Below are 72089 nucleotides of genomic sequence, written 5' to 3' on the forward strand. Positions count from 1 at the left end.
TTATCTGATAATACATGTAATAACAGCTACAAGGATTGTCTATGCACAAAATTGGAAAGCGGAGAAAATACCTTTGGAAGAAGTAGTAATTAAAAAAAAATCTTAGATTGTGCAGAAATGAATAGATTGATGATTAAAGATAGAGAAAACTCAGAATATTTTAAAATATGGAATGATTTTTAGTATTGGCTGAAGAAGAGAGATAAATGATTAATTATATAAGTATGTAAAAATATGTGATGAGTTGAATATTATGTTAGTGATGAATTGATATTGTGGACTGGATAAGGATCAAGTTAGAAGTAATGACAACTATATAGAAAAAGAAAGAACTTTGGAAGATAACACCGAGATGTCACAGGGAAGAGAAAACTTGATGTATTAAATGTTTGTCTAAAAAATAAAAAAAACTTTAAAAAAAAGATGGTGAGCATATCCAATGCACCTTCTTCCTTCTGTTTACCGTACAACAACAACCCTGTGAGGTGGATTGGGCTGAGTCATCCAGCTGCCTTTCATGCCTAAGGTGGTACTACAACTCACATTCTCCTGGTGATTGACCCAAACTCACCAACACTGGCTTTCATGCTTAAGGCAGGGCAGGACTGGAACTCAGAGTCTCCTTGTAATTGGCCCCAAATCCCCCAGTTGGCTTTCATTGCTGAGGTGGGACTAGAACTCACAGTCTTCTGGTTTCTAGCCTGGTGCCATAACCACTAGACCCGTGATGGCGAACCTATGGCACGCGTGCCTGAAGTGGCACACAGAGTCATCTCTCCGGGCAGGGGTGGGTTCTAAATATTTTTACTACCGGTTCTGTGGGCGTGGCTTATTTTGTGGGTGTGGCTTGGAAGTCATGTGACTAGGTGGGCGTGGCTAGCTGGTCAGAGTCATTTCTGGAAGGTCCTCGCACTTACGACCAGTCCTCGCACTTATGACCCAACTCATTTGTTTGCTTTGAACACTGATCAGTTGTAGGACGGCCCTTTGAAGCCCCGCGGCAAGAGTTTAAACAGTTTTTTTTCCCTCTAGTCATCAGCTGGGACTCAGGAGGCAGCAATAGATTGGGGGTGGGACCAAATAAAAGGTAAGAATAATGTGGGGGGGTGGGAGGGTGGGGGGGGAGGAGAACCGGTTTAGTGACATCATATCATCACCGCTATCGGCTCGGCCGAACCGGACCGAACCGGGAGGAACCCACCACTGTCTCCGGGCACGCCAGCTGTTGCCCATTGCTCTTCCAGGTTCCAGCACGCATGTGTGTGCCAACCAGCTGGTCTTCGCATGCGCAAAAATGCCGGAAATCAGAAGAGCAGCTCCCCGGCATGCATGCGCGCACTGGGAAGCTGAGCTTCCGGTTACCGGCACTCCCGCACGTGTATGCCAGGCAGCTGCTGTTCCGGTTTCCAGTGCTCCCCCCTGCATGCATTCCAGTGGTGGGTTGCCCCCGGTTTGGACCGGATCGCAAAAACCGGTAGTAAAACCGGCGGGAGGCTCCGCCCACTGACCCGGACGTCATCATAGGTGATCTGCGCGCGGGTGTGATGCGAACCGGTAAGTAAAGGTAAGTAGAACCCACCCCTGGCACACTCCCGTTTTGGCAGTTGGTGCCGAAAAGGTTTGCCAACACTGCACTAGACCAAACTGGCTCTCCATTTTGAGTTCTTGTAAGCTGATCATTTTGTCAGTGATAACATTTAGCCACTTGTCTTCTGCAAGCCTTTTCTTCATTTCCTCCGATTTTTCCAAGCATCAGGATCTTCTGCAAAGACTTTTGGGTTCCCGTTATCTTTAGCTATGCATGAAGATTGTGGGAAGCCCTCCACACACACACATCCCTCAAAGAATGAAATATTTTGGGAAATATTTTTTTTTAAAAAAGCAGAATATTATATTTCCCCTAAAGGAGAAATGGGAGAAAAAACTTAAGGGAGGCAGAAACCAGCCCCAGTCTCCTTGCCCCAAGCAGAAAATGAGGAAGCCAGCTTTTAGAAATGCAGATTTGGTAATCCATTCAGAAAGACTGGGTCAGACAGAAACTCCAGATAAGCAACAAGCCAAAGGTTGACAAGATTAGTTCAAACAAACACCTGGGATCTGCATTTCCTCTCTTGCCTATAGAACCAGCTATGACCCCCTACATGACCCCCATAGGAATCCAGAAGGTATAAAAACCCACCCACTCTAAACTCCATTTTGTCAGCTGTCCCTGAATCACCTGCCTTTGGTGGTTCTGCTTCCTCAATAAAGAGAACCTTTCTTTCCAATCGGCCTTCAGCCTCCATTTTGTCTTTCTCCTTTCTCCCAGCTTAGAACTGAACCAGATGGATTTTTCTTTCCAACAAGATACAAGTACAGAAATGAAGAATTAATTCAGGAGGGTATAGTAGGAAGGTACCCCTAAACATATGATAATTTATTGGCACAGAACAGAATCTTGGTGAGATATCTCTGTTCCTTCATTCCGATCCTCTGTTGGAAGCAAGTAACACTCACTTAAGTGATGGTAATTATTTCAAATTCGGGCTGTGGTAAAATTGCATGATGCAACAGTGTGGTAAAAAGCCATCAGAAAGAGGACGAAGAACAGAAGGAAAAAGCGGTTAGAGAAAATGCATTGCTTTTGTCAAAGAATCTGTCAGGCGCAGGAAATCGGGAGCCAAGATAGAGTTCAAAAGGACAGCGGGTTTATTTATGGTGGCGTAACGACTCCAAACAGATGATGCATTTGACCCTGCCGTTGGGCTCAGCAGGGTCATCTCGTATAGCAGTGATGGCGAACCTTTTCGGCAAACCTTTTCGCGTGCTGAAAAGGGAGAACTTCGCGCACACGCGTGCTCATCAGGGCCGTGACCAGGAAGAGGAGCTGCCCAGGGGGCATCCTGCACGCCAGATAAGGTACTTCCGGTGTGTGCCGGCCACTCTTCCGGTTACTGAATGTGCATGCGCCAATCAGTTGGCCGGCGTATATGCTCACAGAAGACCAGCTCTTCCGGTTTCTGGCACTGCCACATGCACAAAAGCCAGCATGGACACCAAAACCCCAGAAGAGGAACGGGCGACGTCGTGCGTGCCAGGCGACATGGCTCCGTGTGCCACTTTGGGCATGCATGCCATAGGTTCGCCCTCAGAGTCTTACAGAATCATTACAACGATATCAGACAGAAGAAGAAAGAGCAAGGTAAAATTTGCAGAACTGCCGTGCTAAATTGGTGCAGTTTCTTTCTCTGTTCCAAAAATGTAATTCCACTATCAATATGAAAAGGACTCGGAGGAGGAAGAAGAAGAGGAAGAGTCAAAAGTCACCTTTTTTTCAATGATATTGTAATTTCAAATGGTCACTAAATGAACGAGAGCAATTAATCGAGTTGAGGGCTCTCAAGCAGTGGTGGGTTTCAAAATGTGTTACTACCGGTTCTGTGGGTGTGGCTTGGTGGGCGTGACATGGGAAGGATACTGTAAAATCTCCACTCCCACCCCACTCCAGGGGAAGGATACTGTAAAATCTCCATTCCCTCTTCAATCCAGGGGAAGGTTACTGCAAAATCCCGATTTCCTCCCGATCAGCTGGGACTCAGGAGGCAGAGAATAGATGGGGGCGGGGCCAGTCAGAATTTTTACTACCGGTTCTCCGAACTACTCAAAATTTCCGCTACCGGTTCTCCAGAAGTGGTCAGAACCTGCTGAAACCCACCTCTGCACTCAAGAAAGGGACAAGGAAGGCTTTTGAGCAACATAGTCACAGATTTTTGAATTTGTTGTTTCTTACAGGATATGTCACCCCTCCCTTTTCTTAAAAGTATTGTTTTGAATATTCCATTAATCCAGTTGTATGCGTTAATATTTTTTTTATGTTGAGCACCGTATAATTCATACAAAGCAAAATATTTTTTTTAAAAAAACGTGGGTGTGTTGATAACTGTATTAATTATCCTGAAAGTTCTGGGTTTTTTTTAATTTATTCCTTTCTCCCCACTTGTAGAAAAGTATATGCTGTAATTGCGTAATCAAAATCCCACCCTCCTTTTCAAAAGGGGGCAGGGCAGTGGTAGAATTCAATTTTTTGTACTATCGGTTCTGTGGGCGTGGCTTGGTGGGCGTGGCAGAGGAAGGTACTGCAAAATTTCCATTCCCACCCCACTCCAGGGGAAGGATACTGCAAAATCTCCATTCCCACCCCACTCTGGGGCCAGCCAGAAATGGTATTTGCCAGTTCTCTGAACTACTCAAAATTTACACTACTGGTTCTCCAGAACCTGTCAGAACCTGTTGAATTTCACCCCTGGGGCAGGGCTTTAGCTCTATTCCTTGTGGTCACCATCTCCGCAAACATAAAAAAACAGAGAATAACTGGCTCGGAAGGCACCTTGGAGGTCTTCTGGTCCAATCCCCTGCTCGAGCAGAAAACCCTACACCAGGCGTGTCAAACTCTATTTTACTGAGGGCCACATCAGGGTTGTGTTTGACCTCGGGGTGGGGGGGAGTGACCAGGGTGGCCATGGTCAGCAGGACGTCAGTCGTGTCAGGGGGCGCCTATAGTGGCCCGAGCACTCTGCCAGTGAAAATGGGCTCCCGAGCTCCATTTTTGGCTGCGATGCCCTCCTGCAACCCTCTTCCAGCAAAAACGGAGCTCGGGGGGGAGTACACACAGCCCTCATGAGCTCCGTTTTCGGCTGCAATGGCCTCCTGCAATCCTCTGCCAGCAAAAACGGAGCTCAGGGGGGCACACACACAGCCCTCATGAGCTCCGTTTTCGGCTGTGACGGCCTCCTGCAATCCTCTGCCAGCAAAAAGGGAGCGCAGGAGGGCCGCGTGCAGCCCTCGCGAGCTCCATTTTCGCTGGCAGAGGTACCGCTGGCCAGTCCTTCACTGTTTCCAGGACAGCCCCGCGATCCAGATCTAAGCACCCTGTAGGCCAAGGCCTTGAGTTTCACATCCCTGCCTTACACCATTTCAGACAAATGGGTGTGCAAATATAAAATTGCCTATAAAATTGCCAAGAGATGAACACAACTAAATGGTTGAATCAACAACATCACATTCCATGGTTTGGCCTTCAAGTTTTTAATGGCTTGGGGGAATGGTATGGATTTTTTTAAATTTGCGAAAGACCCATGACTGAATGGGATTGCTAATACTTTGGAAAACCAAGATAAAATCCAGAATGGTTTTGAATTGATTAGAATAATGGGCTGCAAACAAGAGAATGAAATCTAACACACATTACACAGGCATATATGGTAAATTTACCTCAGACCAAAGGGGAATCTCGGAGCTGTCATCGTCTGATTGTGAGTCAGCATGCAATGTGGCTGCAAAAAATAAACACTAGATTGAATGAATAGGATTATCTATTTTGAAACACGAAAAAGAAGAGTGTCATTATAATTTGTGCTGGTTGCAACAGGAAAATTTTCAAGTAAAGGAACATTTTCAGAGAAGAAATATGATATATTAGGGAACTGATGTAGCAAAAGTTTTAACCTTTGTAGTAATGTTATTAAATTGTTTATAACGCAAATAAAAACTTAAAACTATCAGGAAGAAAGAAAGAAGAAAACAAGAGAAATAGAGGTGCAGAAATATATAAAGAAAAAAATACAAAGAATGAATTTTTGACTTCTTCTAAGGATATAAGAAATACTTACATTCAACTCTTAGTTCAAAACTACGATACGATGTCCATTTTCCACAAAAAATAATACTTTTTAAAAATGTTAATCATAAAATCCATATGTCGTAATTTGATTTTTTAAATCTCCTCCAGCAGATTAAATATATGCATATTGTGTTGCATTACATTCCAAAAATGAGGAATTCAACTGTTCTAGAGAGGCTTTAGCAATATTGGGAATGGGAAATTGCCAAAGGAATTATATTTGAGAAATTGGAATTGATTTTCCCTGATAATACAAATTGGATTCAGGATATGTATTTATTTATACATTTTGGAAAAGGCGATCCTTTCTGCTAATCATAAAATAATGCAGCGTGCTTCCTTCTCATACAGATTTCATGATATTTTACTTCAACAAGAGTTCTTTTCTCTTTTAGATCTGGAATCTTAATTCCAAAGACATTTACGTGCAACCTCTCAGTGTAACCTCTTGATTGCTTAAATCTACAGCTATGGTTATGGACGCGGTGGCTCAGTGGCTAAGATGCTGAGCTTGTCGATCGAAAGGTTGGCAGTTCAGCGGTTCGAATCCCTAGTGCCGTGTAACAGAGTGAGCTCCCGTTACTTGTCCCAGCTTCTGCCAACCTAGCAGTTCAAAAGCACGTAAAAAATGCATGTAGAAAAATAGGAACCACCTTTGGTGGGAAGGTAACAGTGTTCTGTGCGCCTTTGGCATTGAGTCATGCCAGTCACATGACCATGGAGACATTTCCGGACAGCGCTGGCTCTTCAGCTTTGAAACGGAGATGAACACTGCCCCCTAGAGTTGGGAATAATTAGCACATATGTGCGAGAGGAATCTTTACCTTATGGTTATCCATGTCATACCAGGCATAGTGTAATTATACTAGTACAATTAAGTAAATAAATATTTAAAACTTGTAGGGGGGGAAACTCTCCTGCAGAAAGTTCACAAAAGGCTTGCAATTATAAATACATTTCTCCAGTGAATTTTCTCTGACAAAGACCCTTCATTTAACCTGAGTTGCCAGTTCTGTCACCTTCACTAACCATTCCTCTGTTGTAGGTTTCGCAGGGTTTCTCCAGCACTGTTGATACAAAATTGTGCTGCTGTTATCTACAAATGCAGAAGGTAATAACACACCAGATTTCTCTTCGGAGCAGCTACAGATAGTCCTCGACTTACAACAGTTCATTTAGTGACTGAAATTACAGCGTCCCTGGAAAAAAAGGACCGTTTTTCACATGACCCATTGCATGTGCCTCCCCATGATCATGCAATCAAAATTCGGATGCTTGGCAAATGATTCATATTTATGACGGTTCAAGCGTGCTAAGGTCATGTGATCAGTTTTGGCCACCTTCTAACCAGCAAAGTCAATAAGGAATCCAGATTCACTTAACAAACCATGTTACTAACTTGTCAACTGCAATGATTCACTTAACAACTGTAGCAAGAAAGGTCATAAAATGGGGGCCAAACTCAATGAATAAATGCCTCATTTAACAACAGGAATTTTGGCCTCAGGTGTGGTCGTAAGCAGGGAGTTGGGCTGCTAGGGGTTCACAGGGGTTCGGGAGAACCTGTAGCTAAGATTCTGTGCAGTTTGGAGAATCCCCAACTCCCACTCCCGGCTGGCCCTGCCCACGCCACCCTGCCCCTCCCAGGAGTCCCCATGCTGCCCATTTTAGATGCAGGTAAGTGCAGGGCACACGTGGAGGCATGGAGAGGGTGAAAAATGGGCCTACCAGAAGTTCGGGAAGGCCTGAAATGAGCCCGTTTCCAGCCTCCAGAGGGCCTCCGGAGCCTGGGGAGGCTTTTTTTGCCTTCCTGGAGGCTCAACAAAAGCCTCTGGAGCCTGGGGAGGGCAAAAACACTCTCCCTGCCATGGTGCAGGAGGCCGACTAGGCCACGCCCACCATGGCCACGCCCACCCAGCAACCAGGCAGAGAACCCCTTGCTAAAAATGTTGAAGCCCACCCCCGGTCGTAAGTCAAGGACCACCTGTATTTTGTGGAAAAGGAGAATGGGGGGGGTGGGGTTGAGGGGGAAAGGGGAAAGTGAGATGCAACACCGAATCGCAGATTGCTGTATGAACCCAGCTTTTGGGGTTAGCTTATGGACCAGTGCCTCTTGTGCAAACTGGGAAATCACACAGCAAGTGGAGTTAATTGAACCATACCGCAAACAGAGATAAGCAAGTGTTTTTGAGGCTGTGTTGCAATTACAAGAGAAGCCTTATTTTAGCCAAAGTCTCTACCCAAACTCTGCCTCCCACAATGTCCTCTCATTATAGGAATGACAACACCAATTATTTCAGACTCATCCCCCTTTCCTAACTCAAATAGTTTGGCTTGTTTACCGCTTTCATGTCACAAGTTCTTAGCTTTGCCTCCGATCTTGAGGAGACAAAAAAAGATTTATTATTCTACTCCCCTACACCAGTGACGGGAAAAGATGGCCTCTTTATGACTTGTGGACTTCAACTCCCAGAATTCCATGAGCCAGCATGGCTAGCTCAGGAATTGTGGGAGTTGAAGTCCATAGCCATGTTGGCTCAAGGAATTGTGGGAGTTGAAGTCCATAAGTCATAAAAGGGCCATCGTTCCCCACCCCTGCTTTAAATCAAGAGTCAGCAACCTGTGGCTCTGGAGCCACGTGTGGCTCTTTCACCCCTCTGCTGCGGCTCCCTGTCACTCAAAATATGCGTCACAGCTGCTAATGTGCGACACCCGCCGGCACACGATTTATTGAGCTTTCCAACCCCTGGCAGGCCAACTATGGATAAATTCAAGAAAAGTTTCAGAAGAAAACAGAACGTTTAATTTGACTACATGTGGTCTCCAAGGGTAGGGTGGGGAAGGCTGTTTTCGCCCTCCCCAGGCTCCAAGAGCCCACTGTGTCATCACGTGCCAAAAGCAGGGGGAGTGCGGAGGGGTTGCGCGCGCATGCATGAGTGGGGTGCATTGAATTATGGGTGTAGGCACGTGTGCACGGGACCCCCACGCGCGACCCCTGCTTTTGGCACGCGACGGCAAAAAGGTTAGCCATCACTGCCATAGGATCTCCTGCCTGAGCAGGGGGTTGGACTAAAAGACCTCCGAGGTCCCTTCCAACTCTGTTAGTTGTAATTTCTCAAAGGCACAAGAGGTGGCAGGATTTAGCTAACCTTGGCTGAGCTCAGACCAAATTGAAATATTAGTAGTCCTAAAGGAAACCAGTATCCAGAAGCCAGGATGAATCCCATAACTGTTGTCAAGAAAACGATTTGTGTGCGTTTTTCTTCCAGCTGGACTCAAGACTTCATTGTTATGTCCTGAGAAAAACACATCCTTTTATAGAACAATAAGTCAAAACATCCCTACTTACACAAGCTTGGACAGCATTTTCTTCTATGCCCTGGAGCCAAACAGCAAAGCTTTTCATTTGCAGCTGAAGCTTCCCAATCCAACATAATCTCTTACACCTTTTATATGGGCAACTGCTCTTCTGCATTGCACAAGTGCCGGGAACCAGTTTTCATCCCGATAAATCCAATTTAAAAACTGGTTGCTTGGTAAATTACAGGGTGCGAGCTTCATCACCTCCCTTTTCCGTGTGAAATCTTAGATAAAACATGGAGTTCCTTGCATATCTGGAGCAGAGCCATGTTTATAGAAGGCAATGTGGTTTCTTTTTGCGTTGTTTTGCATGCATTGCGGTATGGATGCACTAAAACTGAATTTTCCTTAGAATGTCCAGGAAATGATCCGGTGGGGCTTTTGACAATCAGTTTCAAAGTGCAGCTGTGTGCACAGTGGCTAAGACATTGAACTCGTTGATCGAAAGGTCGGCAGTTCAGCGGTTCGAATCCCTAGTGCCGGGTAACGGGGTGAGCTCCCGTTACTTGTCTCAGCTTCTGCCAACCTAGCAGTCCGAAAGCACATAAAAAATGCAAGTAGAAAAATAGGGACCACCTTTGGTGGGAAGGTAACAGCGTTCCGTGCGCCTTTGGCATTGAGTCACACCGGCCACCTGACCACGGAGACGTCTTCAGACAGCGCTGGCTCTTCGGCTTTGAAACGGAGATGAGCACTGCCCCCTAGAGTCGGGAACGACTAGCACATATGTGTGAGGGGAACCTTTACCTTTACACACATTATTAGAATTTTTCAATGTAGCAAAACATTCAAAGCAAGGAAAAAATAGAAAATACGAAATGCAGAAAGAAAATCTTAAGAAAAAAAATACAATTATGCTATGTCCTCTTCTTTCGATCAGTTAATTAACATCTTAATTTTTTTTCCTCAACCGCTTTATCCTGGAAATAAGAACTGATTTCCCATTCTGCTGGCTTCCGCAGCAGACATGGAAATTATGAAGAATTACTGTTCCGATATTTCTTTTAAGATGGGCAAGTTCCCCAGGCAAGTGTCTCTCAACCTTAGCTTAGTAGCCTTGAATTTCAGTGCTAAACAGGCTACAAGCCAAGTACGTATGGTAGCAGCATGCTAGCTAGAGAATTCTGGGAGTTGAAGTCCATATCTGTTACGGTTGCTAAGTTTGAGAAAGCTATCCTAAGGCTGAGCCTTAAGCTTGGAGGAAGTCCGCGCCTTGTCAAAAGGTTTTTTTTTTTAAAAAAAAAAAATCCCTCTAGTTAAAGATATATTGCCATTACCCTATAGCAGGGGTGAAATGCTCCCGGTTCAGACCGGATCGCCCGATCCAGTAGTGATGGAGGCGGGTGGTTCGGAGAACCAGTAACAAAAATCCCTGCCCCCACCCCCATACCCAGCTGAGCTGCACAATCATCAGAGGCTTTTTTTTTTTACTTTTTACTCTAGAACCTCTTCCGCCGAAAAAATGGTTTTAAAAGTAAAAAAAAAGCCTCTGATGATTGCACGGTTCAGCTGGGATCGTCAGAGGCATTTTAAAAAAAAAACTTTTTTCTTTTAAATGCCTCTGACGATCCAAGCTGAGTTGCCTGATCGTCAGAGGCATTTAAAAGAAAAAAAAGCCTCTGCTGATCAGGCAGCTCAGCTGGGATCGTCAGAGCCTTTTGAAAGCGTGTTTTTACAACCTCTTCGCATTTGTAGAAAAAAATGGTTTTAAAAGTAAAAAAAAAAAAAATTGGCCACGCCCATCCAGTCACATTACCCACCCACCCCACCAAGCCACGCCCACAGAACCGGTAGTAACAAATTTTAGATTTCACCACTGCCCTATAGCCAAAGCCTATTTAAAGAGGCTCTTCTTTTGATTGGCAGCAGCTGGAAAGAGGTGGGCTATGTGGAACAGCCATTTATGAAGATCCCAAAGGAAGGTCTTAAGACACTTCTCGTCAGGTCTGCTGGCCCAGTAAGTAACCATGTTGATGTCTCTCATTGCTTAACTTTGGAAAGAGAATTTAAAAGCTTGGGGTTTTGTGGGAGTAACAGGTTGGGCTGTTATTAGCTTCTTGGTTTCGTCCTGAGGTTTTTTTAACCTTACTTTGCAACCCCACAACTTGAAATTCTTCGGATGTTTTGCTAAAGCTTCTTGAGTCCATCTCTCATCCTCTTTTTGGGAAAACTGGAAGGTTCAACGATATATTAAGCTCAGCGGATGCTTTGAGCACTTACGCTGGCAAGAGAGGGAGGAAAAATTATGAGCTTTTGATTAGACAGCTGTGGCTGCACACGCCGCATGGAACTGCAAATCAAAGAACCACATTTTAACCAAGTATGTCGGGCATGTCCTAACGGAGTGATTTGTGGCTCGGTCTCTTTAAGTACCCGCACACTTGACTTCAATGAGTAAGCCACTGTTTTGATAAACATGGGTTTGTAGGTTTTCCAACACAGGCAGATGTCTTTAGATGTTGCTTGGCTATTGGGGCAGGTCAGAACTCTCTGCTGATTGTCTCTGTGTTCATTTAGCTGTTTGAAAAATATGGCAAGAATTCTGTTCCGTGTAAGAAATATATTTTGGTCTTGCAAGGCCCCACACTTATGCAAGAAGCTTTGTTTAATTCTTGCCTTTTAAAAACCAAGGTATTTTGTTCACTCAACGCACTAGGTTTCAATTTACAAAATAAACCTCCATGGATGTGTACCCACAGTGTGTTAATATTACTTCCCATGTTGTTGTGTTTTGATACATTTCCTGCATTGCGTCTTGCAATTACTTTGTAGCTGTTTTGGTAGTGTAGGAAGTTAGCACCCACCCCTTTCCTGGAAGAGTGAAATATTTTAGGAAATATGAAAAAGGCAGAATATTATATTTCCCTGGGATAAGCATGTTTTGAAGCAGCTCCCATCTTCCTGCCCCCACCCTTTGTCAATGGGCCATTAAGGCTTGGGCCAGTCTATTCTACATAACAAATATCTACCTCCTTCAGGCAGAGCCATAGTAGGAATTGCCAAAGATCCAACAAAGATAGGATTAGCCCTCTACACAATAGCAGCAGAAACTCACCACATGTGACCTGGGAAGCACATGTGACCATCAGCCAGCAAGGCTAGCTAAGACCCCCACCCCCTGGGAGTCTGACAACCAATCAGGATACTCTTTCTGGGCCCCAGGAAATGCATAGCCAGAGAGAGCATAAAAACCCAAGGACTCCCTGTATCTGCCCCTTTTCTGTTCAGGAACTCAAGCCATGTGATCCTGTCCACCATTAAACCATCTTTCCAAGCAATCTCCATGTTTCCAGTGTCTTTTTCCCCACTTGGAGCAGAACCTAGAAGGATATTTCTTCCAACAGTAGTTTATTTGGTCTAATATAGTTTACTTTGTTTTGTTTTTTTTTATTTTTGTGAAAGTTCTGTGCCCAGAATTGTGTGGCATCATCAGTGAATAAGTAAATGAAAGGAATAATTTGGATCTCTTCCAGGGATGGGAGCGAAGTGCATCAGCAACACTGTGTGTGTGCCAATGATGCGTTCTAACTGGTGTTAACATCGGTTCTCTTCACGCATGTGCTTTGCGCACGATCACTGCACGCATGCTGGCTTCGCTCGCATGTGCGTCGAACTTGCACTCCGCGGAGGAGCATGTTCTGGTCAGCCAGCAGCCTGTGGAGCTGACAGCAGAGTCAGATAGCAATGAGGCTGAGGAAGAACAGGGGCCAGTCCTGGAGGCTGGGGAAGGCCCGGATGAGGGCTCTGCGTCGGAGGCAGAGATGGGGCCAGGGCCATCGGGGAGTGATGTGCAGACTTCGGAGCCTCCAGAGGCTGACAGTAGAGAGGCAGAGGAACAGGAGGAGCCTGTTCCTAGTGCATGTATGAGAAGAGCTGCCAGAAGGCAAGAGCAGATAAAGCAGAGAGGATGACTCGGGAGTAGGGCCAAGAGATGATTGGGCCCTCCCATAAGGCTTAAAAGACTGGCAATGGCTCTTGGCCTCTTTGCCGGAAAACAACCGTTGAGAGAATTGCTCCTTGTTTGACTGTAGTTATTTCTTCTGTTCCTGAACTATTGCCAAGAAAAGCCTTTGGCAGTTTGCCTAATTATCCCAAGGTCAGAGATAAACTAAAGACTGGTGTTTTAAGGACTTTGCTTTCATTTCATTCAGAATACGCTGAGAATGAGTTAATTCTCAGCTGTTTTAATAAAATCTGTTTGTTTTTTGGAACTGTTTGCATTTAATATCAATTGCAAATTGCTTCAGTCGGTGTTCCTCCTTAAATAGGCTAAGGGAGTGGCCAATTAGCCCCAAGCCTTACTCTCGAGGAGACCTCTTCCTGAGGAGCTACTCCTGCCTTTTGGCAGCTCTGCGCGCCCATGCATCGAGAAGAGGCTTCTCCTCAATAAAAGGTAGAGCTTATATTGGGCACGTGTAAAAATCAAACTAGGACTTACTTTCTGAGTAGGTCATATTTTCGGGGAAACTGTAGTTATGGAAAGTGACAGTAATAATAAAGGAGAATATTTGTGGCTCAGGGTTAGAGCAGCATGGTGGTCTAATGCTGGAAATGCTTTCCTCCCACTCCGAAGCTTGGGAGTTCAATTCTAGGTAGCAGCAGATGTTTCTCTCCTAGGGCGCAAAGAAAAAAAAAACCTCTGCTGCGAACTTAACATATGTGTCAGAAAGGACAAGAGGCTAGTAAATGCTCAGCTCCCTCCAGCTACCCTGAAATAAGGGATTACAGGTTTGTAAAGAGGGACATGGTGGCTCAGTGGCTAAGATGCTGAGCTTGTCAATCGAAAGGTCGGCAGTTCAGTGGTTCAAATCCCTAGTGCCACATAATGGGGTGAGCTCCTGTTACTTGTCCCAGCTTCTGCCAACCTAGCAGTTCGAAAGCATGTAAAAAATGCAAGTAGAAAACTAGGGACTACCTTTGGTGGGAAGGCGACAGCGTTCTGTGTGCTTTTAGTCATGCCGGCCACATGACCATGGAGACGTCTTCGGACAGCGCTGGCTCTTCGGCTTTGAAACGGAGATAAGCATCGCCCTCTAGAGTTGGGAACGACTAGCACATATGTGCGAGTGGAACCTTTACCTTAAAGAGGGAGAAAGAGAACTGTAGCTCAGATTGAAATGAGGGGTCCTTGGTGATCTTTGAGCTTGGTAGTTTTCTTGAAGATGTTTCATTGCTAGGTAACATCATCAGTGATGGTAACCACCTTCTTTTAATCCCAGCTGGCACAAAAAATCACGAGTGGACCGGAAGAATCGTGAGTCATCCCCAGAGAGGAATCTCCTATGGCAACTCCACGAGTCTTGACGTCTTCTCCAAATGACACATGGAAGGTCCCCGAGGGTCTTCCTGCTTCAGAAGAACTGGTTGGAAAAGGAAGCAAGTCTAAAGTTCCTCCCAAAGAAGGAGACTCCTGCCCAGGGTCCTCCAGAAGATCTACCCAAATAAAGCCTTCCAAGCACAAGGAGCGTAGGACGACTTTTCGTGGGGAAACTGGGCTAGCGAAACACTTGAAGGGACATGCCAGGGTCAGGATCTTTAAGTGTGTGATATGTGAGAAGAGCTTCAGCAAAAAATCAAGTCTCTTAATACATCAGTGGAGCCCCACACATTCGAAGGGTTTGGTAGACCTTCAATATCGGGCAACAGACCATGACAAAAGCCACTTTAGAAAGCCCAGAAAAGAGAGAACGTACCGCTGTCAGAAGTGTAGGAAGATATTTTTTCTTCGTGAGAATTTCATAAAGCATCAGAAAATCCATTTGCCACCAGTGCCGGGCCAAGCTCAAGCAGGTACGGTTGACCTTTGGCTTTTGGGAAGAAACGGGTTGTTCACACATTGCGCTAAGCCCTCAAAGATGTATGGTGGCTTAGTGTGATGTACAAAGGCGGTCACTTTTGTGTAAGTGTTGTTTTACAACCTATATGCAATGAAGTTAATATAGGTCATCCTAGATTTACAACTCTGAAAAAGGCGAATGGTCATTTTTCAGACTTACAACCATAACGGCATCCCTGAGGTTGCATTGTTCTGTTCTGTTCTGTTCTGTTCTGTTCTGTTCTATTCTGTTCCTCTCCTCTCCTCTCTTCTCCTCTCCTCTCCTCTCCTCTCCTCTCCTCTCCTCTCCTCTCCTCTCCTCTCCTCTCCTCTCCTCTCCTCTCCTCTCCTCCCTTCTCTCCTGTCTCCTCTCTTCTCTTCTCTCTTCTCTCTTCTCTCTTCTCTCTTCTCCTTCTCCTTCTCTTCTCTTCTCTTCTCTTCTCTTCTCTTCTCTTCTCTTCTCTTCTCTTCTCTTCTCTTCTCTTCTCTTCTCAAATGAGTAGACCAGCACCTCCAAAAACAAATGGGTAGACCAGGATACTCCAAGAACAAATGGGTAGACCAGGACACTCCAAAAACAAATGGGTAGACCAGGATACTCCAAAAACAAATGAGTAGACCAAGACACTCCAAAAACAAATGGGTAGACCAGGATACTCCAAAAACAAATGGGTAGACCAGGATACTCCAAAAACAAATGGGTAGACCAGGATACTCCAAAAACAAATGGGTAGACCAGGATACTCCAAGAACAAATGGGTAGACCAGTGCCTCCAAAAACAAATGGGTAGACTAGTACAGCTCTGCAAGCATTTAAAAGCCTGGTAGACCAGTACCTAAATCCTAAAGAATTGTCACATGACCATCAAACCACGCCCACAAAATAAGCCACACCCACAGAACTGGTAGTAAAAGTTTTTAGAACCCACCCCTGCTTCAAGACAAGCAAACCTCTTTTGTGGTTGTATTTTGTGGGTGAAAAAACCTCAGCACCCCCACCCCCACCCCCCAGTGCAGAAAATGAATTTTATTAACTCTCCGCTTGAGTGTTTGGGAAGTTCGAAGCTCAACTCTTGAAGTTTCAAACCATGGGAACCCTTTAACATGGAGACTTTTCCCTTCCTTCCTTCTAGGGAATCCTTCGATAGACCGGAAAGGGAAAGGAAAGAAAGCAGGAAGCGATCAATCTGAATTACTGCTTGAGGAAAGTAAGTGTATAAACCAGTGATTGCTAACCTTTTCCGAACCGAGTGCCCACAGCTTGTGTGTGCGCACAAATTGTGTGTGTGCGCACGAACCCCCAAAATGTTTCCACGCATGCACCCCACCCCCTGTACATGCGCACGCAACCCCCTGCACATGCCCCCTGTGCATGTATGTGTGCCCCCCCGCACATGCCCCAACCTCTATGCATGTGCACGCGTCCCCCGCATACGCCCTGCCTCTCGCACATGCATGGCAGAGACCCGAAGACCAGCTGGCTGGTGGGAGGCACTTGCACACGGACGGCGGAACTGAACTGGGGTGGTGGCTCACGTGCCATCAGAAAAGGCGCAGCATGCCACCTCTGGCACGTGTGCCATAGGTTTGTCATCAAGTGGGGGGGGCTGCTGGGGGTTCACAGGGGTTCGGGAGAACCTCTAGCTAAGATTCTGTGCAGTTTGGAGAACCCCCAAATCCCACTCCTGGCTGGCCCCGCCCACCCCTCCCCTCCCAGGAGTTCCCATGCAGCCCATTTTGGATGCAGGTAAGTACAGGATGCGCGCGGAGGCTCAGGGAGGGTGAAAAACGGGCCTAGTGGAAGTTCAGGAAGACCGAAAATGGGCTCATTTCCAGCCTCCAGAGGGCCTCTGGAGCCTGGGGAGGCCTTTTTCACCCTCCTAGAGGCTCAAGGAAAGCCTCCGGAGCCCGGGGAGGGCAGAAATGCTCCCCCTCGCTGTGGTGCGAGAGGATGACTAGGCCACGCCCACCATGGCCACGCCCACCCAGCAACCGGGCAGAGAGCCCCTTGCTAAAATTTTTGAAGCCCACCTCTGCCATCACGGGTATAAACATTCAGCTGGATTGTTGTGTTGTGTTGTGATGGGAAATGACACCAACCTCTTTCTCCACAGTGACCAGCATGAAGCTGAGTTTGGACCTGCTTATCCTCAACCAACAAGCTCAGCTCCAAGCCTTGCGAGGAATTCAGAGCCAACTGAATATTCTTCTGCCTGGAAATAATTTAATCAGTTCCAACGTTTACCGCCTTGGCGTTCTGTTGAGTCAGCAGGCTGCAGCAATGAGATCCATATCTTTCTCTTTCTTTGTCAATCCCAGCAATCCCCTTCCACAAAGCGCGTCTAATTCTTCTTCTTAAATATCTTCTTAGTCCAGTATAAAGTGAGCTGCTCCAGGGGCTCCTGAGGAGCTTCAGATTTTTTTCTTCTTTTTTAGAATTTGTCAAACATTTCCTGTAGATGCTTTTTCTTGAACGAATTTAATTCTATGTCCCCAGCCCAGCCCAAATATCTTTTTAATGTAATTACCTTGACTTGTTCAACCATGGCATCTATTCCCAAATTTTAATGTAGGTTTCCTTTGCATTATAGGACTGTCTTGTTTCATTTAGACCCAGTTTAGCGTAAGATTGTTCCATCTGTCTTTGCATCTATAGTTGAACCACAGGGAGATCTGGCTTTCGGTCTCTTTACCTAAATGGAAAAGCACTCTGTAACATTAAATTCTGAGAGATCTGTTTTAACACACAACTAACCCGATCTATTAATTTTTAAATCCCCGTTCAGGACTGGTCTGTGTTGACACTCACTGATTTTAACATCTCTTATGATGACTGGGTCCCTAGAAGAGAGTTATCCCAGCAAGGTGGGTAGCCTGGCCGACACTCATTTCAAGATCGGGGGTGGGCTTCAAAAATTTTAGCAAGAGGTTCTCTGCCCAGTTGCTGGGTAGGCATGGCCTAGTCAGCCTCCTGCACCTGGAGGGATTTTTGCCCTCCCCGGGCTCTGGAGGCTTTCCTCGAGCCTCCGGGAGGGTGAAAACACCTCCCCAGGCTCCAGAGGCCTTCTGGAGGCCGGAAACGGGCCCATTTTCGGCCTTCCTGAACTTCTGGTAGGCCCGTTTTTCACCCTCCCTGAGCCTCCATACACACCCTGTACTTATCTGCATCCAAAACGGGCCGCGTGGGGACTCCTTTGAGGGGAGGGGAGGGGTAGGTGGGGCCAGCCAGGAGTGGGATTTGGGGGTTCTCCGAACTGCACGGAATCTTATCTAGAGGTTCTCCTGAACCCCTGCGAACCCCCAGCAGCCCCACCCCTGTTCAAGATGTACAGTTGAGTAATGTTATGTTTAATAGGACAAATCTGATTCCAAGGCTTTTGACGTCTTGAAAGAATGAGCTTCAGGGAAGAACTCCAACATAAATTGCTTGTATTTTTAACCTCAGTGTTTTTAGCTTTTTTTTCATTCGTCCAGAGAATTGAGAAGACCTGCTTTCCCTTTAAAAAAAAATTGCTTAACTTCTTTGACATTCTATGTATCCCTGACGTGTGTCTGATTAACTAGTCTGGGAAGCTGTGATGGAAGCTTCTACTGTTGATAGCCTTTTACCCTTGTTAACAACAAATTTTTGATTAGTTTGACAACCGGGTTCATTATCAAATGAATTAAATAAACATGATATACTGACTTAATTCTGTGCTGTTCTTTAGCTTCTGACTTATTTCTTTCTCACCTCAAACACAGTCAGCTGTCTTTGACAGAGATGGTAGGTACAGAAATGTGGGGGGGGGGGGAAATTGATTGGATAAAATATAGCTCTAAGAAGATAGAAGGAATAGATCAGACATCTTGTTCTGTCCCCGTCTCATACACACACACACAAACAGACAGCCGGGGATTAAACAAACTGGCAGACAACCAATTCTTCCTATAAGACGCTTGGCAGCAACCTAGTAGCTGCTTGCCAAGAACTTTTACTCAATAAACAAAATACCCACAGTCAAGAATTGTCCAGTTCGTAAAATAAATCCAAGGCCGATAATGTTGTTTCCAAAGATGCAATGTGACTCGATAGTAGTTAATTTTGTCCGTCACAGAGTCTGAATGGCCACCTCACCCCCTTTTATACCCTGTGGGGTGTGATCCAGTGACTCAGCCTAATCTCTGGTACGCCTTTTCTTCTGTTGCGCGCACTTATCTCTGCGACGCTGCCGAGGATCCAGCCAAGACTCATTACCCTCATCACTGTCCACCTGTGGCTGCGTGGACGTGCTTGGCCCCGACCCTATCTCTTGCCCTTCGGCGGACACCGAAGGCATTGCCAGAGAGGAGGGTCCTGGAGAGGGAGGCCTTGCCAACTCTTCTCCTTCACTCTCGGATTCCTCTCCTGCCGATGACACAGGCTCAGGTAACGGAGCCACAACACATCCAGCCCTTGCTTATCAATGGAGACCGAGTGGAGCAAGTGGAGCAGTAACTATATTGAATTCTACTGTATAGTGCAATACTAATGGAATATCGGAGGTTTTCAATTCAATTGTATAGAATGTGAAGGCTGTGTGTTTGTGTTTTATTTTTATAGTTACAATGTACACTGAAGATGGCATTTAATTTCTTTGTATGAGGTGCAATGACAATAAAGTAAGCTAAACTAAACTAAACCAGTAAACTAAAGTAAGCACCAGAGGTATAACTTTGCTTATTGCATCTCTCCTTTTAGGAACAAAGGTTTCTGGGAATGCTATGGACATAGGATCCTTAAGGGTCTGGGTGCCTGTATAGTGAGGAGGTCTCTGAAGGCTCTCTACAGAGAGGATGCACCCATTAAGCCAGTTTAAGTCTGTGCAAGGCAGGGACTCTTTTCATGGTATTTAAATCTGCATGTAATCTCCTTTTTCTTCTTCTTGTGCCATATCTGTCATCGGACATTGGCAATCATGTTGGCGATCCTATTTTTATCAACAGCTGCATGAAAAAGCACTGCTGAGTTTTGTCCAAACCGGTCCCTTAGATTTTGAAGCTATGCTGTTCTTCTTCTGCCTGGACTTCATTTGCCTTCAATCTTTCCCTGGAGGATTAAGTGAAGGATGCCATATTTTGCCAGGTGTCACATCACATGTCTGAAATATTCTAACTTTCGCTTTTTTATGGTTTTGATGATTTCCCTGGGCTTTCCCAGGAAGGCTTATCACCTCCTCATTTCTGATTTTGTCAACCCAGTTTATATGTAACAGCTGTCTGTAAATTCCATATGTCAAATGCTTCTAGTCTCTTCAAGTGGCTTGCACGTGTCGGCGGGTGTCACACATAGGCAGTTGTGATGTATATTTTGAGTGACAGGGAGCCGAGGGATGAAAGGGCCACATGCGGCTCCAGAGCCGCAGGTTGCAGACCCCTGGACTAGTGCCTTATGCTGTAATAAAGACACCCGCACACTTTTGCATTCTTCCCACCATAATTTCAGGACTGCCTTCTTGTATTCCTGAAGCACCACAACAAAGGGACACAAACACACACACAAACGAATGCTTGAATATGTTGCATAGCTAAGCTTTTTAAAAAAAACAGAGTAGTGTTTTTCTAAAAAGATTTATTAATTTGCTGGGTTTGAATGACTAGTGTGATATTGTTAGGATATGGTGTAAGCCTAACAGGTTGTCCAGGCAATATGTGAGTTCTATAACTTTAAATGTATTCTGTAACTTTAAGATGTAATGCTGAGTAATTGTACTGCTGAGTCATTGTAATGACTAATGACTGCTGACTGACTGCTGACTGCAATTATCCTAATTGTACTGTTGAGTCATTACACTGCTGACTTCACTTATCTTAAGTGGATAATTACTAGTGTAAACTGTATATAAGAAGGGAGCCGAGCTATAGTCATTGTTGGAACTGTTGGACCTGCTCTCATCATTGTTGGACCTGCTCTCATCATTGTTGAAGAAGCTCTCATCGTGGATGGATCTGCTACCATCGTGATTTGTTACCAGCGTTGAATTGCTGTTTATTACCTACTGCTGTTTTGTATGGTAGGAAGATTTCTGTAACTCCGGACTGATTTGAATGGCTAAAGACTTGGATTGACTAAAAGACTATGCAATTGTTTTTCACTACAAAGTAAAAGCTTTGTTAAACCAGTTTGTATGTATTGTATTCATTGCTCTCAGTGCCGTTTCTCTGTGCACTTGCTCTGCTGGTTGGTTAACACAACAATATCCTTAACAGATATCCTTTATTCTATAGTTAGTTTCACAGTTTAAGACTGCTGGAATCTCAATAATTCCAAGTCATAACCAAAGACCTAAGAAGGCTGTGAAAAGCTGCTCCTGTCCAAGACACAGTTGTCGCTGGAGCTTGGGTGGGGATGGGATTAGTTTACTGACCCAGTTACTTTTTAATGGGATTGTATAGTTTGGTTTCTGTTTGTCCCTCAGCGTTCCCTGGATAGAGGGCTAGTTATATAAATTATAACTATATATTATCATGTCCTCAGAAACGTTCCACTGCAGCTTGAGTTCTGGGAAAATGAAATTGTTTTTCACCTGTTCTTGATTGTGGGTACAGGAAAGGCCTTCATAATATTCCTTTTAAGGTGTCACTGCTTCTGTCCGAGTTTCCCAGGAATGCTGTAGACCAGGGGTCACCAACCTTTCGGACCTCAGGGACCACTAAATTCATAATTTTAAATCCCACAGACCACTAATACGATCTGCCTAATGACCGGCTGGGTGGGCATGGCTAGGTGGTCATGTGACTGGGTGGGTGTGGCCAACTCAATGTCACTCATGTCATGGGGTGCCTCGCCAGCCTCTACTTGCCCCTCCCCTCCCAGCCACTCCTCACCTGCCCGCCCGGGCTCCTTAAGGCCCCAACAGGAAGCAGTTGTTGGAGCTAAGCAGCCACCACGCAAAAGAGTTGGCTCAGTTCAAATTGGATCTGACTGAGAAGGAAGCTCAGCAGAAGCACTACACTGAGGACTAGGAGCATAGGCTTTCCAAGCAGAGGGAAGACCTGTGTGAGTGCAAGGCCAGGTCCCGGCGCCTGGAGGCTCAGTGGGCTGAGATGGTCAGCCAGTTCCAGGCCATGATGCAGTCCCACTGGAACAAGGCCCTCCGGCTCTTTGCCACCAGCGGCGCTTCCCTCCAGCCTTCGCCCAAAGCCCTGCACCAGGAGGCTGAAGCAGACCCCAAGTCAGAATTTCTCCCCCTCTCCGACCCACACAAAAAGACCCCGAAGGGGGAGACTCTCTGTAGCAACCCAAATGTTCATTGCATGTATCTGTCCCAGAGGCTGTAGTTTGAGGACTGTTACGGATCCTCTGTCTACAGCAGTGGTCACCAACTGGTGGTCCACAAGAAAATTTTGGTGGTCTGCAGAAAAATTATTTGCATTTTTTATATTGCACTAAAAATACAAATCATTTTCTTGTGGACCATCAGTGGTCCACGGACCACCAGTTGGTGACCACTGCTGTAGACAGAGGATCTGTAACAGTTGGGGGCCTCTATAGTGAAGAGGTCCCCAAAGGGACCCCCGCAAGGAGGGTGCAACCTATAAATAGTGTTGGGGGAAAATATCCATCTGGTTCAGTTCCAGGCCAGGAGAAAGGCAGTGGAGACAAAATGGAGGCTGGAGGCTGATTGGAAAAAGGGTCCATTTATTGATTAACAGAACCACATGGGTTTGAGGTTCTGGGCAGCTGACCACATGGAGTTGAGAGTGAGGGGTATTTATACCTTCTATTGATCTTTGAACTTCAGCTCCCTGTTCCTGTGCAAAAACACATGTATTCTATTGGCTGCTGTAAGGGTCATAGCTGGCTCTGTAAATTGTCTGAGCCAAGCTTGGTTGAAGCTTGGTCTGCTGATGCAATGAAGGGGCTTGTTGGGCAATTCATCCAGGGAAATATAATATTCTGGTTTTTTTAATATTTCTCAAAATATTTCACTCTTCTAGGAGAGGGGTGGGTGCTAACTTTCTACAATAACAACAGCACTTAGACATGTATCACTTCACAGTTCTTTACAGCCCTCTCTAAGTGGTTTACAGAGTCAGCCTATTGGCCCCAACAATCTGGGTCCTCATTTTACCCACCTCGGAAGGATGAAAAGCTGAGTCAATCTTGAGCCGGCCAGGATTGAACTGCTGGCAATTGGCAGAGTTAGCCTGCAATACTGCATTCTAACCACTGTGCCAACACAGAAGAAAGGAAGGAAGGAAGGAAGGAAGGAAGGAAGGAAGGAAGGAAGGAAGGAAGGAAGGAAGGAAGGAAGGAAGGAAAGAAGGAAGGAAGGAAGGAAGGGAATGAAAAGGAAGGGAATGAAAAGGAAGGGAATGAAAAGGAAGAAAGGGCAATAGCATTTATATGCCACTTTACGGTGCTTTACAGCCCTCACTAAGCAGTTTACAGTGTCAGCCTATTGCCCCCAACAATCTGGGTCTTCATTTTATCCACCTCAGAAGGATGGAAGGCTGAGTCAACCTTGAACCGGTCAAGATCGAACTGCTGGCAATCGGCAGAGTTAGCCTGCAATACTGCATTCTAATCACTGTGCCAACACAGAAGAAAGGAAGGAAGGAAGGAAGGAAGGAAGGAAGGAAGGAAGGAAGGAAGGAAGGAAGGAAGGAAGGAAGGAAGGGAATGAAAAGGAAGGGAATGAAAAGGAAGGGAATGAAAAGGAAGGAAGGGCAATAGCACTTAGATTTATATACTGCTTTATGGTGCTTTACAGCCCTCTCTAAGCAGTTTACAGAGTCCACCTATTGCCCCCAACAATCTGGGTCCTCATTTTGCCCACCTCAGAAGGATGGAAGGCTGAGTCAACCTTGAGCCTGGTAAAATTTGATCTGCCAAATTACAGGCAGCCAGCTGGCAGCAGGCTCATAAAGCCATTTTAAGCCTGTGCAAGGCATGCATTTTGTATGTGACAAATTGTATTGAAATCTACATTTAATTTCTAGGCTTTAGAAATATTGAATCGTGAAAAAATGGACGAGAGGTGAGATCTCACCCCGAAATGCAGCCATCATCGCTTAATCGATTGTAGGGGTGGGGCTGCTGGGGGTTCGCAGGGGTTTGGGAGAACCTCTAGCTAAGATTTGTGCAGTTTGGAGAACCCCCAAATCCCACTCCTGGCTGGCCCCACCCAACCTGCCCCACCCCTCCCAGGAGTCCCAATGCGGCCCGTTTTGGATACAGGTAAGTGCAGGGCACGCATGGAAGCTCGGGGAGGGGAAAAACGGGCCTACCGGAAGTTTGAGAAGGCCGGAAACGGGCCTGTTTCCAGCCTCCAGAGGGCCTCTGGAGCTTGGGGAGGCTGTTTTTGCACTCTCGGAGGCTCGGGGAAAGCATCTGGAGCCCGGGGAGGACAAAAATGCTCCCTCCCCCACATGGTGCAAGAGGCCGACTAGGCCACACCCACCATGGCCATGTCCATGCAGAAACTGGGCAGAGAACCCCTTGCTAAATTTTTTGAAGCCCACCCCTGATCGATTGTATGTTTTTATGTTCAATCTGAGTGAAGATCTTGTTATGAAAGAAAATCTATAGCCTTGTTAGTGCAGTGCAGCAGAAATCAATTCATATACAGTACGAAAATTGTACCATTTAGTATTCCTGGGTAGAAGATATCCAGGGCCAATTTTCATGCTTCAGCTGGGCACTGGGATCAAACAAAACTGGTAGATGTCATAGTGGGGGGAAAAATGCAGCTTCATAGAGATGATGTGATGGATTTTGAAACAGGAAGTCAGTGCCCATTGCAACAATAATTTAATATCAGTAGCAATGGTGGTAGCGATTAGAGTAATTCTCTTGTAATATCTGTCGAATGCTTAAAACAGTTGAAAAATATCTTGAAACAGACAGATACTAGAGTTGATTTGAAGTCATGAAGGTCTTTCCAGGGCATAGCAAATAATCTCCAGAAAAGCACAGTTCAATGTCTAAGGGTGCTGGAAGCTCTAGCATAGCTAAGAAACTTGTAGCAGAGATTTAATAAAAAATACCATGAATTATGAGCCACTTTGGATCTTGCAATTAATATACGCCAGATGATCACAAGTAGAATGGCCTTCAGTGCACAGTGAATGGTCTTTAGCCTGACAAAACAGAGAAGAGATAGTGAAATATCAATGGTAGATAGTTCACAATACAAAACAGATCAACCACTAGCTAGCCCATCCCCAGAAGTACCCGTTTTGCATGCAGGTAAGTGCAGGGTGCTCGGGGAGGGCAAAAATCTTCCCTACAGGAAGTTCGGGAAGACTGGAAACTGTTGTGGTCCGCCAGCAGTCTGTGGAGCTGGCAGCAGAGTCGGACAGTGAGGAGGCTGAGGAAAAACATGGGCCAGTCTTGGAGGCTGGGGAAGGCCCGGATGAGGGCTCTGCGTCGGAGGCAGAGATGGGGCCAGGGCCATCGGGGAGTGATGTGTGGATTCCGGAGCCTCCATAGGCTGACAGTAGAGAGGAAGAGGAAGAGGAGGAGCCTGTTCCTAGTGCACGTATGAGAAAAGCTGCCAGAAGGCAAGAGCAGCTAAAGCAAAAAGGACGACTCGGGAGTAAGGCCAAGAGATAATTGGCCCCTCCCATAAGGCTTAAAAGACCAGCAATGGCTCTTGGGCTCTTTGTCGGAAAACAACGTTGATAGATTTGTTTCTTGTCTTGCTGCATTTATTTCTTGTCGGCGTCTTCTGCTTCTGAACTTTTGCCAAGGAAAGTCTTTGGCAGGTTGCCCAATTAGACCAAGGTTGGTGATAAGGCTGAAAAATTGTGTTATGAAGAATTTGTTTTGAATTAGATTGGACTACGCTGAGAATGAGTTAATTCTCAGCTGTTCTAATAAAGTCTGACGGTTTTGAACTGTTTGTGTTCTATTGTGACCCAGTTCTGTTGCCTGGATCACAACAGGAACAGGCCCGTTTCAGGCCTCAAGAGGGCCTCCGGAGCCTGGGGAGGCTGTTTTCGCCTTCCTGAAGGGTCGAGAAAAGCCACCGGAACCTGGGGAGGGCAAAATGCCCCCTCCACCATGGTGCAGGAGACCGACTAGGCCACGCCCACCATGGCTACGTCCACCCAGCAACTGGGAGAGAACCCCTTGCTGAAACTTTTGAAGCCCACCCCTGCACTAGCAGGAATAGAGAGAGTGTGATGGAATATCAATAACAGGACAAAATAATAGAATAACAGGATTGGAAGGGACCTTGGAGGTCAATTAGTCCAACACCTTGCTTAAGCAGAAAACAATATACCATTCCAGATAAATGGCTCTCCAATTTCTTCTTGAAAACCTCCAGGGGTGGGTGTAACTGCAATGTCTAGGGGTCAAACTCGATTTCATTGAGGGCCACATCAGGGTTGTGTTTGACTTCGGGGGGCCAGGGTGGGGGTGGCAAAGGTGGGCATGCCCAGCTCAACATCACTCATATTGGGGGGCCCTGTGGCGGTCTGAGTGCTTTGCCAGTGGAAAAGTTCATTTTTTGCCCACAGAGAAAGCTCTGTGTGCCTCTGGGACAACTGGTCAAATATTAGAAGACTGCTATCATGTCACCCCAATCCTTCTCTTCATTATGTTTTTGTTTTATGTTTTATTAAATTTGTACCGCCCTACTCCCGAAGGACTCAGGGCGGTGAACAGGCACAGGATAAAATTCAGAAATACAAAAGTTAAAAACAATTTAAAACCAAATTAAATAATTTAGCCCACGACAATTAAAATCCCAATAAATTTAAAACAAATTAAAATTTCAATTTAAAAATTTAAAAGAAAGGGGAGAAAAATTAGGCCAGGCTGGTTTGCTGGAATAAGAGGGTCTTAAGAGCACGGCGGAAGGTGCGTAGATCCGGGATCCTCCGTATCTCCGGGGGGAGCTCGTTCCAGATAGTGGGTGCCCCCACAGAGAAGGCCCTCCCCCTGGGGGCTGCCAGTCGACACTGCTTGGCTGACGGCACCCGGAGGAGCCCCTCTCTATGAGAGCATACCAGCCGGTGGGAGGCTATTTGTGGTAGTAGGCGGTCCCATAAATAACCAGGTCCTAAGCCATGGAACGCTTTAAAGCTGGTAACCAAAACCTTGAAGCGCACACGGAAGACCACCGGGAGCCAGTGCAGCTCGCGCAGGAGAGGTGTTACATGGGAGTGCCATGTTGCTCCCATAACCACCCGCACGGCTGCACTCTGCGCCAGTTGGAGCCTCTGCGTGCTCCTCAAGGGGAGCCCCATGTAGAGAGCATTACAATAGTCCAGGCGGGAGGTGACGAGGGCATGAGTGACTGTGTGTAGAGAGTCCCGATCCAGAAAGGGACACAACTGGCGAATCAGGCGAACCTGATGAAAAATCCTCCCGGTCGCGGTCGTCAAGTGCTCTTCTAAAGACAGCCGTGAATCCAGGAGGACACCCAAGTTGCGAGCCCTCTCCGTGGGGGCCAGCGATTCGCCCCCAATAGTCAGCGATGGCATCAACTGACTATATCGGGACGTCGGAAACCACAGCCACTCGGTCTTGGATGGGTTGAGCCTGAGCCTGTTCCTCCCCATCCAGATCCGCACAGCCTCCAGACACCGGGACATCACTTCAAGGGCATTGTTGGGGTGGTCCGGGGTGGAGATGTACAACTGAATATCATCAGCATACTGATGGAACTTCACCCCGAAACCCAGCGGCTTTACATAAATGTTGAACAGAAGGGGCGAGAGGACCGACCCTTGTGGCACCCCACATACAAGGGGCCTCGGGGTCGACCTCTGCCCCCCTGCCAACACAGACTGCAGCCGGTCAGAGAGAAAGGAGGAGAACCACCGTAGAACAGTGTCCAGACCAGACATACCCAATTCCTGAAACCGTTCTTCATATGTTTTAGCCTCCAGCCCCCTAATCATCTTTGTTGCTTTTCTCTGCACCCTTTTCAGTGTCTCAGTATTTTTTTTTTTTTATATCGTGGTGACCAGAATTGGATGCAATATTCCAAGTGTGGTTTTACCAAACCAATATAAATTGGTACTATCACTTCACTTGATCTTGATATAATCCCTCTGTTGATGCAGCCTAGGACTGCACTGGGTTTTTTTGGCAGCTGAAGCATATATCAATCATGTTAATAAATATTTTTTTCTATCCCATCTCAGGCAAAATTGCAATGTTCCACCCCATATAATCATAGTTATTTAGAGAAATAGGATGGAGGGTGGATGACGTGATTAGAAGAGTGACCGAGATCTTAAAGACTCCTCTTATAGCGGTTCTTCATCCATTTTAGACAGGAGGTTTGAGCAGTTAGCTGCAGCTCCAGATAGCAATTTCAATGTTCCACCCATCACTTATCATTCAAAATATTGTAAGCCGAAATGTTCTGAGATTAGAAATCATAGTTATGTTCGACATATTTAAATAGTATGTTACTGTTTAAGTATCAGGGACGCGGTGGCTCAGTGGCTAAGACGCTGAACTTGTTGATTGAAAGGTCGGCAAGTTCAGCGGTTCAAATCCCTAGTGCCCCGTAATGGGGTGAGCTCCCGTGACTTGTCCCAGCTTCTGCCAACCTAGCAGTTCGAAAGCACGTAAAAAATGCAAGTAGAAAAATAGGGACCACCTTTGGTGGGAAGGTAACAGCGTTCTGTGCGCCTTTGGCATTTAGTCATGTTGGCCACATGACCATGGAGACATCTTCGGACAGCGCTGGCTCTTTGGCTTTGAAACGGAGATGAGCACTGCCCCCTAGAGTCGGGAACGACTAGCACATATGTGCGAGGGGAACCTTTACCTTTATTTAAGTATCAGACATGATACATAACTGGAAAACTTAAACTGCCATGGACCCTAGCCAGTGGTGGGTTGCCCCCGGTTCGGACTGGTTCTATAGAACTGGTAGTAAAACCAGAGAGAGGCTCCGCCCACCAACCCCGATGTCATCAGAACACTTCTGCATATGCGCAGAAGAGCGCACACGCATGTGAGTGAAGCAAGCACGTGTGTGCGGCCCCGTTGCAAACCAGTAGTAAAGGTAAGTAGAACCCACCCCTGACCCTAGCATAATGGGTCTCTGTCTAACAGTAAGAATCCTTTTTTAGGATTGTTATTGTAAATATTGTGATTCAAGTCTACTTTATCTCTGCAACAGAGAAGGCCTCGGGGCAACCTTGGCTACAAGTTCTCTTCAAGTGATTAAAAAAAAAGGGGGGGGGATACACAAACACAGAAAAGAGAAGCATCCAAGAAGCACTGCATTAATTTTTATACTTTTAATTCTGTATCTATCTATAGATTCAGTCATTTTCCTGGTTCTGCCTGATTCTTTGTCCTGGCGTGTTTTTCTTTGGAGAAAAGACTCCCCACCCCCAGTGGTGGGTTGCCCCCGGTTTGGACCGGTTCTATGGAACTGGTAGTAAAACCAGAGGGAGGCTCCGCCCACTGACCCCGACATCATCAGAACGTTTCTGCGCATGCGCAGAAGCTTCTGTGCGTGCCCAGAAGAGCACCCGCGTGAGCGAGTAAAGCAAGCATGTGCGCGCGGCCCCGTTGTGAACCGGTAGTAAAGGTAAGTAGAACCCCCCCCTTCCCCCCCCAGTAGTGGTATTCAGCCGGTTCTATCCGGTTTCGGCGAATCGGTAGCGGCGGCTGCGGGAGGTTCCTCCCACCCACCTGGATATCATCACGTCCCATTTTTATGCTCTGCAGATGCGCGGAGATGGCACATGCGGGCACGAGTGCTCACATTTGTGAACTGGTAGCGAAGGTAAGTGAATACCACCCCTGCCCTCCTCCCCACCAATATGTCGCTCAAAACTATGTGTGGCATTCAGCCCAAAAGTATTCCACACTGCATTTTGTGGTGACTAAACACAGTTTCATTCACTGAAAGCATCTGCTTTCAGGTGGTGAATGTTAATACACAAGATTGTATATGCCTTACTTGCTGATCGTCCCAAAGGTGCTTTTTCAAGGGGATGGGTGTCAGTGCCAGTGGTGGTACTGCAAATTCTGGGGCTCCTGGAAAATGCTGATATCTCAGCTGCTTTAGGGGATCCCCAGGGATCATAGCTGTCCTGTAGGGACAGTGAAGAACGAAGGCACAGGCAGGCACGAACAGGGAAGTTCCCTGAAGTGTCTGCATCAGCCTCTGACCCACCAGCAAGGGAAGACAGTCATTAGGAGCTGTCAAAAGCCGGGCAGTCACACGCAGGAAGAGAAGGAAAAAAGAACGAGATGATCATCTGGGTGAGATACCGTGGTCTTGGAAACAAGATTCCTTTATATATTTAACTCCTGAACTTTTAAAACTATTTTACTTGAGAAAATTGGCAAAGAGAGAGGGGAGGGAGTGGAAAAAGGCTACCTCCCCACCTCTGAAACAGCTGCGAAGAAGCGGAAGCCATTAATAAAAGCTAATTAACAAAAGCCGAAAAAGTAATTTAATAAATTGAAAGCAGATTGGGAAAAGAGGGATATTTGGCTAAAAAACCAAAGGTGCTTTTTCAAGAAGCAACTGGACTTTCTGGTTTTTCTTTGAAGACGTTTCACTTCTCATCCGAGAAGCTTCTTCAACTCTGACTGGATGGTGGGAAATGGAAGGATCCAGTCCATCTAGTCAGAGTTGAAGAAGCTTCTCGGATGAGAAGCGAAAGGTCTTTAAAAAAAAAACACAGAGAGAAAGTCCAGTTGCCTCTTGAAAAACTTTTTCCCCTTTTTAAATGGAAATTTTAAATTTGGTTTTAAATTATTGGGGTTTTAAATTTGTTCAGCCAAATTATTTAATTCGTTTTATTCTATTTTAAATTTTGTATTTATATGTTTTATTCTATGGCTGTTCACCACCCTGAGTCCTTCGGGAGTAGGGCGGTATGCAAATTCAATAAAATAAAATAAATAAATAAAATAAAGCATCTTTGGGACAACCAGGAAACTGAATGACTGAGAATCTCCATAGACACTTACTTTCTGATATACTGTTGGGCTGCAGGAATTCTAGCCATGTCTTCCTTCAGCAGGTATTTCTTAGTTCCTAAGCAGTAATTTTTTATGTATTCTGACCAAGTCACTTGACAAACGTCGAAGGAGAATAACTGGAATAAAACAGAGAGGAGAATATCAAAGAAGGGTGGAAGGATTATTGTTGTGGTTCCGTTATCTGAGCCTGTGTCATCGGCAAGAGAGGACTCCCAGAGTGAAGGAGAGGAGTTGGCAAGGCCTCCCTCGCCAGGACCCTCCTCTCTGGCAATGCCTTCGGTGTCCGCTGAAGGGCAAGAGATAGGGCCGGGGGCCAAGCACGTCCAAGCAGCCACAGATGGACAGTGATGAGGGTAATGAGTCTTGGCTGGATCCACGCCAGTGTCGCAGAGATAAGCGTGCGCAACAGAAGAAAAGGCGTGGCCAAGATTAGGCTGAGTCACTGGACCACACCACACAGGATATAAAAGGGAGCGTGGTGGCCAGTCAAACCTTGTGACGAACAAAGCTGAAAGCTTCCACGCCATTCTGCATTGCCGGACTTTTGGCTATAGACTTTACTGGATTATCTCTGGACTTGATTTGACTCCGTAATTATTGAGCTGTTTCTTTGGATGTATCAGAAGTGGGGAGAAGTTATCTCTCCTCTTTGTAAATAATAAACTCTTGGCAGGCAGCCACTAGGTTGTTGCCAAATTCCGTTATCATAAGGAAAAGGATTTTGCCGGCTGGTTTGGTCTTTAACTGTTGGTGTGTGTGCGTGGGGTTGGGGACAGAACAATTATTTCATTCTTGATTTACACTGAATATTACATGAAATGACTTCTGAATAACAAATTTAGCTTTGGAGAAGAAAAATCCCTCATTAATGTCGCTGATCCCACCAATCAGAGCAGGACTCCAGGCCTTGGGCCTCCCTCATTTTTTCATATCCGAGACTAGCAAAGATAAGTGAAAAATCTGAAAAATAAGTGGAAAAAAAAATACCCCAAAGGTGCTTTTTCAGGAAGCAACTGGACTTGTTTTTCTTTGAAGACGTTTCTACAGGCTTTTAGCTATGCAATTTGGGAGAAACACCATTTGAATGGGGTATGAACGGATTTCCAGAGGAAAAATAGCTACAGGAACCATTTGCATTACTCAGGTGACCCTGAGGACACAGATAAACCTCCAAGGGCTTCAACGACCCTCAAAAAGGATGCAAATGACCACCTGTCTGTAAGGAATATAAATCAGAGGTGAAATGCTCTCGGTTCGGACCAGATCGGCCCATCCGGTAGCGATGGTGGTGGGTGCTTCAGAGAACCGGTAGCAAAAATCCCTGCCCTTCCTCATCCATGCCCACCCAGTCGCCCGTTTGCTGCTTCTTTTAAAAAATGATTTTAAAAGGTAAAAAAAGAGAGGCTCTGACGATCCCAGCTGAGCTGCGTGATCGTCAGAGCCTTTTTTTTTTTTTAATTTTTAAAAGCATTTTTTAACAACCTATTCAGCTGAACCGGAAGCATTTCACCCCTGATTTATATTCCTTACAGACAACTGGTCATTTGCATCCTTTTTGAGGGTCGTTGAAGCCCTTGGAGGTTTATCTGTGTCCTCAGGGTCTCGCCTGAGTAGTGCAAATGGTTCCTGGAGTCTGCAATTTTTCCTCTGGAAATCCGTTCATACTCCCACACCATTCAAATGGTGCAGGGGTGGGTTCTAAATTTTTTTACTACCGGTTCTGTGGGTGTGGCTTATTTTGTGGGCGTGGCTTGATGGTCATGTGACAATTCTTTAGGATTTAGCAGAGGTCTACCAGGCTTTTAACTGCTTGCAGAGCTGTACCGGTCTACCCATTTGTTTTGCAGGCACTGGTCTACCCATTTATTTTTGCAGGCACCGGTCTACTCATATATTTTTGCAGGCACTGGTCTACCCATTTATTTTTGCAGGCACCGGTCTACTCATGTATTTTTGCAGGCACTGGTCTACCCATTTATTTTTGCAGGCACCGGTCTACTCATTTGTTTTTGGAGGCACCGGTCTACCACCAAACTGCCTTTTACCACTCATCAGCTGTAGGGCGGTCCTTTGAAGCCCTGCGGCAAGAGTTTAAACAGTTTTTTTCCTTATAGCCCATCAGCTGGGACTCAGGAGGCAGGAATAGATTGGGGGTGGGGCCAAATAAAAGGTAAGAATAACGCGGGGGTGGGTGGGGGCAGAACCGGTTCGGTGATGTCATATCATCACCGCTACCGGCTCCGCAGAACTGGGCCGAACAGGGAGGAACCCACCACTGAAATGGTGTTCATCCCAAATAGGTTGTAAAAAAAATGCTTTTAAAAGTAAAAAAAAGATTGCATGCCACAGCTGATCACCCCCCCGCGCACTGTTCTACTTAGCCCACACCTCCTTTTGGCATGCACTGTGTGTGCCCGCGCACACACCTCACATATGGTGCGCAGTGTGCATGCGTGAGCCCAGCGTCTTAGCCACTGAGCCACCGCGTCCCTTTTATAGACCAAGAAAAACTAAGGAGGGTCCTTTCTGAACCTCTTCCCTCACCCACTTTCCAGCTGGGGGCTATGCTGCCTCTTATCTGACCATTCTCTAAGCAACATCTCTTCACTCCGTCTCCCAAGGTCTTTCCCATTACAACGTTAAAGGGACTGACCAGTCGCATAGAGCTCTGAGGAAGGAATTTGCCCTTCTGGAAAGCAACCAGAATCTAGCCTGAATACACATTTTAAATATCGGTAAGGATCAGAGGTCGGTTTCACCTATTTTTACCACCGGTTCGCTGCGCACCGAAAATATGAGTGCATGTGCGTGCCTTCAATGCATGCGCCCAGCCTTCCGCACATGTGCTTTGCTCATGCACACAGCTTGCACGCATGCCCGTGGCGTTGCTAAATAGGACAGCATAGTGCCGGGGCAGGTTGGGCGGGCCCACCTGCAGTCACCACTACCGATTCGCCCGAACCCATCTGAACCGGCTGAATACTATCACAGGTGAGGATGCGGTGGTTCAGTAAGATGCTTACGTTTTTGTCTTTTGGGTTCAGCTCTTTCATCAACATTTTTGTATTCTCGGAGCTCCAATCCCAGGAATGATTGCCAAAAAATTCAACGAGGCTCATGGTCTTTTCCAAGCGAGTAAATAGCTTCATCATCCTGAAAGACAGAATGGAAACATCTCAAACCTCTAGGATTCTAGCATCCTACTTCAAAACAACTGGGCAGGGGATAATTTGAAAAGTTCTTGATGCCACAACCCTCTAGGACAGGGGGTCCCAACCTTTTCTATACCCCACTGCCCCTAGAATGCTTCTGATATATTCTCGCACCCCTTAAAAAATAAATAATTATATGCATCTAATTATACATATACACTATAATTTTGAAACTTCTAAACCCAGGTTTTCGCACCCTCTGGAATATTGTCTCTTGTACCCCCCAGGGGGTGCGAGCACCCCTGGTTGGGAACCCCTGTTCTAGGATCTGAGGTGGGCTATCCTCTATTACAGGGGCCCCCAACTTCCAATCTGTCCATGGTACCAGTCCATGGCATGCCAGAAACCGGTTCGTGCAACAAGCGAAGCCCCATCCACAGGGATGGGGGAAATTATTATCCTGATAGGATAACTGCCTTGGTGGCGCAGCAGACTAAAGTGCTATTAAGTAGCACCAGCTGCCTGCAATTACTGCAAGTTCAAATCTCACCAGGCTCAAGGTTGACTCAGCCTTCCATCCTTTCGAGGTAGGTAAAATGAGGACCCGGATTGTGGGGGCAATAAGCTGACTTTGTATAAAATAGAACACCGCTTAGAGGGGTGGGCAAAAGCCCTACTAAGCAGGTATATATAAAAGTATGAAGGCTATTGCTTAACGCATTGTAAGCCGCCCTGAGTCTCTGGAAAAGGGTGGCATATAAATCGAACCAATAAACAATAAATAAATAAATAGTTGTGAGGTATTTGGAGTGGCGCAATGGCCTAGAGATGGAGCTCGATCCTAGGTAGTGGCAGGTATTTCTCTCTCTGGGCACAATGAGTAAATATCAGCTGTGAACTCTGCATTGGCGACAGGAATGGCATCCGTCCAGTAAACACTCAGCGCCATTTAGTTGCCCCGACTCCATCTCGATGCAAGGGATTACAAGGTCATTAAAAGACAAACTAAAAAAAAAAAGTTGTGAGGTATTTGTATATACAGCAATCAGCATGTCAGTCCGATCCTTTTTCTAATAAATCCCCAAAGCTGTCAAATTGACCCACAATGTAGATCCAAACTCACTGTGGCTTCTTTCCAATCAGCTGCAGATACAGGTCACAGAGAAAAGCAGGGATGGTGTGACAGACAAACGTCCAGTACTGATGGACCAAATGGCTGGAGGTCATGGTGACATTTGGTATTCTGAAGGGTTTCTCCAGTGGGTTTTTTTCAAATGTATTTGTCACGTGGATTTCTGCAAAATTGTAGAAAAACAGATACTGCTTCTGGTGAGGTAATTACATGAAAAAAAAAAGACAATTGATGGACATGGGAATCTACGAAGGCAAAGTTATTTGAACATCAGGAAACCAGATGTGGTTATTAGTCATGTATAATTTAGAAAAGGTGAAGAAGTGGAACTGAAGTGGATTTGAACTTGCAGTAATTGCAGGCAGCTAGTGCTGTTAAGTAGCAGCAGCTGCCTGCAATTACTGCAAGTTCAAATCTTACCAGGCTCAAGGTTGACTCAGCCTTCCATCCTTCCGAGGTAGGTAAAATGAGGACCCGGATTGTGGGGGCAATAAGCTGACTTTGTATAAAAAAGAACATCGCTTAGGGTGGCCAAAAGCCCTACTAAGCAGGTATATACAAAAGTATGAAGGCTATTGCTTAACACATTGTAAGCCGCCCTGAGTCTCTGGGGAAGGGCGGCATACAAATCAAACCAATAAATAAATAAATAAAATAAATAATAGAGAAATGGCTCTTCCTACAGGCAACTAAAGGTAACACAGCTCCCGCCCCACCCACCAGAGACCACTGGATTCCGTCTCGCCTGGCCCATACAGCTACCACCCACGCAATGTCAGCACTTCAAGCTTCATTTACTCTAATGCTCACATAAGGAGAAGCGGAGGCGTCTGGAAAGGGACGTTTGACTTTTCACCTACTTATTTTCCCTGGAGATAATATCCTTTAGGAGATGGGATGGGAGGGGGGAAATTCCTTTGAGCTGGAGCAGTAGATTAGGGGTAGAATGACTTGGAAGATGACCAATGAGTGCAGGGGAGTGGGGAACAGAAAGAGAGGGTTTTGGGTCTGGAAGTCAGTGTTGGCTACGATGAGCCAGGATTTAGAATGTCGTGCTCAATAAATGGGAGTTTTTATCAAAGATTTTGTTTGAAATGCAATTTATTTGAGACGACCTTGAAACTTGACACGCAAATGATGTAAAGCTGGCCACGCCCACTCAGTCACATGACGCCCACCCAGTCACACGCCCACCCAGCCATGCCCACCCAGTCACATGACCACCAAGCCACGCCCACTAAGCCATGTCCACCAAGCCAGGTACACAGAACCAGTAGTAAACAATTTTTTGAATCCCACCACTGCAGCAAACCATCATCTCTGTGCCTTTGCTAGAAAGAAAACTTGCCTATTTCTCTCCAGCATAATGGGTTGAGGTTCCCCGAAGTACAGTTGTAAATCAAGGGCGATTTTGGTCTGAAAAGAATGGAAATAAAAAAGACAACTCAGCATTCAGACAATCCACCAAATGTATGAATATGTTATTTGCTATAGTGGTGTATAGAAGTGGGATTATATACCGTACATCCACAATTATAGCAAAATCAGAGGCGCTTGCAAAGCAGGTTAAGAAGGACAAGAGAACAGCTGTTGATTGAAGCTCCACCATACTGGTGCTTCACACCTGAGCCGAGATGGCACAGTGGTTAGAGTGCAACACTGCAGGGCTACTCCAGCTGACTGCTAGCTGCAGTTCAGCAGTTCAAATCTCACCAGGCTCAAGGTTGACTCAGCCTTTCATCCTTCCGAGGTGGGTAAAATGAGGACCTAGATTGTTGGAGGGCAATAGGCGGACTCTGTAAACTGCTTAGAGAGGTCTGTAAAAGCACTGTGAAGTGGTATATAAGTCTAAGTGCTATTGCTATGACACACATAAAAAGAGACATGTTTTTCATCCCAACTACTCTTGTTTTTTTTTTATTATTATTTATTTATTTTTAAATTTGATTTATATGCCGCCCTTCTCCGGAGACTCAGGGCGGCTTACAATGCGTTAAGCAATAGCCTTCATCCTTTTGTATATTTATACAAAATCAGCTTATTGCCCCCACAAACTGGGTCCTCAATTTACCTACCTTAGAAAGGATGGAAGGCTGAGTCAACCTTGAGCCTGGCGGGATTCGATCTTACTTTAATTGCAGACAGCTGGTGTTAAATTACAGAGCTCTGTCTGTTGAGCTATCCAGGCTCCCTGGATAGTTTTTGTTTTGCACCTTTGCCTTCCCCCTTCCAGACATTCCTATATGGAATCATTTTCTGTTTGGTCTGTATCAGGGACCACGAAGGGAGTGATCAGATCACATCCAGATATGAAGCGCTCCAATGCTCAAGTGATCCAGTCTTTGCTTGACTTAAGCTCAGTGGTGGGATTCAGCCAGTTCGCACCACTTCGGGAGAACCGATTGTTAACTTTCTGAGCAGCTGGGTGAACTGGTTGTTGGAAGAAATCATTAGGGCAGAGAACCCGTTGTTAAATTATTTGAATCCCATCACTGCTTAAGCTTGTTCTCTTCCCTTGAGGTTTTGGACCCAGAGCTCCACTCCTTGCAATACCTCTCTCTAAAATGTTAATACTACTTTATGATGCCTTGGTAAGGCCACACTTGGAATCCTGCATCCAGTTTTGGTTGCCACGATATAAAAAAAAGATGTGGAGACTCTAGAAAGAGTGAAGGGAAAAGCAACAAAGAAGATTAGGGGACTGGAGACTAAAACATATGAAGAACGGTTGCTGGAATTGGGTATGTCTAGTTTAATGAAAAGGAGGGCCTGGGGTGACATGAGAGCAGTGTTCCAATATCTCAGGGGCTGCCACAAAGAAGAGGGAGTCAAGCTATTCTCCAAAGCACCTGAAGGCAGGACAAGAAGCAACGGATGGAAATGAATCAAGGAGAGAAGCAACCTGGAACTAAGAAGAAATTTCCTGATAGTTAGAACAATTAACCAGTGGAACAACTTGCCTCCAGAAGTTGTGAATGCTCCAACACTTGAAGTATTTAAGAAGAGATTGGACAACCACTTGTCTGAAATGATATAGACTAGAGTTTCCTGCCTGAGCAGGGGGTTGGACTAGAAGATCTCCAGGGTCCCTTCCAACTCTGTTATTCTATTCTATTCTATTCTATTCTATTCTATTCTATTCTATTCTATTCTATTCTATTCTATTCTATTCTATTCTATTCTATTCTATTCTACTCTACCCTACCCTACCCTACCCTACCCTACCCTACCCTACCCTACTCTACTCTACTCTACTCTACTCTACTCTACTCTACTCTACTCCAGCTCCTTCCTATTCCAGCAAGCTGGGCTGGCTTAAAATTTTAAAAGGGTTATTTTAAGGGTAATGGGTTTTAATATTTTGGGAAGCCAATTTGATTTAATTCTGTTTTTAAATTATTTTAAATTTTGTATTGTATGTATTTTAATTTTGGCTGTGCACCGCCCTGAGTCCTTCGGGAGAAGGGCGGTATACAAATTTAAATAATAAATAAATAAATAAACTCTCCTCTCCTCTCCTCTCCTCTCCTCTCCTCTCCTCTCCTCTCCTCTTTAAAAAAACATTAATTTAGAACCACCAGATTCCATGAAAGGTTTTTTTGTGTGTGTGCAGGCTTTGAAATACCAACTGAGCCAAAGACGAATTAACCTTCCTCTTCCTTGTGGTGATTTCTGCCCTTGACATTATTATTGAGTTCTTGTAGATAATGCAGTCTATGAGCGCTGTTCAGGTGCTCCCTATAACATTGCACAAAATGGCAGCGTTCACCTGTTCCTAGGAAAGAAACCCCAACAAGGAAGACTGTAAGTGTGCTGGCTACTCTCACAAGGCAGAGGGGCAGAAGCCAACATATGGATGGTGTGAACGCACCGCTGCCAGTAGGAGGCACTGTGGGACTTTCAGAAAGCTTTAGAAACCTGGATGACAACATGGGGGAAATGGCAGCTTTTGCAGCTCTTGGCAACCTGCAACCTTGGGGAAAAAAAATTGATTCTACTTCAACGGCTTATCTCTTGCTCAAGAAAGAGGCCCCACCTGTGAACTGCAGTGTACCAACCAGCAGTGATAGTTAAGTTGATAGCAAGGTCTACTGGGATAATATCAGCTATTGCGGCTGGATTGCATTTTATAGTCTGTAAAATCCCTTTGGCAAACTAGAAAAAGAGAAGAAAGTAATTAATACGTGTAACTTGATTTCCTTAGTTAGGTAAAGTAAAGGTTCCCCCTTGCACATATATGCTAGTTGTTCCCGACTCTAGGGGGCGGTGCTCATCTCCATTTCAAAGCCAAAGAGCCAGCGCTGTCCGAAGACGTCTCCGTGGTCATGTGACCGGCATCACTCAACACCAAAGGTGCATGGAACGCTGTTACCTTCCCACCAAAGGCGGTCCCTATTTTTCTACTTGCATTTTTTACAGGCTTTCGAACTGCTAGGTTGGCAGAAGCTGGGACAAGTAACGGGAGCTCACCCCGTTACGCGGCACTCGGGATTCAAACTGCTGAACTGCCGACTTTTCGATCGACAAGCTCAATGTCTTAGCCACTGAGCCACCGCGTTACTTACTTAGGTAATTTAACTCCCTTACGTACTTTCCTTACACAGCATATTCCAAAGGTGCCTTTTTCAAGAGGCAAATGGACTTTCTGATTTTTTTTTTTTTTTGAAGGCATTTCGCTTCTCATCCAAGAATGAGCTGAAGAAGCTTTTTGGATGAGGAGCAAAATGTCTTCCAAAGGAAAAAAAATAGAAAGTCCATTTGCCTCTTGAAAAAGGCACCTTCGGGACAACTATGACCTGGATGACTGAGAATCTCCATAGATGCTTACTTAGCATAGAATTTGTGTACTTTGACGTTTGAGTTCTGTAGCAGATAAATGGGATGGGATAAGTCCGTGATGGTGAACCTATGGCATGCATGCCACAGGTGGCATGTAGAGCCCTCTCTGCGGGCACACCAGCTAGCACCCCAGCCCAGTTCCACCGCGCTTGTGTGCACACCTCCCGCTGGCCAGCTCATCATCGGGTCTCTGCCGTGCATGCGCGGGGGTATGTGGCCTTCCCTGATCTCAGCAGGATCCCCCCAGCGCACCCTACCTTTCTCCTCCATTTCTGCTGCCTGTGGATTCCCCAATCTCTGCAGGTTCCCCCCCCCCAGGGCGTCCTACCTTTCTCCTCCATTTCTGCTGCCCATGCCTTCCCCGATCTCCGCAGGGCCCACCCAGTGCACCCTACCTTTCTCCTCCATTTCTGCCACCCGCACCAACCTGGAAGCTAAAATGGGGCACAGGGGGACTGTGCGAGACACCCCCCCCCACACACACACACACATCCCATTTTGGGCCTTGGACAACATTACTTGGTCTGCTGTGTGGATGTTTGGGTGGTTTAGGGGTGGGGAACTGTGGTGGGTGGGAATGCGTTTGGGGATTATGTGTGTTGGACCTGGTCTTTGGGTGTTAAGTGAATTTCATTGTATGGGTATACTGTGTATACACGTACAATGACAATGAAGTTATTGTTATTATTAAAAATCAAGATCACATGAAGTTTTAATACCACTTTATAATGCCTTGGTAAGGCCACACTTGGAATACTGCTTCCAGTTTTATTCACCACGATGTAAAAAAGATGTTGAGACTCTAGGAAGAGTGCAGAGAAGAGCAACAAAGATGATGAGGGGACTGGAGGCTAAAACATAGGAAGAACGGTTGCAGGAACTGGGTATGTCTAGTTCGATAAAAAGAAGGACTAGGGGAGGCATGATAGCAGTCTTCCAATATCTCAGGGGCTGCCACAAAGAAGAGGGAGTCAAGCTATTCTCCAAAGCCCCTGAGGGTAAAACAAGAAGCAATGGGTGGAAACTAATCCAGGAGAGAAGCAACTAGAACTAAGGAGAAATTTCCTGACAGTTAGAACAATTAATCAGTGGAACAACTCACCTCCAGAAGTTGGGAATGCTCCAACACTGGAAGTTTTTAAGAAGATGTTGGATAACCATTTGTCTGAAGTGGTGTAGGGTTTCCTGCCTAAGCAGGGGGTTGGACTAGAAGACCTCCAAGGTCCCTTCCAACTCTGTTATTCTATTCTATTCTGTTCTGTTCTGTTCTGTTCTTTTCTGTTCTGTTCTAATTCACTTTGCAAATGTTTCACTTAGCAACAAACATTTGGCGCCCAATTGTGGTTGTAAGTCGAGGACTACCTGTATACTAAGGAACTGGGGAAGAACACTTTCCACCTCTTCCGTTCTCAGAATCTGCTCTTCCAATGCTCTGAGGGATATAAGTGTCCAAAGAGCTTAAAGGACAGAATTGTGAGCTGTTGGATTGGGCTATGCTCAGCAAGGATCACTAGAGTCTGCCATGATCTCTTCACGCTTTGGTTCTCATGGTTTCCTTCTTTTGCTGCCCTAAGATTCAGAAGACCTGAATCTTATTTTCACCTCTACTTACCGCAACAAAGGAGCCACTTAAGTTATTGAAGTTATCAATCCAACCCTGAAAAGCAAAAACATAGAAAAACTGTAGCATTGACCACCTTGATTAAAGAAAAGAACATAAGTACTTTTGTTTCCACATGGAAACCACTTCTGAACTTTATGCTTGATGTAGAAAAGAATGAAATGCTGACTTCGGGTTTTACAGATTAGACTGATAGATCTTTATAAAAATGGCTTGTTTGTACTATTATGGAAAAACAAAAAGTTGCAATTTGATGTCAATGCCTTATTTTACTGTAACTGTCAAACCCCGGTTTCCCCCTCAGGGTTTGCCTTATCAGGGGAGGGAAGCTCCTGGTGTTGGGTGTGTGCGGAGCTGGAGGCTGAAGCGATGTACCACAAGGGTGAAATCCAGCAGGTTCTGACAGGTTCTGGAGAATTGGTAGCGGAAATTTTGAGCAGTTCGGAGAACCGGTAGTGGAAATTTTGAGTAGTTTGGAGAACCGGCAAATACCACCTCTGGCTGGCCCCAGAGTGGGGTGGGAATGGAGACTTTTCAGTATCCTTCCCCTGGAGTGGAGTGGGAATGGATATTTTGAAGTATCCTTCCCCTGCCACTCCCATCAAGCCATGCCCACAAAATTGCTAGTAAAAAATTTGGATTTCACCACTGGTGTACCAGTTACAGCCACGGTTCAGCTGTGCAGCGGGGAGGCAGGACAGTGTGAGGCAATCAGGATGCCCGATGATCAGCTGGGCGATGCAGTGAAGGCATCGGCTTGACAATCAGCTGTAAGGCCTCGTGGAGCCACCGGGTGGGGCCCAAACAGCCATTCCGACACTCAGTTGTCTTCTGGGTGAGGACTGCGCCAACAGAGAGGCATGGCGCACCTACATAACTGCGCTGGGAGGCAGATGCTGCCAGCGCTGACTTTACATCCTGACTGCATTTGGTTTTTGCTTATTGCTTTTTGGAACTCATTGCATGTCATAATCCAGTTTAATAAACCCAGTTATCACCCACATGAGTGGAGTCATTAATGCTGGTTTAAGTCCGGAGCTCAAACCTTTTGAGAGTAAGAGAGTCAGAAGTCAATGTTTATTTTTCTTTTCTTTCCTCCCCCCCCATCTTTCCTCACTTCTCTTCCCCCTTTCCACCCCCACTACTTTTCTATTTACTTTTGTATTTTGCATTTTACAATACCTTTATAACTCAATAAAAAATGTTAAACCATTAGATAAACTGTAGCATTAGACACATCTACTTTCAGCTTGCTAAATTGGGGAAGGGGGAACACTACTTTCAAAAGTGAGAATCGGGATTCTCATGCAGAATTTTGCTGCTCATAGAATTATTGAGAAAATGTTACAAGCACGATATTAATATTAGTTAAGGGCTAACAAACCAGATAGAAAATCAGTAGTAACATGGACACATGAATTCTCCCAAATTGTTTAATTGTTTTTAATGGTTTAACTTTTAATGTTTTATATATGGTTTTTAAATGCATTGTAAGCCGCCTTGAGTCTTCGGAGAAAGGCGGCATACAAGTTGAACAAATAAAATAAAATAAATAAATAAACTAATATGGAAGTTATCAGATTTGCTTCTCCATGAATTTTGGTGAAGGGACCCAAACTTTAAGCTAGTTTCACAGTAGAAAAAAATTGAATCTTCCGGGCCAAGGTCTGAATTTCTCAGATTAGACTAGCAATTTTCAGGGAAAAAAGATAATTTGCTGAAATATTCATTTATTAAAAAAAACCTCAGGCATTGTCAGCGCATATATAAATGGGAAAGATGAAAGGAGAAATTTGTAACCATTACCAGCCAGTAGTTAGTTATGATGCATGGATTCATGCGTTTATGATCTTGTTAATAAGGCGCATAGCGCAGTAAGGAATAGCAATAGCACTTCGACTTATATACTGCTTCACGGTGGCACAGTGGTTAGAGTACAGTACTGCAGGCTACTTGTGCTGACTGCCAGCTGTCTGCAATTTAGCAGTTCAAATCTCACCAGGCTCAAGCTTGACTCCACCTTCCATCCTTCCGAGGTTGGTAAAATGAGGACCCAGATTGTAGGGGGGGCAATAGGCTGACTCTGTAAACCGCTTAGAGAGGGCTATAAAGCACTGTGAAGCGGTATATAAGTCTAAGTGCTATTGCTATTCACAGTGCTTTACTAGTCTCTCTAAGCAGTTTACAGAGTCAGCCTGTTGCCCCCCCCCCCACAATCTGGGTCCTCATTTTACCAACCTCAGAAGGATGGAAGGCTGAGTCAACCTTGAGCTGGTCAGGATCGAACTGCTGGCAGTCAGCAGAGTCAGCCTGCAATACTGCATTCTAATCAGTGTGCCACCAAGGCTCGGGTATATTTATTCTTTTGTGTAAAGCTTGGCCATCCTGTCCAAGTTAAACTGTAGGAGAGGGCTGTTTTGTTTTGTTTTTTTTAAAATTTCAATTTACATGCCGCCCTTCTCCGGAGACTCAGGGCGGCTTACAATGCGCTAAGCAATAGCCTTCATCCTTTTGTATATTTATACAAAATCAGCTTATTGCCCCCACAACTGGGTCCTCAATTTACCTACCTTAGAAAGGATGGAAGGCTGAGTCAACCTTGAGCCTGGTGAGATTCGAACCTGCAGTAATTGCAGTCAGCTGGTGTTAATAACCAGCTTAATAACAGGGTGCCTTACACCACTGTACTACCAAGGCTCTCTGTTGAGAGTCACAATGGAAGATGGGGAGGGAGTTATCTCCCCTGCTTCCATGAATGAAGGTGTTAGATCTTGCATATGAATATGTGGCAGACTTGCTAATAGATCTACCACAAGAATTGGAATTCCTATAATTGAATTGCTGTGGCATCCTCTGATCTGTGTGGTAATTGATTGATTGGTTAATTAATTGGTGGATTAGTATGATAATTAATGTAATCAATGAGCACACTGTGTTTTAGGCTGCGTGGTTGTGAACAAATGTAATTGCTCAATATGGCTGTGTGTCTGAGTAACTCTCAACATAAATTGTGATAATAAATGGCTTCCTACCCTGTTTCTCCCAAAATAATACATCCCCTGATAATAAGCCCAATCGGGCTTTTGAGCGCATAGCAATAAGGCCAAGCGCCTATTTCAGGGTTCGGAAAAATATAAGACAGGGTCTTATTTTTGGGAAAATATGGTATTACTTTGTCTTCTGAAACTGCTCAGTAGTATTGCAATATCTGTTATTCACATTATATCCCATTTTTCACACTGAAGTAAGTCCTCAAGGCACCTAAACAAACCTTAATAGATCATTCTGACAAATCCATATAACACAGTTGAGTTTAAGAAATATAGTTTGAAAAATGCTCAATATGTAGCTCTAGATCCACGATTCTGTAAAACGATAATATGTAGGTATAATTAATCTGAAGGGCTTGATTCTAAACAAGAGGTTTTGTCACGTTTTCCGGATGGAGATTAGACACAAAACCTTCTATGTTGTTTATCTATTTTTCAATGTTATGGGTGTGTCCATAAAATTAATCTGAGCCAGGGGTGTCAAACTCGATTTCATTGAGGGCTGCATCAGGGTTGTGTTTGACCTCGGAGGGGGGCGTGGCCAGGGTGGGTGTGGCCATCTCAATGGCATTCATATCAGGGGTGCTTGTGGTGGCCCAAGCACTCTAACAGTGAAAACAGAGCTCAAGAGGGGCATATGTGCCCCTCCTGAGCTCAGTTTTCACTGACAGAGGGTTGCAGGAGGCCGTCACAGCCAAAAACGGAACTCAGGTGGGCCGCAGTCGACCCTCCATAGCTTCATTTTTGCTGACAGAGAGACCATGGGCTGGTCCTTCATTGTTTCCAGGGTGGCCCCACGGGCCATATCTAAATACCCTGCAGGCTGGATCCGGCCCACGGGCCTTGAATTTGACACCTGTGAGCTAAGCCTTGAGAATGAGGTCCACCTCACTGGAGTTCTTTTGGAATTACGTGACTACATGGCCTCTGGATCATGAGGTACCATGATAGAATCCATCCAGGATGGATTCTCTGGAAGCAAACCATTGCTTTAGAGCTCATTGGTGATGGCTTCCCTCCTGCAGGAGAATGACATTCTCATTTACAGGGAATGGTTCCAAATCAACCCTTTTACTCGATCTTGGATGAGAACCAAGCACTGGTAGAGCAAACCTACTTACCGGGAAGGGCTCCTGCCAACTAGCTCCCATGATGGAGGGTCGAATGATGGCAACATTTAAGTCCCCTTTTTCCTGCTGGATCAGATGTTCAGTCAGAGCTTTGGAGAAGGTGTAGATGTTAGGCCAGTCTCCAATTAAATTGGGGGTGATCGCTTCAATGAGGGACCCATCCATCCACCTAAGGGGATTTTTTAAAAAAACAAAATTAAAAAATTAAAAAAATGCATGAGAAGAAAAACATTGTCCTTACAAATTTTCATACACGTTTTCCTGGAAAAGCTATATGTGGGACCCATCCGCCCATTGGCATCCTTCAGTCTCAAGAGACTATGGTATCGCGCTCTGGAAAGAGGTCCTCAAACAGCATCTGGTGTGACTAAAAAGGCCAATTCGAGAGTGGCAATCCCTTCCACACTGAGGGCAGATACATTCTGTCCCCTGCCCAGCCCCCAGATTTCGCTGGTTCTGGGACTGCCTCTTTGCCTCAGCCTGCCGAACAAGTGTCTCTTCGAATTGGAGAAGGCCATGCTGCGTCTTTAGCCTCCAAGCTGAACGATCGGAGGTCAAGGTTTCCCAGTCGTTAATGTCCATTCCCAGGGCCTTTAGGTCCCTCTTGCAGATATCCTTATATCGCAGCTGTGGTCTCCCTCTGAGGCGCTTTCCCTGCACTAATTCTCCATACAGGAGATCTTTCGGAATCTGACCATCAGCCATTCTCACGACATGCCCCAGCCAGCGTAGACATCACTGTTTCAATAGTGTATACATGCTAGAAATTCCAGCACGTTCCAAGACTGCGCTATTTGGAACTTTGTCCTGCCAGGTGATGCCAAGAATTCGTTGGCGACACCACATATGAAAGACCGATCCATCACCTAAGATATATATGTATGTATATATATACATATATATACATATATACATATATATATATATATATATATATATATATACATATACATATATATATACATACATATATATATATACATACATACATACATACATATATCTTATATCTTATACACACACACACACACACACACACACACACACATCAAATTTATATTTGCTGATAAAGAAATAAAGGGAGACTAGTATAAATCTGTTATTTAGCTATCATCAGCTAGCTATACCCTTACTTGGATTCGAATTTGGCCTGCCTGCATATTAGGCAGTTGTATTAACCTCTGAGCCACAAGTTCTCCTCCCTTTATCAGCTTGAGCCAGGGGAGAGATTAAGTGTTTTTCTATCGAAGCACCTGGTTTACCCCAATATGGGAGGGAGCATACTCCAATCCAGGAGCCCTCAAGCAGTTCCATTCACAACCAACCATTTTATACCAAATTTATATTTTGCTGATAAAGAAATAAAGGGAGACTAGTATAAATCTATTTCAAGCTATTTAGCTCTCATCAGCTAGCCATACCCTTAATCGGATTTGAACTTGGGCTTATTAGGCAGTTGTATTAACCTCTGAGCTTTGATAGGAAACACTGAATCTCTCCCCTGGCTCAAGATGATAAAGGGAGGAGAACTTGTGGCTCAGAGGTAAGAGCAGCTGGTGATGGCACACATGCCCACAGAGAGCCATAGGTTCGCCATCACGGCTATATTGTAACAATACTCTTTGCATGAGGCGTCTACATAAATCTTGTATATTTCAAGAACGTCACTACCACAAATCTCTTTCTTTCTTGGAAAGAAAGTGTATAGGACCGTGATGGCGAACCTATGGCACGTGTGCCACAGGTGGCACGCGGAACCATCTCTGTGGGCACGCGAGCTGTTGCCCTAGGTCAGCTCCACTGCTCCTGCGTGTGCGCCTCCCACTGGCCAGCTGATTTTTGGGTCTGTGCCATGAATACAGGGGATGTGCGCACATGCACGGGGGTTGTGCATGCATGCATGGAGGCAGGGGGGGTCACGTGCATAAGCACGGGAGGAGGAGTCAAAAGCAGCCCATTTTTGGTTCCAGGAGGCTTCAGGGAGGCCTGCTAGGCCTAAAAAGGGCTGCAGGAGTGGTGAGACATGCCTCCCCATGGCCCATTTTTGGTCCCAGGAGGTTTCAGGGAGGACTGCTAGGCCCAAAATGGGGCACAGGGGGTCACATGTGCATGTGCGGGGGAAGCATGGGGGGGTTGCGCGCGCATGCGCAGGGGGCAGGGGAGTGTGAGGGGGTCATGTGCAGGTGGCCGGGCATGCAGGGGGGCATTGCATTATGGGTATGGGCATTCATGTACTCACTATCGCACACATGCTTGCACTTTTGACACCCAAGGAAAAAAAGGTTAGCCATCCCTGGTATAGGACAAGCCAACAAGTATTCCTTCAAACCTACTTGCAAATACATCGCAAAGGTGGAGGGGTTGCTTCCATTACTTACGTCACCAGTTCCAAAAGTTTCTTTGGTTCCATGGGAACAGGATAGAAGACTTCCTCTATCTGTCTCCGGTTACAATTTGAATAGGCCGTTGAAATGTGGATGAGGGCTTCGAGGTCCTTCATCTGGTGGGCCAGCCTCAGAAGCTCCTGGGTGCCCATGACATTCAGGAGAAGGACATTCCTGCTCAAGAAAGCACAAAAAGTTAGGGTGAAGGCAAAGGCAAAAAATATTGGACTAAAATACATACATGGTTAGAAAAAATAATAAAGCAACCAGCAGTGGCTTTCAAATTATGCTACTACCAGTTCGCCGTGCGCGCACACTTGCTTTCTGCGTGCACATGCCCGGTTCGCTCACGCATCTACCTTCCACGCATGCACTTTGCTCACGCGTGCGCCTTCCGCGCATGCACCCGGCCTCAAAAACGTGCCTAAATAGGATGGCATAGAGCCGGGCCAGGTGGAAAGGCCCACCCACGATTTCCGCTACCAGTTCGGGTGAACTGATCCAAACCGGTTCAATACTACCTCTGAAAATAGATTTCAACCAGATATATTTCTGTTCGGGATATTACCAGAACAGTATAATAAAGGGAATACATACTTACTGTTTTTCTCCAAAAATAAGACCCTGTCTTATATTTTTTTTTTTTGAACCCTGAAATAAGCACTTGGCCTTATTGCCATGAGCTCAAAAGCCCAATTGGGCTTATTATCAGGGGATGTCTTATTTTGGGGGAAACAAGGTAATTCTGCATGTAGTAACGGCAGCAAGAATAGTGTTTGCACAACAATGGAAAAATGATGACAGGTCCTGACAGATGAAAGTGTACTAAAAAAAATATATTAGAATGTGCTGAGATGGATAGGTTGACACTTAAGATAAAAGAAAAGGAAGATATAGAATATTTTTTTTTTTTATCATGGGATTTATTTTACTGATGGATAACTAATAGAAACATGGGTTAGAATTTAAAAAGAATGTAAAAGGATAATACAAATTTGTACTGAAAATATTGCAAGATGGACAAACCAATTGTATTATTATTTTGTGATTAATATTGATACGTTTATTAAGATTACTAGTATGATTATGCCCTTGTCACCTCCCGCCTGGACTATTGCAACGCTCTCTACATGGGGCTCCCCTTGAGGAGCACCCGGAGGCTCCAACTGGCGCAGAGTGCGGCCGCGCGGGTGGTAATGGGAGCGACATGGCGTTCCCATGTAACACCTCTCCTGCGCGAGCTGCACTGGCTCCCGGTAGTCTTCCGGGTGCGCTTCAAGGTTTTGGTCACCACCTTTAAAGCGCTCCATGGCTTAGGACCCGGGTACTTGCGGGACCGCCTACTACCACCAATAGCCTCCCACCGGCCGATACGCTCCCATAGAGAGGGGATCCTCCGGGTGCCGTCAGCCAAACAATGCCGACTGGCGGCCCCCAGGGGGAGAGCCTTCTCTGTGGGGGCACCTACTATCTGGAACGAGCTCCCCCCAGAGATACGGAGGATCCCGGATCTGCGCACCTTCCGCCGCGCCTTAAAGACCTTACTATTTCACCAGGCCGGCCTGGCCTAATTTTCCCCCTCTTTTATAAAAGATTTTTAAAATTTTAAATATCTTTTAGTATTTATATATTCAATTTTAAATTGGTTTTAAAAGTTTGAGGTTTTAAATTTGTCGGGGCCAAAATTATTTAATTTGATTTTATTCTATTTTTTAAATTTTGTATTGTATGTGTTTTTATTGTCTGGCTGTGCACCGCCCTGAGTCCTTCGGGAGTAGGGCGGTATAGAAATCTAATAAATAAATAAATAAATAAATAGTATGATTATGGTTATTGTTGTATCTCTATTTAAAATTAATCATGCCCAGACAACACGCTGTTCAGATAGACATGGATTTTTTTTGTTTATAAAGAAAAAAAATGTACCAATAAAACATATATTCCGCGTATTCCGCGTATTGGCTATCCAATTGATACGACAAAATGGGAAGAAACCTGGCTTAAACATATGAAATTCCTGTGGGCAACATCATACAAAGAAAATGTGTACAAGATGCTGTATAGATGGCACCTTCCACCTGCTCGTCTTTCTAAAATGTATTCAAATCTCTCACCAAACTGTTGGAAGTGTGGGGAGATTGGCACCTATTTCCACATGTGGTGACCTGCTCCAGGACGACTGAATTCTGGAAAATTATACAGGCATGGATCATGGAAATCACAGGTTATAACCTAATTCTGAAACCAGAGTACTATCTACTGAACATCAGGCCAGACAACATAGGCACAAATATATGGTGTCTGTGTGTATTTATCACCACGTCAGCAAGAATATGTTTCGCCCAACATTGGAAGGGGAAAGACCTGCCGGCTGAAGATTTGATTTTGGAGAAAATTTTGGATTATGCGGAAGCCGACAGACTGACTAAAGCATTGAGAGATCAAAAGGACTCCGTATATTTCCAATGTTGGGACAAATGGTACGTTTGGTTGAACAACAGACGCCCAAAAAGTCAAGTATAACCAGGATTATGTTTAATATATGTTAAATCTGACTGAAGCCTACATACCGTAGAAAGTGTAAATATCATGTAAAGTTCCTGTCGCGATCATTTGTTTGACTATTTCTTTTTTTTGATGTATTGTTTTAAATAAATAAAAAAAATTAAAAAATATATATATAAAAAAAACATATATTCCAAAAAATATATAAAAAAATAGGATGAGGTCCAGCTGGTATGAGACCAGGGGTGAAATGCTCCCAGTTTGGACTGGATCGCCCAATCTGGTAGCGATGGCGGCGGGTGGTTCAGAGAACTGGTAGCAAAAATCCCTGCGCCCCCCCCCTTCCCCAGCTGAGCCGCACGATCATCAGAGGCTTTTTCTTTTTTTTTACTTTTAAAAGCATTTTTTCTACAACCTCTTCTGACAAAAAAATGCTTTTAAAAGTAAAAAAAGCCTCTGATGATCGCGCAGCTCAGCTGGGATCATCAGAGACTTTTCAAAGCATTTTTTTCTGCAACCTCTTGGCCGAAGAGATGGTAAAAAAAAATGCTTTGAAAAGTCTCTGATGATCCCAGCTGAGTTGCCTGATCGGCAGAGGCTTTTCAAAGCATTAGAAAAAATGCTTTGAAAAGTTAAAAAAAAAAAAAGTTGGCCACGCCCACCCAGTCACATTACCACCACCACCACCAAGCCACGCCCACAGAACCGGTAGTAACAAATTTTACATTTCACCTTGTGTGAGACCAGGTACAAAGCAATCCTTTTGGCTCTTCTGAGAACCTCCTCAAGGATTAAAGAGGAACCTAATTTCACAGAGATAAAACTGCAGTGTTGGTTTTGGAAATCTGTCCTCACTGCATTGATGTCAGTAGAATAAAATATAATTCTTTATTGGCCAAGTGTGATTGGACACACAAGGAATTTGTCTTGGTGCATACGCTCTCAGTGTACATAAAAGAAAAGATACATTTGTCGAGAATCATAAGGTGCAACACTTAATGATACTCATAGGGAAACAGTCAATATAAATCTTAAGGATACCAGCAATAAGGTTACAGTCATACAGTCATAAGTGGGAGGAGATGGGTGATAGGAAAGCTGAGAATATTAATAGTAGTGCAGACTTAGTAATTAGTTTGACAGTGTTGAGGGAATTATTTGTTTAGCAGAGTGATGGTGTTCGGGGAAATAACTGTCCTTGTGTCTAGTTGTTCTGGTGTGCAGTGCTCTATAGCGTCGTTTTGAGGGTAGGAGTTGAAACAGAGTCTTATTTTCGTGGAAACATGGTAATGTTTCCCTCTGAGAATGTCTTCAGTAATGACCTGAAGCAGTGGTGGGATTCAGCCGGTTCTCTCCGGATCGGGCGAACCAATAGCGGCGACTGCTGGAGGCTCCTCCCACCCACCTGGATGTAATTCGCGAGCACTGCACATGTACAGAAGGCCATGCACATGTGCAGATGAGGCACGTGTGAGCGAAGTGACTGTGCTCGTTCATATGCTTACATTTGCGAACTGGTAGGGAAGGTGAGCGAATCCCACCGCTGGCCTAAAGGTTGTTATATCAAATTGGTGATTTCCAATAAAACAAAGAAGAAAGGAAGGAGAACCTACTTCAGGGGCTCGTCGAATCGAACCGTTGCTGCACAATGGAAGATCACGTTGACCTCAGAGAGCAGCTCTTCCTTATCTTCAGAAGAGATGGCCAGGTTTGGCTTGGTGAACTCAGCACTGATGGGCTTAATCTTCTCATGGAAATTAGGCCACTCTTCCCGGACTCTATCGAACACCTAGAGTTCAAGGCAATATTCACGTAGCAAACAAGGAAAATGCTCCAGGTTCCTCAAGTCGAAATCCACCAGGAATTAATTTATTTTACATTATTAATAGTAACATCAAATGCTGGCAGATAGAGCCAAAATGTCTGCTGAGCAGATGTTTCAAATATATGGATTAATTTAAGCATATATTAGCTTTGGATATAATTTTTAAAAAAATCCTTTCTTACTGTTAGAAATTCAGTTTATATAAAGCGCCACAGAGCAAACAAAGAGTACAGTCACCATGTGCTTTACTGTTCAACTATATAAGGGTAAACACAAACAGGAAACTCTGCTTAGAACAAAAGAGAATAGAGTTCCAGTATATACCATAGATCCAAACTTGTAAATACTGCCATCTACTGGCTGAATATTACTGTAGTTGTTGCATAGAAATATATTCCAATCAGAGGTGAAATGCTACCGATTCGGACTGGTTTAGCCGAACCAGTAGCAGTGGCGGCGGGTGGTTTGGAGAACTGGTAGTGGCGACAGCACAAGGCTCCGCCCACCTACCCGGTCATCATTACTTCCTGGTTTTAACCAGGAAGTAACCTTTTTTTACCCTCTGCACATGCACAGAGGGTCCAAGCACACACATGATGTGCACACACGCATTAATGGTGTGAACGCACGGGCGCGGAGAATGCACTGCCAAAACGGTAGGGAAGGTAAGTAGATTTCACCCTTGATTCCAATAATGGATTCCAAAACTTACTCCCTTCTGAAAATAATTTTTTGGCATTCCCTCTGAATATTTAAGTTTGATAGCAGCATCTCCCAGCCTCTTTGTCTTTATAAGTGTTGGCTGAAGTAAAACCATGGATGTTATTCAAGAAATCTCATCTTTGCTGCTATGGACAGAGGTGCTTCCTCACCAAGGAAACCAAATGCACAAGAACATGGTGACTCTGGCTGACTCGGTGAAACCTTACCAGCTGCTACCTGTTTCTTCCCACCTTTGAATTCCCTACCTTGCATTTCATCAGATTCTCTACTCGAGTTTGTATGGAATGTCCAGCTTTGGGCCGCACGCACACGTAGATAGTTTTCACGTCGTGGCAAGACCAGAGAAGCTTCTCAATCAGGACTTTGCCCATAAACCCAGTGGCTCCTGTAACAAGGACTGACTTCCCACTGTAGTAAGCGCCAACCAAAGATATGGTGTCCTTCATTTCCAACCTCTTGGTGGCAGGATCTAGAAGGAAGACACATGAAATCACACATCTTCAAAGCTTTATGGAACAACCTTTGAAAGTGTCCTATGGTCTGTAGCACATCTGTATAATCGATTTGCTAAATCGTGTGTTCAAATCTTAGGGAACAACCTTTGAAACAGCCTTCTGATGTACAGGACATCTCTATAATTAATTTGCTAAATCTTCTAACTGTAAAACTCAAGGGCTTTTAACAGAATAACGGTTGAAAGGGATCTTGGAGATCTTCTAGTCCAGCCCCCTGCTCAAGTAGGAGATCCTATACCATTTCAGACAAGTGGCTCTCTAGTTTCTTCCTAAAAGCTTCCAGTGATGGAGCATCCACAACTTCTGAAGGCAAGCCATTCAACTGATTAATTGTCCTTACTGTTAACTAAATTTTTCCTTAGTTCTAGGTTGGTTCTTTGCTTGGTTAGTTTTTTTTTTTTATTTGATTTATATGCCGCCCTTCTCCGGAGACTCAGGGCGGCTTACAATGCACTAAGCAATAGCCTTCATCCTTTTGTATATTTATACAAAGTCAGCTTATTGCCCCCACAACTGGGTCCTCAATTTACCTACCTTAGAAAGGATGGAAGGCTGAGTCAACCTTGAGCCTGGCGAAATTCGAACCTGCAGTAATTGCAGGCAGCTGGTCTTAATAACAGGGTGCTTTAGACCACTGTACTACCAAGACTCTTTCCATCCATTGTTTAGAACAGAATAGAATTCTTTATTGGCCAAGTGTGGTTGGACACACAAGGAATTTGTCTTGGTGCATACGCTCTCGGTGTACATAAAAGAAAAGATACATTCGTCGAGAATCATAAGGTACAACACTTAATGATAGTCATAGGTAAACAGTCAATATAAATCTTAAGGTTACCAGCAACAAGGTTACAGTCATGCAGTCATAAGTGGGAGGAGATGGGTGGTGGGAACGATGAGAAGATTAATAGTAGTGCAGACTTAGTGAATAGTTTGACAGTGTTGAGGGAATTATTTGTTTAGCAGAGTGATGGCGTTCGGGGAAAAAACTGTCCTTGTGTCTAGTTGTTCTGGTGTGCAGTGCTCTATAGCATCGTTTTGAGGGTAGGAGTTGAAACAGTTTATGTCCAGGATGCGAGGGGTCTGTAAATATTTTCACAGCCCTCTTTTTGACTCGTGCAGTATGCAGGTCCTCAATGGAAGGCAGGTTGGTAGCCATTGTTTTTTCTGCAGTTCTAATTATCCTCTGATAATTATATGATAAATATCAGATAATGCTGTTCTGTTCTGTTCTGTTCTGTTCTGCTGTTCTGTTCTGTTCTGTTCTGATAATGCTCTGATAATGCAGTTCTAATTATCCTCTGTCTGTCTTGTTGGGTTACAGAAGCAAACCAGTTTCTTGTCTTGCCTTCTGGTGCTTTGCAAAATAGGTTGACCCCTCCCTTTCTTTGTGGCAGCCCCTCAAATATTGGAAGACTGCTATCATGTCATCCCTACTCCTTCTTTTCAGTAGACTAGACATACCCAATTCCTGCAACCGTTCTTCATAACTTTTAGCCTCCAGAACATATGAAGAATACTTTCAGGAATAGGTACGTCTAGTCTAATGAAGAGAAGGATTAAAGGTAGCATTACAATTACTATAAGGGCTTACAATGCCCTTATAGCAATAGCCTTCATTCTTTTGTATATACCTGCTTAGTAGGGCTTTTGGTCCCCCCATAAGCGGTGTTTCTACAAAGTCAGCTTATTGCCCCCACAATCCGGGTCCTCAATTTACCTACCTCGGAAGGATGGAAGGCTGAGTCAACCTTGAGCCTGGTGAGATTTGAACTCGCACTAATTGCAGGCAGCTGGCAGCTAAGTGCTACATAACAGCACTTAGTCCGCTGCACCACCAAGGCTCATTGGAATATGGCTATCATGCCCCCCCCCCAGTCCTTCTTTTCTCTAAACTAACCAAACCCCAAATCCTGCAGCCATTCTTCATATGTTTTAATCGCCAGGCTTTTTTTTTTAATTTGATTTATATGCCGCCCTTCTCCGGAGACTCAGGGCAGCTTACAATGCGTTAAGCAATAGCCTTCATCCTTTTGTATATTTATACAAAGTCAGCTTATTGTCCCCACAAACTGGGTCCTCATTTCACCTACCTTAGAAAGGATGGAAGGCTGAGTCAACCTTGAGCCTTGGAGAGATTCGAACCAGCAGTAAATTGCAGGCAACTGTGTTAATAACAGGGTGCTTAGACCACTGTACCAGCAAGGCTCTTGTTTTAACACAGATCTTCTTGTTCTTCAATTTCTTTTTTTTTTCAGCTGTTCTAGCTTTCTTGCCTTCAACCATAACCTATCGATCTTATTTTCTTTTCTTAAGTTTTTTATTTTTTTAATTTTTTCAAAATATAAAGATTCCATCTTTCCTTACACAGTGTGTCATCTGGGTACAAATATCTCTGTGCAACCACCTCCAGCATTTACAACCTCATTCGCATTAATATTAATTCTCTAATCTTAAAATTATAGTATATTGAAAAATCCCCATTCCCTCCCCACTCCAGGGGGAAGGATATCGCAAAATCTCCATTCCCACCCCACTCCTGGGGGAAGGATATCGCAAAATCTCCATTCCCACCCCACTCCTGGGGAAAGGATATTGCAATATCTCCATTCCCACCCCACTCCGGGGCCAGCCAGAGGTGGTATTTGCCTGGTCTCCGAACTGCTCAAAATTTCCGCTACCGGTTCGCCAGAACCTGTCAGAACCTGCTGGATTTCACCCCTGTTCCAGCTCTATTCTGATTCTAAAGACCAAAGAATACCTTGTCAACAAACATCATCTACAAAAAAAAAAAAAAAAAAAAAAAAAAGGGAAGACCAAGGAAGCCCTGAAAATAATAAGAGCAAACAACAGCCATGGTGAAGAAAATCAGCAGATGCAAAGCTCAAATTGCACGCTACAGGCAGACTTTCCGATTTCAATTTGAATCAGAAATGTTTCTATCACTCCATCACTGGAGAGATTGCAATGAACCAGTCAACATCTGGCAAAGAAGAAATTGTGCAGTTCTGGTCCCAGCTGTGGGACAATCCACAGAAATTCAACTAGAATTCAGCTGGGATAAAGGAGATGAATACGAATAAATAAAAAAGAAAGACACTGAAAGAAGATAAACTAATACCAGAAATGGTGGAGAAAAGGGTGAGGAAAATCAAGATTGGTCAGCACGAGGTGAAGATGAACGATGTGGTTTTTGGTTGAAATATCTGACTGGTCCTCACCCACTCATTTTTAAGCAGTTTAATAGCACATTGCAAGGTGGTGAAACTGAAGATTGATTAATATTTGGCAAAACTTACCTAACAATGAAAGAGTCAATAAAAGGGGTAGCACCAGATAACTACAGTCCAATGACCTGCTTACAAACAACTTTGAAATTGCTCACTGATGTGGTAGATGATGTAGTCCAACAGCTTCTAGTTGAACTCTCAACTAGAGCAGAAAGGAATACAGCCCAAACAGCAGAACAAAAGATAATAGCAATAGCAATAACACTTAGACTTATATACCACTTCATAGTGCTTTACAGCCCTCTCCAAGCAGTTTGCAGAGTCAGCCTATTACCCCAACAGTCTGGGTCCTCATTTTATTGACCTCGGAAGGATGGAAGGCTGAGTCAACCTTGAGCCTGGTGAGATTCGATCTGCCAAACTGCTGGCAGCCGGCAGTCAGTAGACGTAGCCTGCGGTACTGCACTCTAACCACCGCACCACCGTGGCTTATGCCAACGGTGCTTTTTTTCAAGAGGCAGCTGGACTTTCTGGTTTTTCTTTGAAGATGTTTCGCTTCTCATCCAAGAAGCTTCTTCAGCTCTGACTGGATGGTGGGGGATGGAAGGATTTATACTCCTAGAAGACAGGTCATCTGCAAGGAGTATAAATCCTGAATTTAACTAGAACTGAAGAAGCCTCTTCAGTTCTAGTTGCTTCTTGAAAAAGCATCTTCGGGATGACCATAAGCATAGTGTCAACTAAAGAGCTAGTTTGTTAATGAATTCCCGAGCTAGCCTAAGAAAAAAATTAGATTGTCCTTATTATCTGGCCTCAACCTTGGCCCATTCATTCAAGTCCACCTTCGACATCTTTTCAGACAACTGACGGCAAAGAGAAAGCAAGGTGCCATCAGCATAAACCATAACTAAGGCTCTTTACAATCACACCATTCCTTCTATTCAGTTCCTACAATCACACCATTCCTTCTATTCAGTTCTATTCATGTTAGGAGAAAAAGGACCTAGCCATGATGGCTGAGTGAATCCTGTCTCCGCCCAACCCTCCGATATCTGGTCAGGAGTTCAGATGTCACCCCAGCAAGTCCACGACTCAGTGCCTTACTTACTTACACCCCTCGGCCTATCAACGAGACGCCATCCTATGTGATCCTTCCTCACTGACCTGGCCTTGAAGATCAAGGGAAGGTATTTATTTATTTATTTTGAGTTGGAAATTTATTTTTCTGCCTATTTGCAGTTTATTCTGTGCCTGTTCACCACCCTGAGTCCTTCGGGAGTAGGGCGGTATACAAATTAAATAAAATGAAAAATGAAATGAAAAATGAAAATGAAATGGCGACTCAAGGCAGCTTACAAGAATATAAAGCCTCATACAAAAAACAATTAAACTAATAAAAGAAGAGTCACATAATAAATTAATATACTAATGTCATCTCCTTCCCCCTCGACAGCACCTCATACAAGCCATTTAATGGGCTCCATCCTGTTCTGGGTTCCCCAGGCCTGCTGGCAGAACCAGGTCTTCAGCGCCTTCCGGAAGAGTATTAGAGTGGGGGCCATTCTAATCTCGGGGGGAATGATGTTCCCCCTCCCTCGTTATGCCCATGTAACACCCCTCCTGTGCGAGCTGCACTGGCTCCCAGTGGTCTTCCGAGTGCAATTCAAGGTGTTGGTCACCACCTTTAAAGCGCTCCATGGCATAGGACCAGGATATCTACGGGACCGCCTTCTGCCACAAACAGCCTCCCACCGACCAGTTCGCTCCCACAGAGAGGGACTCCTCAGGGTGCCGTCAGCCAAGTTATGTCAGCTGGTGACACCCAGGAGGAGAACCTTCTCTGTGGGAGCTCCTGCCCTCTGGAATGAATTGCCCCCAGATATTCGTAACATTTCTGACCTCCGGGTTTTTCGCTGCGCCCTCAAGACCCTACTGTTCTGACAGGCGGGGCTATCAAATTGATTGATTTTAAATTGGGTTTTAATTTTGGGTTTTAAAATTCGGCCAAAACTATTTAATGATTTTAATTAATTTTAATTAGATATTGTATATTTGTATTTTAATTTTGGCTGTACACCGCTCTGAGTCCTTCGGGAGAATGGGCGGTATATAAATGAAATAATAATAATAATAATAATAATAATAATAATAATAATAATAATAATAATAACAACAACAACAACAACAACAACAACAACAACAACAACAACAATAACAATTATTATTATTATTATTATTATTATTATTATTATTATTATTATTATTATTATTATTATTATTATTTTCCAAAGAGAGGGAGCCACCACAGAGAAGGCCCTTCTTCTGGATCCCACCAGGTGTATCTCTCTCAGGGATGGAACCCGCAACATTCCTTGCCTCCCCGCTCTGGTGGGTCGGGTAAATGTGACCGGCAAGAGACGGTCCCTCAGATAACCTGGTCCCAAGCCATGAAAGGCTTTAAAAGTGACGATCAACACCTTGAATTGCACCCGGAAGCAAATCTGCCTACAGCAGGGAGTTTAAGTGGGGAAGGGTTTCTTCTCAGTAAAACGTCCAGCCTATTCACAGGGAAGCATTCCATACCCTGTTTCCCCCCCAAAATAAGTCATCCCCTGATATTAAGCCCAATCGGGCTTTTGAGTGCATGGCAATAAGGCCAAGTGCTTATTTCAGGGTTCAAAAAAAAAATGTAAGACAGGGTCTTATTTTCAGGGAAACACTTATTTCAGGGTTCAAAAAAAATGTAAGACAGGGTCTTATTTTCAGGGAAACACTTATTTCAGGGTTCAAAAAAAATGTAAGACAGGGTCTTATTTTTGGGGAAACACTTATTTCAGGGTTCAAAAAAAATGTAAGACAGGGTCTTATTTTCGGGGAAACACTTATTTCAGGGTTCAAAAAAAATGTAAGACAGGGTCTTATTTTTGGGGAAACACGGTAGAACCATTTCCACGTCCAGACCTTTTTACCAAAAAAAAAAAAAAAAAAAGTGAGAAAAACAACACAGATAAGTAAAATTACAACCAACTAGAGGATGAACTCCATAACTATAACACCTACACTCCTCTCTCCCCCCCCCCCCAATATTAGCCCTTACTCACCAGATATAAGTGGATTGTTTTTTTAAAGAAATTATAGTGTTGTGTCTTGGGAGAATGAGAGGGAATCTGGAACGTGCTCTCCGCAGTTCAGTCTCTAAATATTCATATATATATATATATATAACAGGTGTGGCCAAGCAAAATCACCATCGGTGCTATTAGTCTGACGTCCTTGATTTCGTAATTCCTGATGTTTCAAAATTTAGATGAAAAAGAGGATTTAAAATAAGCCAATTAGTTGGGCCACTAGCTTTCGTCAACTAGTTTGTTGAAGGTTACATCATTATTCTAAGGTGTCTTCGGATCTTCATCATCCTAACGAAGGCTGCTTGCAAGGAAAGGACTCTTGTCACAATACTGTCACTTTACATGATGAGTATGTGACAAGCAATGTTCTTTAAGGGATGAGTGCACTCATGGTCTCAAAAAAAATACTACACTAAACGCAATGATGAGGTCGGTTCAGTTTGTTTACATTTTCAAACCATTCATAAAAATATATCAAACACAGCAGCATCTCTCTCTCCCTCCCTCCCTCCCTCCCTCCCTCCCTCCCTTCCTCTCTCTCCCACCCTCTCTCCGTCTCTCTCTCCCTCCCTCCCTTCCTCTCTCTCCCACCCTCCCTCCGTCTCTCTCTCCCTCTCTCTTTCCCCTTCTCTCTCTCCCTCTCTCTTCCTCCCCCCTACCCTCTCCCTTCCTCCCCCTCTCTCCCCCCCCTCTCTCTCCAGATAGTCCTTGATTTACGACTACAAATGAGGACCCGGTTTGTGGGGGCAATAAGCTGACTTTGTATAAAAAAAAGAACACTGCTTGGGGGGGCCAAAAGCCCTACTAAGCAGGTATATACAAAAAGTATGAAGGCTATTGCTTAACGCATTGTAAGCCGCCCTGAGTCTCCGGAAAAGGGCGGTATATAAATCGAACCAAGAAATAAATAAATTGAGCCCAATTCATTTATCTGTTGCTAAATGAAACATTTGTTAAGTGAATTCTGCTCCATTTTATTACATTTCTTGCCACAGTTCTTAAGTGAATCACTGCAGTTGTTCAGTTAGTAACACATTTGTTAAGTGAACCTGGCTTCCCCATTGACTTTGCTTGTTAGAAGGTCGCAAAAAGGGCGAGGCATAAATATAAATATAAATATAGTCGTCGAGCGTCTGAATTTTGATCCCATGACTGTGGTATCAGAGTTTGCAGTAGCAATCACATCCAGAAAGCACACCCAGGTAACTGATTCAGCAGGATTCATTAACTTCTCCTTATATGTAATAGAACCCATGAAACATATATACAATACCAAGAATGCTTCTTCCAATGTGGTAGAGAGAAGAGATGAGTTTCAGTTCCAGCAGCAGACTTGATTTTCAGTTTCAATTCAGCAGAGAGACTCATCTGCAGCTTTAGCATAGACTCAAGAGCTACAGAGCCACGCCCAAGCTCCTTCCTGTCTCAGTTTCCAAACAGTCCTCATTGGCTAACTTAGTTCCTATGCCAATTCATTGGCTGACCTTGTTACCATGTCCCTGCCAGTCGTGAATTCTCTGACACGCCTCCCTTCATGACTGAAATAGACAAAAATCTATTTAATTAATCCAATTAATTAATTAATTTAATATTCTTCCCATTGTGCACTCCACCTAATGGCTCGGTCATTATGTCTGGCAAATTGACCACTGAAGAACAGTGAAGCAAGCATTTTATGGCTTCCCTGACATTACAATGTTTGCTTCCATTCTTTACTCTGTCACCTGTTGCCATTTTAATGCAGGCAGCATTATCCTCATATATAATTACAGCTTCCTTTACCTTTACCTTTACCTTTAAAACCTGTAACAGCTATACGTACCAAGTTATTTCTCAACAGAAGCAATCAATTCTGCCTCCGCAATAGAAATGACTACAGTTATTTACTTCTTGGTCTTCTAATCAACTAAAGCAGTGGTGAAATCCAATTTTTTTTTACTACCAGTTCTGTGGGCATGGCTTGGTGGGCATGGTGTGGCTTGGTGGGCGTGGCAGGGGAAGGGTACTGCAAAATCTCCATTCCCACCCCACTCCTGGGGGAAGGATACTGCAAAATCTCCATTCCCACCCCACTCTGGGGCCAGCCAGAAGTTGTATTGGCCGGATCTCTGAACTACTCAAAATTTCCGCTACTGGTTCTCCGAACTGCTCAAAATTTCCGCTACCGGTTCTCCAGAACCTGTCAGAACCTGCTGGATTTCACCCCTGAATTAAAGCCCCTCCAAACAACAACACAATCCCAGAATTGGACTTTCTAGTTTTTACATCATTTGCATAATCACTATCAACATAGCATTTCAATTTCAATTCGTCAGAGACCTGTATTTGAAGACCCAAATTCACAGGTCCCTTCAAATACCTGAGACTCCTTTATACACCCATCCAATGCAATTGCGTTGGTGCAGCAGTAAAGCCAGTGATGGGATTGAAATAATTTAACAACCGGTTCTCTGCCCAAATGATTTCTTCCAACAACCAGTTCACCAAACTGCTCAGGAAGTTAACAACCGGTTCTCCCGAAGTGGTGCGAACTGGCTGAATCCCACCACTGAGTAAAGCGACTCAAAATGCTTACTGCACAAGCTGTGTCTGGTCTGGACCACTGTGGCAGATATAACACCCTCCTGTTGTGACCCCGACTCCCGAGCCTGTTCTAACAGAGGAAGAGGACTCAGAAGGTGATGGGGAGGAACTGATAAGGCCTCCCTCTCCAGGACCCTCCTCTCTGGCAATGCCTCAGGTTCCATCCGAAGGCCAAGAGGAACAGCCTGGGATATGCCAGGAGGAAAGCATATTGGAACAACAACAGATAGGGAGCGAGGATGATGAATCCTGGCTTGATCTCAGGCAGCATTGGAGGGAGAAGCGTGCGCAGCAACGAAAGAGGCGTGGGAGGGCCAGAGATTGAGCTGAGTCACTGAGCCACACCCCACAAGGAATAAAAGTGGGTGTGATTGCTCTTCAGGCTTTGTGACGGTCAAAGTTAAAAACCTAAGAGTCACATCGTGTTACCTGAAATCTGGCTTGTGCATATTTTGGATTGGACCTTGGCAAACTCTTGCTTCGTGGATTACTTTTTGCTACTGGACCGGACTGAGGATAAACTCTCTCTTGCTTACTGTGAGTGAAAACTGACTTGGCAGGCATTTCGCAGTTTACTGCCAAAACTCTTATCTGCAAGGGTTTCTAGTCTGATTGCTTAATAAAATCTTGGCAGGCGTGCCTGGTTGTGTGTTTGCCTGTGTGGGGAAGGGGGACAGAACAACTCCCTATTGCTGACTAATATATCTGTTGATCACAGGCTTCGCTTTCATCCTCACCCAAACTGTTATGAAAATCCGTACTCATAAGGGTTGGAGCATTATTACAATCTTTCAAGTTATATCTCTCTAACAACTGTTCAGTTTTTCTTCCTTGACTGAGAACATTTATTTATTTATTTATTTATTTATTAAATTTTTATACCGCCCCCTCTCCCGAAGGACTCGGGGCGGTGAACAGCCAAAATTAAAAACACACAATACAAATATTAAAATGCATTAAAACAGAATTAAATTATCTTAGGCTTCACCAATTTAAAACCCCGTTACCCATAAAATTCACCAATTAAAAATTTTTAACCCAGCCCGGCTTGCTGAAATAAAAACGTCTTCAGGGCCCGGCGGAAGGTCCGGAGATCCGGGATTAGTCGTATCCCTGGGGGCAGCTCATTCCAGAGGGCGGGTGCCCCCACAGAGAAGGCTCTTCCCCGGGGGGTCGCCAGCCGACATTGCCTGACAGACGGCACCCCGAGGAGACCCTCTCTGTGGGAGCGTGTTGGCCGGTGGGAGGTTATCGGAGGCAGAAGGTGGTCTCGTAAATAACTGGGTCCTAAGCCATGGAGCGCTTTGAAGATGAGAACCAACACCTTGAAGCGCACTCGGAAGACCACTGGAAGCCAATGCAGCTCGCGCAGGAGAGGTGTCACGTGGGAGCGCCATGCCGCCCCCATAAGTACCCGCGCGGCCGCATTCTGCACCAGTTGGAGCCTCCGAGTGCTCCTCAAGGGGAGCCCCATGTAGAGAGCATTACAGTAGTCGAGGCGGGAAGTAACGAGGGCATGAGTGACCGTGCATAGGGAGTCCCGATCCAGAAAGGGGCGCAACTGGCGTATCAGGCGGACCTGATAGAAAGCCCCCCTGGCCACGGCCGTCAAATGCTCTTCTAAGGACAGCCGTGCGTCCAGGAGGACACCCAAGTTACGCACCCTCTCCGTGGGGGCCAATGTCTCGCCCCCAATAGTCAGCGATGGCACCAGCTGACTATATCGGGACGCCGGCAGCCACAGCCACTCAGTCTTGGAGGGATTGAGTCGGAGCCTGTTCCGCCCCATCCAGACCCGCACCGCCTCCAGGCACCGGGACATCACTTCAAGGGCATCGTTGGGGTGGTCTGGGGTGGAGATGTACAGCTGGGTGTCATCAGCGTACAGATGGCACTGCACCCCAAAACCACGGATGATCTCGCCCAGCGGCTTCACATAAATGTTGAACAGGAGAGGCGAGAGGACCGACCCTTATGGCACCCCACAAACCAAGTGCCTTGAGGTCGACCTCTGCCCTCCAGCCAACACAGACTGCGACCTGTCGGAGAGATAGGAGGAGAACCACCGTAAAACAGTGCCTCCCACTCCCAACCCCTCCAACCGGCGCAGCATGATACCATGGTCGATGGTATCAAAAGCCGCTGAGAGGTCTAATAGGACCAGAACAGAGGAGCAACCTCTGTCCCGAGCCCTCCAGAGATCATCAACCAACGCGACCAATGCCGTTTCCGTGCTGTACCCGGGCCTGAAGCCGGACTGGAACGGATCTAGATAGACGGTTTCCTCCAGGTACTGGGGGAGCTGTCGCGCAACCACACTCTCAACAACCTTCGCCAGAAAGCGAAGGTTGGAAACTGGACGATAGTTTGCTAAAACAGCTGGGTCCAGAGAGGGCTTCTTGAGGAGGGGCCTCACCACCGCCTCTTTCAAGGCGGGAGGCAAGAACCCCTCACTCAAGGAAGCGTTTATAATCCTCTGGAGCCAGCCTCGTGTAACCTCCCGGGTAGCCAGCACCAACCAGGAGGGACACGGGTCCAATAAACATGTGGTTGCGTTCAACCTCCCCAGCATCCTGTCCACGTCCTCGGGAGTCACAGGGTCAAACTCATCCCAGATAACCGTCTCAAGACAGACCTCGGACAACCCGCCTGTACCTACCCAGTCGGAGTCCAAGCCTTCCCGAATCTGAGCGACTTTATCGTGCAGATAATGCGCAAAATCCTCAGCACGACCTTGCAAGGGGTCTTCCCGCGCTCCCAGATGGAGAAGGGAGCGAGTCACCCTAAACAAGGCAGCTGGGCGATTTTCTGCCGACGCGATAAGAGCGGAAAAGTAATTACACTTCGCCGCCTTTATCGCCACTAAGTAGGTCTTGATATAAGACCTCACTAGTGTACGGTCAGATTCGGAGCGACTGGCCCTCCAACTACTCTCTAGGCGTCTTTTCCGGCGTTTCATCCCCCTCAGCTCCTCGGAAAACCAAGGAGCTGGGCAGATTCGGCGCCGGGTCAGAGGCCGCAAAGGCACGACCCGATCTAAAGCACCAGCGGCCGCCCTATCCCAGGCGGCCACCAGGTCCTCAGTCGAGTCGCGTGCCAGAGTCTCAGGAAATGGCCCAAGCTCCATTCGGAACCTATCAGGATCCATCAGGCGCCTGGGGCGGAACCACCTAATTGGTTCCGCCTCCCTGCGGTGGGGCATAGCGGTCAGGAAGTCAAGTCTAAGGAGAGAATGGTCTGACCATGACAAGGGTTCAATAACTATATCCCCTGTATCTAAGCCATTCAACCACAGACCAGAGACGAAAACCAAGTCCAGCGTGTTTCCTCCTATGTGAGTGGGGCCCTGAATTAACTGGGTCAGGTCCATGGCCGTCATGGAAGCCATGAACTCCCGAGCCGCCTCAGATGCTTCACCGATGGACGGCAGGTTGAAATCCCCCATGACTAAAAGCCTGGGGGTATCAACCACCACCCCGGCTATAACATTGAGGAGCTCGGGCAGGGCCGCTGCCACGCAGCAAGGAGCCAGGTACGTAACCAGCAGGCCCATCTGCCTCCCATGGCCCCACTTCACAAGGAGAGACTCACAACCGGCTATCTGAGGTACAGTGGCCTCCCTAGGATCAAGACCTTCCTTTACAATAACCGCCACCCCCCCCACCCCTACCCTGGGCCCTTGGCTGATGGAATGCGCGGAAACCCGGTGGGCACATTTCTACGAGGGGGACCCCCCCCTCCAGGCCCAACCAGGTCTCAGTAATACCCGCCAGGTCCGCTCCCCCCTCCTGAACCAGCTCACAGATGAGGGGGGCTTTATTAGACACGGACCTGGCATTGCACAGCATCAGCCTAAGACCCAGGCTCTGAGACTCCGGACAACCCAGGGAACGAGAAGAGCACTGGGGGCCGGAGCATGTCACCGCTTGAAGACAGCGGATACGTGCCCCCACAACATGATATGGCCCCCTGCTCCCACCATACCTGCCCCTCCCACCTACGGTCCTGATGACATCGCCCTCCTCCCTACCAGCACCAACCCCCTCCGATCCCCGCTCCGCACCTCCCGTAGCGCGACCCTGTGCCGGGCCTGGTCCCCTCCCCAACAAATCACCCTCCCTATCCTTTGCCAAACAACCCTCCCCCCTCCCAAAACCCCTTAAAAGATTGGCAAATGACAATTTTAAAAAACCCCTCAACCCCCTCTTCGCCGCATGCCACCTCTCGGGATTCCAAAATCCGTCATCGAGGTAGGCCCTCGATAGAGTGGAGGGCCAATCCTGCGAGAGGGGGGAGTCTCGCAGAACAAGAAGGTCAGCTGCCGTATACATCTTGCCGTATACAGAGGATAAGTGCCCATGTCCCAAGGGTCAGATGGAAAATAAGAGGTCCAAAAGGGAGCAAATAAAGTGGGGGCATCCAGAATCCGAGGTCCAAAGTCCACTGTCCCCTCACCACAGTGGGAAGGATCTCTTGCCAAGTCGACACAGTTCAAGGGGGATACAATCCAACCACCCTCTCACGGTGATTGGTCTGATGGTCAGTCCCCTCTACTAGTGAGATGGAAGTAGTGAACCTTTGCAATATCAGTTCAGCAGGGGTTAAAGTCCATAGCCACCCTCTCACAGTGGCTGGTCTAATAGTCCGCAACCACCCTCTCACGGTGGTTGGTCTGATGGTCAATCCCCTCTGCTGGAGAAATGCAGATGATACCATACCGACACCGCTCGAGGGGCACAAAAAAACCAAAAACCACCCTCTCACGGTGGCTGGTATGATGGACAGTCCCCTCTACCGATGGGATGGAAGAAGTGAACCGGCTCCCATAAGCTCCCAACACAATTTACGGTCCCCCTCCACAGCAGGGGGAAGGGCTCTGATGAATATGAGCCGGATTTCAGTGCCAGCAAGTCCATAGACGGCAACCAGACCGAGACAGGTATAATGCCAAGGGGAACGATGGAAAAAGGGGGAAATCTCCCAGCCCCCAAAAGTCAGTGGAGGCCTCCCAACAATGTGAGGGGCTAACCCATCAACTGGGCCGCCCCCCCCGCTGGTCATAGCCTGTCCCGGACGGACGATGTTATAGTTTGCCGTAAGTCCGTCAAGCACCACAGCAGGGTTGATGGCTGACGCTCTTCTTCCCACCGCCGCCAGACGGCCGCCATTGCAGCCGCAGCCGCCGCTAACGACTCTGGCAGCGTCCCCGAGCTCACCAGGGAGACTGACGGCCCCAAGGCAACTGGGGAGATCCCTGGGCCTGGGGCCATCTCCAGGACCGCCGACAACCTCCACAGGCCCGTCGCCGCCGCTGCTCCGACTTCCGAGCTGGCTCCGGCCCAGAAAAACGCCGCCGCCGCCCAGCTGGTGTGCCCGAAACGCCGGATCTCGCCGACGCCGTCATCCCCCCCAGCCTCGATCTTCCGGGGGACAGACCCCTCAGCCGACTGGTGGGGAGCTCCCAGGACCGCCGAGAACCTCCACAGGCCCGTCGCCGCCGCTGCTCCAACTTCCGAGCTGGCTCCGGCCCGGAGAAACGCCGCCGCCGCCCAGCTGGTGTGCCTGAGCGCCGGATCTCGCCGACGCCGTCATCCCCCCCAGCCTCGATCTTCCGGGGAGACAAACCCCTCAACCGACTGGTGGGGTGCTCCCATAACAGGGCGGGGGGTCAAAATTGCTCAGGGACCCCCGAAAACGGACCCCCGAAAACATAACCACCTTTCTCAGTTTTTTATATCTCCACACCAAGATAATGTTGTATTTCTCCCAAGTTCTTTAGTTCAAATTTCTTCTCTAACGTATTAGCAAATTCTTTGACCTGCGATACATCCTTTGCAATGAAACAAAGATCATCCACAAGTGCTAATAATTGACAATCCTCACCTTATAACATTCCAGTGTATAAGCAACCATCAGCACATAAATGGCCTTGTTCAACTTATACACCGTGTTAGGCTTTTTACTTTCATACCCTTGTGCTTGAAGCATGTAAATCTCTTCCTCTAATTCTGCATTGAGGAATGCAGTGGTTATGTCAAAATGCCAAATTTTATGGCCATGTGCCACTGCCAAAACTACTGCCAGCCTTATGCTTTCACTTTTTACTGTAGGGACGAATACCTCATCATAGTGCACATTTTTCATTTGGGAAAAACCTTGTGCCACTAACCTTGCTTTATATTGTATCTCATTATTGGGCAGTACTTTCTTCTTGTATGTATGTTTGTATGTTTATTATATTTGTAGGACTCGGGGCGGTGAACAGCCAGCAGATAAAATACAAAAAAATACAAAATTTAAAACAATATTAAAATCCAATTAAATTAATTTGGCCCACAGTTAAAACACCCCTATCTTAAAACCCATAATTTAACAATTTAAAGTTAAAACAATTTTAAAAAGTTAGGTCAGGTCAGCCCGGCTTGGCGAAACAGAAATGTCTTTAGGGCACGGCGGAAAGTGCACAGATCCTGGATCCGCCATATCTCCAGGGGCAGCTCGTTCCAGAGGGTAGGTGCCCCCACAGAGAAGGATCTCCCCCTGGGGGCCACCAGCTGGCATTGTTTGGCCGATGGCACCCTGAGGAGCCCCTCTCTGTGGGAGCGTACTGGTCGCTGGGAGGCTACCGGCGGCAGAAGGCAGTCTCGTAAATAATTTAGATAATAATTTAGATCTAATCTAAATTAGATAATTGCAAGCTCCGTCTGTCTGGGTTCTGGGTTCAAGAAAGTGAAATGGAGGCATCACCACACGACAGGTGATTGTAAACTAGATTAGTAAGCACACACCTTAAACAGCTGATTCATTCATGATGAACTCAACCGATGTATTTGAATGTGGTTGCTGTAGACAATAAATCATATATTATGAATGTCCATTTATAGTTTATGCCCTACACTGTCTCCTGACAGCTTATTGATACATTTTGATTACGTGATTACATACCATCAACCAGTGGTGAAATGTAAAATTTGTTACTACCGGTTCTGTGGGCGTGGCTTGGTGGTGGTGGGTAATATGACTGAGTGGGCATGGCCAACTTTTTTTTTTTTACGTTTAAAACCATTTTTTCTACAACCTCTTCGGCTGAAGAGATTGTAAAAAAAATGCTTTTAAAGCCTCTGACGATCCCAGCTGACTTGCCTGATCAGTAGAAGCTTTTTTTCCTTTTAAAAACATTTTTTTCTATAACCTCTTTGGCCGAAGAGGTTGTAGAAAAAATGCTTTTAAAAGCCTCTGATGATCCCAGCTGAGCTGCGTGATCATCAGAGGCTTTTTTTAAAAATTTATTTTAAAAGCATTTTTTCGGCCGAAGAGGTTGTAGAAAAAATGTTTTTTAGAAATAAAAAAAAAAACCTCTGATGATTGCGTGGCTCAGCTGGGCAATGGGGGGGGCAGGGATTTTTGCTACCGGTTCTCCGAACCACTCGCCTCCATCGCTACTGGATCGGGTGATCTGGTCCCATCCGGGAGCCTTTCACCCCTGCCATCAACCTAGAAATAATGTTAGCATACTGAAATATGTTGATTGATTATATGCCATTAACTCATTGTGGACTCTTAGTGACTAAATAGATGAATTTTGACTATTGGAATCTGTCCCCAACCTGCTACTTCTGAATCAGTATCTAAATGTCCCGTTCCATTTATAGTATGGGTTAGGGCAGGAGTGAAATCCAGCAGGTTATGACAGGTTCTGGAGTACCGGTAGCGGAAATTTTGAGTAGTTCGGAGAACCGGCAAATGCCACCTCTGGCCGGTCCCAGAGTGGGGAGGGAATGGAGATTTTGCAGTATCCTTCCCCAGGAGTGGGAAGGGAACAGAGATTTTGCAGTATCCTTCCCCTGCCACGCCCACCAAGCCACACCATGCCCACCAAGCCATGCCCGCAGAACCGGTAGTAAAAAAATTTGAATTTTACCACTGGGTTAGGGTTAGGATTGTGTGTGGGGGGGTATGTCTGAGCTTTTTTGTAATAACATTTCTCTTTTGTGGATTTAACATACATTTCATCCTTAATTGCTTTGGTAATGAAGCTTCGGTGTGAGTGAAAGAGATTCCCAAAAACCTATGTCAGCCCCCAAAGCAAGAATGAAACATGGCAAGTCTTTCAAGATGAGTTATTTATTGTTTCACACCTATACACATAATCAAAGGGAGGCTCCTACTATCTGCATCTACAATATACTTTCATTAGGTACGTGCTGTTTTTACCCTCTTTTCTCTGACATATAATATCTGGATTATATTGTATCTGTCTCAGTGGCGAAATTCAAAAATTTTCCCTACCGGTTCTGTGGGCGTGGCTTGGTGGGTGTGACTTGGTGGTGGTGGGTCATGTGACCGGGTGGGCATGGCCAGGGGTGAAATGCTCCCAGTTCGGACCGGCTTGGGCGAGTAGGTAGTGATGGCGGCGGGCAGTTCGGAGAACCGGTAGCAAAAATTCCTGCCCCCACCCCACATGCTCAGCTGCGCTGCGCGATCATCAGAGGCTTTTTTTCTTTTAAATGGCTCTGATGATCCAAGCTCTGACGATCCCAGCTGAGTTGCCTGATCGGCAGAGGGTTTTTTAAAAAATCCTCCGATGATCAGGCAACTCAGCTGGGATCATCAGAGCCTTTTGAAAGCATTTTTTTTACATGGTTTTACATGTAAAAAATGGTTTTAAAAGCAAAAAAAAATTGGCCACGCCCACCCAGTCACATTATCCCCCCACCAAGCCACGCCCACAGAACCGGTAGTAACAAATTTTAGATTTCACCACTGGGCGTGGCCAACCTTTTATTTTACTTTTTTAGCCTTTTTTAACTAAAAAAAGATTTTAAAAACATTCCGATGATCAGCTGTGACAATCAGCTTGGCCCACGATCATTGGAATCTTTTTTTTTTTTTACTTTTTTAAAGTATTTTTTTACTAGGGGTTCAGGTGAATAGGTAGTAAAAAATATTTTAAAAAGTAAGAAAAAGGTTCAGATGATCAGCTGTGACAATCAGCTGTGCCACGTGATCGTCGGAACCTTTTTAAAAACTTTTTTAAAGCATTTTTTTACTACCGATTCAGGCGAACCGGTAGAAATTTTTACTACCAGTTTGGGAGAACCGGTTTGAATTGGTAGCATTTCACCCCCTGTTATGCCTCCTCTAGAATGCAAACCCTCACTCACAGGGATCTACATCCTTGCTACATTTCATCATATTTATCTATTTATATATATAAATGGCTGTGTGTGTGTCAATGTTCCAGAATAACTTTGGAACACCTCAAGCAATTTCAGCCAACATGGTACACAGATGACTTACTCTCTGGAAAAAAATACTGTGGGGATAAGATACAGCCTCTTGTGCCTTAAAATGGCTTCTACTGTACTGCCTTAAAATGGCTTCTACTGTGCAGCACAGTGGACTTACCATGGTAATGGCTTCACAATAAAATGTAAGAAATTACATTTGGTCTGGACATTTCAACAAGGCTTTGATTATTCTTGAGGACAAATA

The 72089-nt window shown here is 45.5% G+C and overlaps 1 protein-coding gene across 1 annotated transcript; it reads right to left on the bottom strand.

Annotated features, from left to right (window-relative positions):
- Positions 1 to 24775: 24775 nt before the first annotated feature.
- Positions 24776 to 53584, bottom strand: LOC139319120 (fatty acyl-CoA reductase 1-like). The gene is made up of 11 exons (XM_070946805.1): positions 53384 to 53584; positions 52204 to 52379; positions 48080 to 48259; positions 45693 to 45870; positions 41513 to 41557; positions 39098 to 39216; positions 36410 to 36477; positions 35053 to 35224; positions 33801 to 33930; positions 30766 to 30893; positions 24776 to 24938 (listed from the first exon to the last, which is right to left on the bottom strand). The coding sequence occupies exons 1-11, from the start codon at positions 53582 to 53584 to the stop codon at positions 24776 to 24778; spliced, it is 1560 nt and encodes a 519-aa protein (XP_070802906.1).
- Between the last annotated feature and the right edge of the window lie 18505 nt (positions 53585 to 72089).

Source organism: Pituophis catenifer, unplaced genomic scaffold, assembly GCF_029215685.1.
Source record: "Pituophis catenifer annectens isolate HBS135680 unplaced genomic scaffold, rPitCat1.0.hap2 SCAF_7, whole genome shotgun sequence".
Lineage (NCBI taxonomy): Eukaryota > Metazoa > Chordata > Lepidosauria > Squamata > Colubridae > Pituophis > Pituophis catenifer.

Excerpts from the sequence above, each read along its gene's own strand:
- LOC139319120 (XM_070946805.1), bottom strand. The coding sequence starts at position 53,584 with ATGAAGGACACCATATCTTTGGTTGGCGCTTACTACAGTGGGAAGTCA. Across the intron at positions 52,380-53,383 it reads AGAATCTGATGAAATGCAAG|GTGTTCGATAGAGTCCGGGA; the intron begins GTAGGGAATTCA and ends CTTGAACTCTAG. Across the intron at positions 45,871-48,079 it reads AAACTTTTGGAACTGGTGAC|GTGGATGGATGGGTCCCTCA; the intron begins GTAAGTAATGGA and ends AAATCCCCTTAG.